Raw genomic sequence first — 72,089 nt, 5'->3', positions numbered from 1 at the left:
TGGGTCTTCAGTACAGCGAAAATACAGCACCCGTTGGCGTGCTTCAACTGACTCTTAAACAGAAATGTGATCTGGTTAAGTGATAATGAACCAGTTTTCTGTTTTAATTCTTTATTATGGAGATTGCCATCGAATGTCTTTTATAGATGTTTTGACCTCCACAGATGCATAATAAATAGTAAATAAATCAATTATAAAAGCGTGTGTCATAATTCAACTTATTTTTATCAATACAATGACATTCTCTAAGTCATTGTTTTAGCGAGTATGCATTAATCACAGGCCAGATGATTTAAATTCAAAGTATATGAGCTCGTGTAGGGTAATGACTGGGATTTATTTTGTCTGATGTTTTCAAAGCTAGATTTATCTTCGACAAAACAGTTAGTTTGTATCTTAATTCTTATGTTCTTATGTTTGTGTCTGACAATTATTTGAAGTGGACTTTTAAATCACTTGTATTGGATTTTTCTGTTTTATGATTGATTTTGTATCCAAATCAATCATTTTTTGTCAATTGCGCAATTAAAAATGTTTTTAAAGACTGCTTGCTCATTTGTCGTTTTTCTTTTTTTGTTCTGTTTTTTTCGTTCATCCATCTATGATAAAAAAAAATATGATAGAACATTTGGTATGCTTCGTCTCTGTTTTACAAGCAATTTTCGTGAAAAAAATCTCACTGCAATTTGAAAGAATGGGGAAAGTTTAAAGCATAACAAAACACATGTACAATTTCCAATTACCTAGAGTACATTCTGAGAATAAAACGTTGCACACGTTTATTCAAAACTTCACAATAAGATTTAGAAATTTGGAAAAACTCACACTGTTAATTGATATTTCCAAATGGTTAAATTGCGCGAGAAACTTTTACAATTCAATGTAATTGTGCTGAAGCCTTTGTAGTGATACCATTTAACATGTTTTGGTCAATCAATATTAATGCTAATTTAAGGTAGGATTCATTAGTTCGAAAAGTGTTTATAAATTATACTTCAAATATACAACATGTACAAGGAATTGGTTTCAACTGCCAAAAAACATGGATTGATTTGATTGGCACAAACGAATAGCGTAGATCTATAATATCAATATGTGATAATGATTGAACCTTTAATCATTCGACATTTAAATAAAATCAAATTTAAAACCCTGAAAAATATATGAGAATTATATATCATAAGTAAAAATAGTACTTGTTTTTTAAAAGGTAAAAACCCACAATTGATTTTCCCGTATTAGTCTTTGTTAAATTTAACTTTTCAAAAAATTGTACAGTGCTATAGTCAACATTTCACATAATATGTCATTACATATAGAAAAATAATCATCACTGGAAGTAAATTAATCAAATTTTTTTTAACTTTGTACAAGCCTTAGTAACCATGTAATTTCAAGTGTCAACATTTTTCTATAGAAACACCATATAAAAAGATTATGGTGCTTTTAGCACCAAATATCTATTTTATCACCGAGAAATTTTTTTCGGCACAAATATGTAGGATTTATTACCTTCAACTGTTAAATTCGTTGGGAATTTTTTTTTCTCGACCCCCTTTACGCATACGTACATACTATGATTTACAAAATTTCTTCGAAAAATCAAAATCAAGCAGCATCATGATGTAATAAAGTATGGATCAATAAATGATCGATATTTATCTCATCTGCTTACATACGTTTGAAGATAATACACAAGACGACTTAAGGGTAATAAATGTCACTAATGGACCTCTCTGTCTTCATTAAAAGGCCTCATTTGTACCTCTCATTTCCTCTTATTTCAACTTTTTAGGCCAAAACAAATTCAACTTTTGGGGAATATTTACTCATTTATAATACAAATATTATGATAAATGAGTAATTGAAGCATCCAAGCTAAATGAACTATCCATATACAAGTTTACTGATTTCAAGGAGGTTTTAATAAGTCCTTGTGTAAACTTGAATTTACGTCGCGTTCAAGAGAGGGACATGAAAAGCTGAAAAACGTGTTTTTGAGACCCAATCCACTGACAATATTTTATTACTTTTGTTTTTCTTTTGCTTGCATCACTGACTTCCTGACAAATGGATTAAATACCTTCTAATAGTAATTATGGTTGATAGATTATCTTAAAATGAAAATCAGATTACATGAATTTATCAGCTGCGGGGAGCATATTATTGGTTCTGTTCTTGTTTCATATGTAGTTGTTACATATTGTTTATATTCGTAACCATTGAAGAACAAATGAGAAAATATAAACATTTTTTAGTGGAACTCATCAACCTCTATCGATAATGTCAGCGTATTGCATAAAATAATTTGTTTTGGTTTGATTTCGCCACGTACTTCCGTATACATAGATTAAACTCTTACTAAGATGCTTGACGGTTAATAGACTATTATTGGCCTTTTGCTGTTTGTTGCTCTTTTTGTACCTGAATATCCGTCTACATTATCAGCCTGGACGAGCGCATTCTTGGTTTTGTTCTAGCGCCATAAGTCAGTACTTACTATTAATCAAATTTTAAAACATAGAGAAAAAAATTAAGAATATAAGATTTTCTGAATGCAACGATTGTAAGCGAAAAACAATGCATTCTTTTAATACAAAACGAATTAGTTGCTTTTACATAAGACATATATGTCAACACAGCATTAGTTATGATAAAAACATAAAAAAAGTAAATACATTTAATACATTAATTCTCAGTAACATAAAAGCTGTTGTTTCTCACATACAATGTACCCCTAAGCAACCAATACAACAACCAAGGAATTAAAAGCTGACAAAATATGAATGTTTATCTTTAACTACATACAAGCATAGGATTAATAATTTCAAATAAATATTTTCGTCGAAAAACTATGACAAGGTCGATCTCTGCTCTTATCGTGAAACAGCAATAACTTTAAGGATGTTCTCTTATGTTTTTGAATAACAAGCTTTTTTAAAAGACTGTTATTGATAGATAGTATATAAAAAAAAAGGTATTAAAAAAGTAGAAAAATTTAAGCGACCGTAAGCTGGATGTCGAGATGTAAGCCATTGAAAATTTGACGAGAAATAATTCTCTTTACACTTTTCATACATTTAACATGTTTATTATTGGCAGCCTTTGTTTCTTAAACATTATGAAAAAATAACAATTTTTTTTTTGATATTTCAAATATGGCTTTTAAAACTATATTTAATAAAATTATGTAAAGAAAAGTAGGTGTTAGCGGGGTTAATTTTCAATGGCTCGACATGCATAATTCCGATTATCTGTCAATAATTTAAAAACTAGAGGAGCAAACATCCTTAAGCCAGACTACATTGTTATATTATACTAATGTCAATGTTGCTATTATGTCAATTCGCCGTTTCAGAATCTAATGCATCCTGGGTAATATTTTCAAAAGTGTTCACCAAAACGTCGTGATTGGTTAAAAATGTCATAAACAATGGAAATTCAACCAATGACGTGACGTTATTTTCATTTTGGGGTACGAACAATGAAACTACCCATGATTCTTTAGATTCTGAAACGGCCAATTGCATACAACGGTACGTACACTTGTACGGAAGCAATAATCAAATGTCAAATGCAAAACCATGTATAGTGCAAACTACTTAAACAAGCGTAAATAACGTGTGACCGATAAATGTAAACGAAAATCTCTGTTATCTCGAATGAGTTCAGCAAGTAACCTTAGATACATAATACAATGAACCAACTGTAAGACTCTGTCAATTTGTGACACTACGTGAACATGAACATCCATTATAAATCGAATATGAATGTTTATTCGGTATATTCATAAAAAAAGCTAATTGTGCTTATATCATCTGTCAATATATTTATGCATCATATTCCCCTTCTGATTACATCTTGTAATGCAGCGTAAATTGTAGTTTTATCCCATTAGAGGTTAACGGACTAGTGGTATATTTCAATATGAAAAGATTATTACGTCAAACGTAAACAATGAAAATTACTCAGCAAAATGAAAACGTAATATATTTGAAAATTAGAATAACCACATCCGTATTAATAGGCCCATCAATTATATTAATCAATGCTTAGAGTATGCTAATAAGGAAATTAAAGCAATTGTAAAGCGTGTTTATGTTGATGTAAAACTTTGACACAAAAGTACAAATAACTGTTCTTCCACACCAACAACTTTATGCCATTCAATAGATCAATCTGTGAAAAGAAAGAGTCATAAATAAGGGCGGAATTGAGAACCTGTTAACGGTTTTCAATTGTTTTCTGCTTTTCGTTCGGATTGTTGACTCTTTCACACATTCCCCATTAGTAGTAATTTATAGGCATTTTGATACTTCATTCAAAGGTCTTATCTCTAAAAAAGTTATCTTTTTCAGGTATGTAAGATGACGTTGAAATGCAGATTGTAATATGAATGTATTAAGAAAGGTTCGTTAGCGAGAATTGTGTTTATGTATTCTTTTTTAATTCTTTATTATGCAAATTGCCATCGATTGTTTTTTTTAAAATACCCCTTAACTTCGTACTTTATTCGGCCTTTTAAACATTTTTTGATTTGAGCGCCACTGATGAGTCTTTTGATGAATTTGGCTTTTTTTAAAGGTATTTTTGACATATAGGTCTTTAACGATTTCGATACTTATATATCTTCGGATTTCAAATGTCTGGCTTTGAACGTTCCTGATGAAGGTAAATCCAGAAAAGTGCTTCGGACGCAAGAAATTATCAAACGTGTTATTTACAATTTTTTACCTCACTAGGCCTATACCTCTGCTGGTGGACTATCAGTCCCCGAGTGTATCATCAGCTCAGTAGTCAGTATTTCGGTACTGACATGTTTTAACAAACATTACTGAAATTGTCCGTTTATAAATTTATAAATTATTAAGAAACTAAGGTTTCAACTCCCTCAGGCAAAGTTGGCATTAGATGAATTTGGCTATTTGTGTTCGGTATTTGTGCCATATAGCTCTTCAACGGTTTCGGTACTTATACATCTTCGGATTTCAAATGTTTGGCTTTGAGTGTTCCTGATGAAGGTAAATCCAGAAAAGTACGTTGGACGCGATACATTTTAACGTGTTGTTTACAATTTTTTGTAGACGAAACGCGCGCCTGGCGTTAGTGTAAAATTTTAGTCCAGGTATCTATGATGAGTTTATTATGAATGCTTTAACCTCTACAGGTGCATAACAAAATGCAAGAAACTAATCATAAAATCCGTATGTCATAACTCAAATTATTTGTATCATGACAATGACGTTCACTAAATGCATTGTTTTTTGATTTACAAAAATATAATCACTACAATAAAATATATATGCATTATATAGATTAGACCGTTGCTTTTACCATTTGAATGGTTTAACAATTGTAATTTTGTTGGACGCTTTACAGCTTGCTGTTCGGTGTGAGCCAAGGCTCTGTGTTGAAGGCCGTACCTTGACTTAGAATGGTTTACTTTTATAAATTGTGACTTTGATGGAGAGTTGTCTCATTGGCACTCATACCACATCTTCCTATATCTATTTATCACATGACAGTTGATTTAAATTTAAATCTGAATTCACGAATTTCATAGCTGTATTTATTTATGTAATGAATGTGCATATGTATATTACAATGATATTTAGTTTGCTTTTTAATTTACTGATAACAAACTATAGTTTTGCTATCAGTAAATTAATGTTAATACCAATTAAAAGAATATTCAAAGATTTACAGTGTTAAATTTGTATTTTTTCAAGACAAGTTTAATAAAAGAATCGTCAAGTTTACTAGGATCGTTTCTAAACTTCCGCGTACGCTTAATAACATCTCCGTAAAAATGATGATGTGCTATCTAGTTTGAAATAATTTTCTACAGGTAAAACCAAACGTCAAAACCAAATCTTTATATTTATGGAAAAATGTAGTAAATGTTTTAAGGAATCAACGATAACTAAATCCCTGACTCAATAATTTACCGGGCATAGAGAACGACTTGTGAAACATTAACACATTAATATGGTGCCCAATTACCATTCAAAATATGAAAATCAACAATAGGGAATGAAAAACCGTCACGTTTGTCGTAAATTTACTGTGTAGTTTCCTGTGTAAAACCATAATATCTAAATCCAGGAAAGGACAGTTATTACAGAGAACGCCTTGTCCTACTGACTGTTTCATGGTGGTACCTTTTTATTTTTACAGGAGTATCAAGTGCCCGTGAATCACTGCGAAAACACTTACAATCTAAGCCCAAGATATCTACGACATTCATGTTAGAGTTGAAAACAAGGGCGCTAACGGGAATATATCATCAGACAACCAGGATCCTTGGGTGAATATATCACAAGATAACAAAGACATTTTGGTAAATATTTCACCAGGTGACTTAGACACGTGGGTGAATATTTCACCAGATGACTCAGACACATAGGTGAATATTTCACCAGATGGCTCAGACACATGTGTGAATATTTCACCAAATGACTCAGACACGTGGGTGAATATATCACCAGATGACTAAGATACGTGGATGATCATATCACAAGATGACTAAGACACGTGGGTGAATATTTAACCAGATGACTCATACACATGGGTGAATATTTCATAAAATGACTCAGACACGTGGGTGAATATATCACCAGATGACTCAGATACGTGGGTGAATATATCACAAGATGACTAAGACACATGGGTGAATATTTCACCAGATGACTCAGACACATTAGTTAATATTTCACCAGATCATTCAGACACGTGGGTGAATATATCACCAGATGACTCAGATACGTGGGTGAATATATCACAAGATGACTCAGACACGTGGGTGAATAAATCACCAGATGACTAAGACATGTGGGTGAATATTTCACCAGATGACTCATACACATGGGTGAATATTTCACCAAATGACTCAGACACGTGGGTGAATATATCACCAGATGACTCAGACACGTGGGTGAATATATCACAAGATGACTAAGACACATGGGTGAATATTTCACCAGATGACCCAGACACATTAGTTAATATTTCACTAGATGATTCAGACACGTGGGGGAATATATCACCAGATGACTCAGATACGTGGGTGAATATATCACAAGATGACTCAGACACGTGGGTGAATAAATCACCAGATGACTCAGACACGTGGGTAAATATATCACAAGATGACTAAGACATGTGGGTAAATATTTCACCAGATGACTCAGACACGTGGGTAAATATTTCACAAGGTGACTTAGACAGGTGGGTGAATATTTCACCAGATGACTCAGACACGTGGGTAAATATTTCACCAGGTGACTTAGACACGTGGGTGAATATTTCACCAGATGACTCAGACACATGGGTGAATATTTCAACAGATGACTCAGACACATAGGTGAATATTTCACCAGATGGCTCAGACACATGTGTGAATATTTCACCAAATGACTCAGACACGTGGGTGAATATATCACCAGATGACTCAGATACGTGGGTGATCATATCACAAGATGACTAAGACACGTGGGTGAATATTTCACCAGATGACTCATACACATGGGTGAATATTTCACCAAATGACTCAGACACGTGGGTGAATATATCACCAGATGACTCAGATACGTGGGTGAATATATCACAAGATGACTAAGACACATGGGTGAATATTTCACCAGATGACCCAGACACATTAGTTAATATTTCACCAGATGATTCAGACACGTGGGTGAATATATCACCAGATGACGCAGATACGTGGGTGAATATATCACAAGATGACTCAGACACGTGGGTGAATAAATCACCAGATGACTCAGACACGTGGGTAAATATATCACAAGATGACTAAGACATGTGGGTGAATATTTCACCAGATGACTCAGACACGTGGGTAAATATTTCACAAGGTGACTTAGACAGGTGGGTGAATATTTCACCAGATGACTCAGACACGTGGGTAAATATTTCACCAGGTGACTTAGACACGTGGGTGAATATTTCACCAGATGACTCAGACACATGGGTGAATATTTCACCTAGTGACTTAGACACGTGGGTGAATATATCACCAGATGACTCAGACACGTGGGTGAATATTTCAGCTGATAACTATTATAGTTAGATGACCATACCATAAGATAATTAAGAGGCGTAAGACAATATGTCGTAAGACATTTAAAGCTCCTCAAGCGTGTCGATTTTCAGAAAACCTTTTGACTTACTAATGTTCAAGTTTATTAAAGCTTCCGACCAATTTATAAAGTGTTGTTTTCTTCATTTAGACAATGTAACGATTCATCATATCAGCTGTAACGTTAACAGTTCATTATCGTTGTAGGTGTTTGCGTTGGTCTGTGGTAAGATTGTACGTATAAGCATACCATGCAGACAAATTAAAATTACACTTTATAATACCGGATATTTCCTATATTTTCAAAAGATCTTTACTTCCTATTCCTGGATTGAATCGTTTTATTAGCAATCTAATAAATTTGAAGGATGTCATTTCATTTATAATTTATCACTGTTTTTGTTCTGCATTTCAAGAACTGATTTGTGCACGCAAAAAAACTCATAAATTCTAAAAATAGCCATTCCAACATGCAATGAATACTACTACCATAGGTTTTTGACATAAATGATTATGAAGCATTGAATACAACGGCACTAAGTGCTAGAAATCCGTCTGCTAGATTAATGGAAGAAATAAACAAAAGTTCGTCAGACATTGTATTATATGCATTAATATTTTCAATATCAATGCTAAATGTACTAAAATACTTTTACATTTAATTATAGGTTTCATACCGATTGAGAATGACTATAGCTTGATATGAACTCAAATATTTAATTTCATAATAATTTAACATTTGACGACATTCTTGTTACCATTCAAATTACATAACAAGAGTTAATATCAATCGATACCAATCCATTGTTAAAACTCATATGGTACATGTTATCTGTGTGAACAAAAATGTTCGAAACATTGTTCATGTTTTTTTCTCCTATCGCTTTTGATTTGAACCATTAATATCAGTCGATTTAAAGCTTTTATATGCATCTGTATAGAATAAAAAAAAAGTTCGAAGCGGTAAGCAAGGAGTTCGCACAACTCGGTACACATATTTTAAGCACTCTTACTTATTTAAAAAAAATATATGTATATAATGATTTATATTTTCTATCTCAGTTATTTTTACACAGGGTTTCTATTTTATTCATTCAGAAAAGGTTTTGCACAATAAAAATATTTGATCGTAAAATATTTGTTTTTCTAACAAAAGACAATAAAAAATTCCCGATATGACTTTTCCAAATGATTGATACTTTTGATGCCAAGTGTGGTAAATGATCTGCCTTACTTAACGATGCAGCTGCCACTCAGTCGTCTTCGGTCTTCTGTAGACTTCAGTTGTGTTTCTGATGGTTATGTTTTTCTATGGCGTTGACAGTTTGTCTTTTACATCTCTTCGGTATCTTCAACCATTTTGGAATTTTGATTTTAAAGTCAATCAACTTCGTTTTTGAAATGGTCTTCCATCTGTATCAATTCGAGCGCCATGGATGAATGTTATCAAGATGAAATACAGGTCCGTCGTGCAATGTTATAAAAATCTTATATCTTGGATGACTGTTTTTGGTATATTGTAATTATTTTCCAAAATACAATTAATCTCAAAGCAGTAAAAGTTTTTGAAACTGTTTTTTTCAGTTGCTTTTAACTCATACTACCTTTTACATGGGTTAGAAACTTTCTAAAAGTAATTATGGTTATAAGGTTTCTTAAAATGAAAATCAGATAACATGAAATTATAAGCCGCGGGGATAATTTTTTTTTCTATGTCGGGATATCATATTGTTAAAATTTGCAATCATTGGTGAACAAATGAGAATATATAAAAATTCTGAGTGAAACGGAAATGGAAAAACATCTTATAAACTTCCGTCGATAGGTGTCATTGAATTGTGAAATATAATGTGTTTTGTTATATTTTCTCATTTACTTCCTTATAGGTAGATTAAACACTTACTAAATGCATTAAGTTAATAAATATACAATTACTATTGGCCTTGTGCTGTTTGTTACTCTTTGGTCGGGTTGTTTCCTCTATGACACATTCCAAGTTTCCGTTCTTAACTCCGACTACATTACTGGTTTTGTTCTTGTTTCGTAGGTCGGAATTCACTAATTGTTTAAATTTTAAAACATAAAGATTTTTTTTTAAGAACATAAGATTTTCTGAATGCAAGGAATTGTCAGTGTTATATGACACAGAATGTTTGTTCTTAATACAGCATTCATAAGTTGCTTTTAAATCTTTAAGCAAGATATCAAGTCATTGATTTCTACGCAGATGTATCTATAATAACAACACACAGTGACTTGGTACAGGGCATTTTAAGATAAAAATGGTGGGTTGAACCTGGTTTTGTGGTTGCCAAACCTCTCGCCTTAACGGCAATGTTAAATATAACATTAAAATGACAACATAACATTACAGGACTACCATACAAATAAATAGGAGAACATATTGGACAATGACTTGTGAACATATTGGACAAAAGTTGTGCCCAGTGCGGCAAGGGTTTTCTGCTTGGGATAAGAACATCCTTATTTTTTAGAATAATTTATACTTTTGCAAACAGTAAATTTTATAAAATGACTATCAAATAGATATACATGACAAAACTGAAGTATTAACTAATTAAAGAAAAAAACCCGGATAAATTACATAATAAAACATAATAAAACACCAAAAAATACACATGAGTTAGCCAAAACCTTAACGCAAAAAGTGACGTCACATTTGAAATTGTAAAAAAGCACAAAAAATGACGTGACATTTGAAATTATAAAACAGCACATAAAATGACGTCACATTTGAATGACTAAAACTATTTTTCAAAAATAAGATAGAATTAGGATTGATTTAAGATTATATATGTACAAAATACTGATATTACATTTAATAACAATGAAAATTGCAATACTTATTAATATCAAACTGAGGTAGCAATTAGACAATTAACTATATTATATAGCTTTAACCGGTTTATTCTGAATCAAACTGCAAACGTAAATAAAGGCAACAGTAGTATATCGCTGTTCAAAACTCATAACTCGATAGAAAAAAATAAAATCCGGGTAACAAACTAAAACTGAGGGAAACGCATTAAGTGTAAGAGGAGAACAACAACACAACATTTAAATGTAACACACACACAGAAACGAACTAAGCATTAGACAAAATCCAATGAGAATAACAAATATAACATCAAAACTAAATTCATGAATTTGGGATAGAAAAGTACTTGACACGTCTTATAATAATGTGAATTCACACTAAAAGAGGAAACAAACGACACAAAAGACACACAACGTTTAATGTCAATGTTGCTATTATGTCAAATGCATACAACGATACGTACATGTGTACGGAAGCAATAACCAAATGACAAATGCAAACCATGTATAATGCAATCTACTTAAACAAGCGTAAGTAATGTGTGACCTATCAATGTAAACGAATATCTTTTTTATATCGAATGAGTTCAGCAAGTAAAAATAGATACATAATACAAATATCTAACTGTTAGACTAAGTCAATTAGTGTCACTACGAGAACATGAACATCCATTATAAATCGAATATGAATGTTTATTTGGTATAATAATAAATAGTTAATTGCGCTTCCATCAACAGCGAATATTTAAGTTTCTGCATCATCTTTTAATGTAGCGTAAATTGTGGTTTTATCCCAATAGAGGTGAATGGACTAGTGGTCTATATTAATTTGAAAAGATTACTTCGTAAAATGTATACAACGAAACATACTCAGTAAAATGAAAACGTAATATATTCGAAAATTAAAATAAACACATCCGTTTGAATAGGCCAATCATATTAAGTAATGCTTATAAGGCAATTAAAGCACAGGTACATAACAAATTGCAAAAAAATGAATCATAAAATCCATTATAATGTAATCCTCATGACTTTTACATCACGTTTTTTCTATTCATTTTCCCATCTAATAAATATTATATCCAATTTAATTGCGCAATTAAAAGTTTTGTGTAGTGTTTTTAAAGACTACAATTTATTCATTTGTCGTATTTCGTTTTTTGTCATGCTTTTGTCGTTCACTCATCGATTATTTTTTATGCCACTTTCTAGAAAAAAAATCATACTGGAATTTTAAAGAATAAAATGAGAATAAAGGTTGAAAACACAAACTTTTTAAATTATCATTAATTTATCAGTAGTACATTACGAGAACGAGAATAAAAAAAATTCCTCACTGCCATTAAAAATTTCACAGTGAGATTTAGAAATGTAAAAAAAAAACAAACACTGATAATTGATATTTTCATGTAGTTTAATAGTGCGATTAATTCTTCATAGTTCGATATAAATGGGCTGTTAACTAACTGAAGCCTGTGTTAAGATAGTACATTTTAATAGTTTTTTGGTCAATCAATACTAATGCCAGTTTAGGGTAGGATGTATTAGTTCGAAATGCGTTTCTTAATTATATGTCAGGTATGCCGTCATGTAATAGGTTTATTTGAAAACAACGTAGTATTGATTTAATTGGCACATATGAGTCGTGTAGCTACTGAAAAGTAAAATAATACAAGTACTGAAATCCGAGGAAAATTCAAAACGGAAAGTCCCTAATCAAATGGCAAAATCAAAAGCTAAAACATATAAAACGAATGGACAAAGCAAACAGACATAATAGGTAAATATATCAAATATTGGTATAACATTGTGTTATAATCTTAATTACTATAGAAATTAAAAATCTGACAGAAGTACATTACGAGAATAAATTCTTTTATATAACAGTCACAAGGTCTAATATCATATAAAATTTAAATGACATCAAATTAAAAAACCTGAAAATATATGAGATTTCTATAACCTCATTGGTTGATATCTTTGGCGGAAGTACATGTGATACATCCTCATTCTTTCAATATCCAAGCTGTGGGAAAGTCGTGCTCCACGTGTTGTCGGCAAAGTAACTATATTCTTTAACTTTTACTTATATTTGCCTTGGTGGCAATATAGCCTTGGTGGCTTTAAGACCTTGGTGGTCATTTATATATGCCTTGGTGGCAATAGACCTAGATGGTCATTTATATATTTCTTGGTGGCAATAGACCTAGGTGGTCATTTTTATATGCCTTGGTGGCAATAGACCTAGGTGGTAATTTTTATGATTTTTTACATTTGCCTTGATGGCAACAATGAACTAAAAATACTTGCCTTGGTGGCGTCAAGACCTTGGTGGTCATTTATATTCGCCTTGGCGGCTTCTTGATAGAACTAGATGGTAATGTTTGACCTTGGTGGCAAACTGTTTTGGGATTTAGACTTTGGGTAGTTATTATCAACCCAGGTTGTCAGATATTTGTTATGCCGTGCCGTGGCCATTTTGGAAAACTGTAGTAGAAAGGAGAATAATAAATTGTTTATAGGGTAAATACTTTCTTTTATTACTTTTGAGTGTTGTGGACTTTTCATTTATTATTACATCGTACATACTGATAGAAATGCTCTTTAAAGACTTTGTTAGAAAAGAATAGAATTATTGAGAAAGTGGAATAATTTAGTGTGACATGTCACTTGATATCCATACTTTTTATCGGAATGATGTGTATTGAATTATAAGGTGTCTTCGTCGAGGTCCGCGTTCAGCGGTCTGTTTGATTGTACATAGAATTGAATAGAATGTTTTTGTTTTCAGATGGTGTTACCTACAGCTTTGACAGGCTGACGAATGAAGGAGAAGTAATATGACATTGCACGATGATTCACGTCAATGAGTTCGAACAACCTTTTTAAAAGGAAAGGATTTTTTTTTCTAATCAGGATATGGTGAGAACAAATTGCAATTGAAGTAATGTTTTGATTTCTGAAAATAGGAAAATAATGAGTGGGGAAAATATTGATACTACACTAAATTATGTATGTCTGTGTTGAGAAAGGCAGAAGATGCCAATATGGCACGGTACTAAAAAAAAAAAAAAAAAAAATCAGTGATGGAAGCAGTTTTATGTTCAAATGAACCTATTTAAAAGTAATGCTACTAATTTTTCCGTAATTTCATGATGTTTTCTATTGGATGTGTATTTAATTTCATCAATGTGTTGAAATATTTCACAAAAATCTTTTTGTCATGGGAGATTAAATAATGGTTGCAATATTTTTGTTTTGTTTTGTTTTATCTAATGAATATAATGTTGAATGATTTTGTATACTAGTACAAATGTATACTTAAATTTTATGTATGGTTAAATTTTTTAATTTAAATTTCTTTGTCTACAGTTCGAGGGACACTGATTCCCTAGTGGTTTTCCACGTGGATTGTAAGCAAAGGGATTTTTCCTTTTCAAAGTGTGACTAATGCTGTCTTTAGTACAAATAAACAATTTGTTATTGGTTAATATATTTTCAGCAGACATGTGAAGAATCTAGTGGAAATACAATTGTCAATGTTCCTGATTATGAAGTAAAGAATGTGTTTGATTCAACAACAGTAAAGAAAGAGACAAGCCAGCATAGTTTACACTTGGAGGTTAAGTCCCTTTGCTTACAAGCTTTCCACATGCTGAAGATGTTATTAAAATACTGACAATGTTCATTTTGATATGAGTGCATTGCCTTAACTCAACTTTTAAAGTCCGTATGTGGTCAAATTCATGAGAATTTATTGAATTATGAACTTTTTATAAAGAACTGTGTACATGTATCTTTAAATGTTTAGAAGTGTTTTAAAGTAATTTTAAAAGGAATAATATTTAATAAAAGTGTTGAATTTGTTTTTGAGTATTGGAAATACTATTCCTTAAGGGAAAGCCTTGTTAGTGGTGTATTTTGAGATTGGCCTGCAAATATGCTGTATGGACTATAGAGTTTTCTATGCCCATAACTTAACATGAACTGGATGCAAGATTATATTAATCACTGAGGATATGTGTATAACCTCATTGGTTGATATCTTTGGCGGAAGTACATGTGATACATCCTCATTCTTTCAATATCCAAGTGGTGGTTGGTTTAAGGGCTATGTTTGGTCAGGCAATATGTATTGCCTGTTTGGGTTGATGAGGTTCTTGATAAGTTCCCCCTCTCCCACCCATAAGTACCAAAATGTGGATATGTTTTTGTATTCATATTTTAATATTGGTCTTACATGTATGCATTTTGGGTTGATGAGCTCGAGACAACATTAGAAAAACATAAGCTTTACCATGGGATCATGTTGACAAAACAAACCTTCGCTTTATCGATTTTCAAGGGAAAGGTCAATTAGAGCAAGTGTATTGGTATGTTTGTGTTTGCTTTTTCATTACAATGGTAAAAATAAGATTATATATCTCGGATGACAATAATGTTGATTATAATGCTTCATTTTATGAGCTCCAGAGTAGTTTTATAACTGAAAAACAACTGTGCACTATATCCAGTGAGCTCTTCTGCATTGCATTGTGCATAGTAGTCCACATTTTGGTTTCTGAAACGTTAAGATATTATCTTGTATTCGGTTCTTTCCTCTAGAGTTTTCTATGCCCATAACTTAACATGAACTGGATGCAAGATTATATTAATCACTGAGGATATGTGTATATCATAGGTTGAAATAGTACTTGTTTCTTTAAAACAATCTTTTGAGATTTAGAACAAATCAAAAACTAACATCGTCAAAATTCTAGACTTCGCTAACGCCTTATTCTCACTTTCATGAATATTGATGATGTCTTCCCACATTTCACCTTATCAAAAATATCATATATATTATAAGGAGCTTGATATTAAGGATACGAACTAATTTAATAGTGGTGTGTTACTGACAAACAGATATTCAAACATAGCTATGAAGGTTTTTTGTCATTCGACAGAGACCGTCAGGACAATTAAAGTTTATGCTTCGTCAGTTTTTGTTTTGCTTTGATATGTACTTTGTTATTGGATTTGATCAAATTTGAGAACCGTTAGACTAAGCTTGTCATGAATATTAAGAAGAACATTACACACCATTTGCAAACGATTTAAGTTACATATGACATCATTTTCATTGTCGTTTTTCTTGTATTAAAGTATTACCATTATAAAAATGCAATTCATCTCGGATAAAGACGAAAAACATAGAAATGTTTCGACTTGTTTTTCTTTTTTTTTTTTTTTATCTAAGTTGATATATTATATAATCGTGTTATTTGTCTCATGAGTTTCCTTCTATATCTCATTCATTTTATTTTACATCTTGTTTAATCCCATGTGGTATGAAAAATGAGATTTAAAACACATTTCAATATGTTAACAGTGAGAAGAAATACCAAATGTTCAAACCACTTAGGATTAAAGATCATGCTGTTCATTGAATACCATTAAACGGAGCTCAAAGTTAAAACAGTTCGAAAGTACATAAGTACAATAACAGTTGCATGTAGGTTGATCTATGCCATGTTTTATAAAAATAAAAAATAAAACGTATTCGTCTTTGCTTTTTTGTGTTTTGTCTATTGTTGGCATTTTTTCAATGGAAACATTATTTTCGATTGATCTTTTTTTTAATTATTCTTCCTTCTCTTTCAGATTTTCGTTCTCATTTTCAACATTTCATCTATTCAAATTTGGACTAGAAAAGATGACTAGGCAATAGCATGAATTTAATTGTCACTGTGTTTTTGGCCATCAAACATTTAATAAATCAGGTCTGCAAATATTCTGAAAATCTGAGCCCTTGAAAAATTTAACGAAAAAGTTTAAGATACCAGTTAATTGAATTTGTAGTTTTTCTGCTTACTTACACACACAATTATCATTGCTATTATTGACCTATTTATATATATAAAAAGTAAATAAACAAAAATATCAAACTCCGAGGAAAATTCTAAACGCAGTCCCTAAGCAAATGGAAAATTCAAAGGCTGAAACACAAGAAACGATGTATAACGCCTGACTTGGTACAACCATGTTCTTATGTGGTAAATGGTTGATTAAACCTAGTTTTATTGCTATCTAAACCTTTCACTAGTATGACTGATGCATAAAATTCCATTATCGTGACAACGTTTAACTAATGTTATGATTACGTTGTCTATTTATATGATTTACGCATCATTCTGCATCGTGTCTTACGATATATAATGCCCTACAAAAGCCTCTTGAAAATCATTTGTCGGTTCATGAACACAAACTCATGCGTGAAAATCATGAACAATCATTGACTTATTTATCCAATGTTTAATTATTGTAAATTACACAGACCGATAGTGACCTAATTATTCTATGAATAAGGTCAATGAATGTTATATCGGATTAAAACATAGCTAGAGTCTCCATTAACATTTATGAGTGTATATACCTATAATGGTTTACTTTCATAAATTGTTATATGAATGTAGAGTTGTTTCCTTGGCACTCACACCACATCTTCCTACATCTATATACATGTATATATGTATATTACATGAGTTCCGAGTGTATTGCATAACATTTACGCCTTCTTAAGTATTTGATTCAAGGAATAAATCATTAATATTTTATTGATACCGTTTAATATAGGGCAATTTTAAAACGAAATATTTTGTACACACAGTGTATCCAATATACACGACATTTCACAACCAATGGAGTTCTCTGTTAAATAAAGAGAATAAAGAAATTATTGGATGTTGAATGGAGACACTTCAATTAGATTGAAACTACATCCTAGCATGTACTTTATAATGTAAATAAGTTGCGGCAAACTTCAAAGGTGCATATTGATATTGTGAAATTACTGTAATTATAAATGAAATTATTAATGTTGGTATAAACGAAATTATTAGTGTTAAAAAAAACATAGAAATTTATATAAGGTATTCGGATAAAGCATTTATACACTTATATTGATGAACTAGAAAAGCTAAATGAATATACCCAAAACACGGTTGCATTTATGTAGAAGACATTGTAGGTTTAGTCAACGGAAATTTTCTTCAATCTGTCAATTCTATTTTACTACATTTCAACACGTTAAGGCTAGAACAATGCCATGAACATGAAGAATAAAATAATACTCAGCTAGAAAATACCAAACTCAAATGACAACTAAAAACAGAAAGTCCCTAATCAAATGGCAAAATCAAAAGCTCAAATACATCAAACGAATGAATAACGACTGTCATCTTTCTGACTTGGTACAGGCAATTTCATATTTTCTTATACAACTTAGTCTTTCCTTATTTATGCTCGTAATGTTAAGAAAACAATATACAATAAAATTCTATACATTTCGTAGAGTTTAACTAAGGATAAGGATTTTCTCTTAACCCAGGCATATATTACCTTAGCCGTATTTGGCACAAATCTTTTCAATTTTGGGTCCTAAAATAATTTTTTTTTATTATCGAAGTTTTGTATTTAAAAAAACCGGCATTTGTTTGCTGTATTTTGTCTGTTTCGAAAAAAATTTAACGGTAACTTTTTTATGATTATGATAAGAGTTTATACAAATAATCTTCATATATTATCAACCCATTTTCATTTAAAAACAGAAGGGTCTGTGGATTCGTTTTTAAAATAAATCAGTCTGAATGATAAAAATCACTCGAAAATTACGTTCCGAGTACACATTTATTTCATAGTGCTTTTCTTTTAGACAATAAATGAAAATTAATAAAAAAAAAAAACCCACCTGCACTTTACCAATAATACTTTTACATTGTGTTGTACTATTTTTGGAACAAACTATATTTGATATTTGACCGGTTGGTTAACAAAGTTGATTTTAAACAACTATATTGTGTGTTTTTTAACATGTTTAAACTCAATTGATACGTTACGTTTGTACAAACTATATTGACTTCATTCACATGAGTGTGCTCCCTACTAAAAAAAAATTGATGAAAAAAAAATAACTGAAGTCTACTCTTTATATATTTATTGTACAATATATCAGTCGAGTATGGGTTAATCATTACAATATGTCTATGTCTCAACTCAATAGCAACATGTTTTTCCAGCACAAGATAGTTATACATAGAGAATAATACATGGCAAAATCCGTATCATATGTCGTATCATCCCGAGACATCAATATCAGCCCAAGGGCCTTTAGGCCCGAGGGATGATATTGGTCGAGGGTGATACGGCATGTGATACGGATTTTGCCATGCATTATACACTTTATCATATATTTCAACAGAAGAGTATTATATTATATGAACTGTTTTCTGATCCATAGCACTGGGTTACCTTCAGTTCTACTTTTGTCTTGTTTCAAAGGCCTTAAAAGAACTGCTCAAGTACTTATCCGAAGCACCTGGGTTACCTTACAATTTGCGTGCTGTTGTTTTAAAAATATTTTGTTTATTATTGTATTAATTTGTGTGTTTTGTATTTTTCATAGTTGCATTTAGTGTGCCAAAAAATATGAAAACTTGACGTTCGTGACGTCACATACAATATGAAAACTCGACGTTCGTGACGTCACATACCAAACAATGACGTCATTCAAAAAATTTACCTATTTTGAGGAAAATTTTTCTTAAGCAAAAAAAAAACCAAAACTGACTTTATGTAAAAAAAAAAAGAAAAAAAAAGTAGGGGTGTGATAAAGGGTAGGGGTATGATAAAGGGTATGCGATAAAGGGTAGGGGTGTGATAAAGGGTAGGGGTATGATAAAGGGTATGCGATAAAGGGTAGGGGTGTGATAAAGGGTATGTGATAAAGGGTGCGCATCAAAGTTACGCGATATGGATTTAACAGCAGGCTATTTATCACATATGCAAAACTACTGTATTTACTACTAAACATATGATAAATATGGTTATAAAAAAGAAGATGTGGTATGATTGCCAATGAGACAACTATCTAAAAAAAAAAATGACACAGACATTAAGAACTATAGGTCACCGTACGGCCGTCAACAATGAGTAATTTCATCTTTTAATTTTCATGGTCCTATTCCCGATTGTGAAAATTACCTGGTTATTCTTTCAACGCAGCTGGTTTCTTCTTTTGGGATTTATGAAACCCCACATTTTTTGTTGATTTCCTGGTTCTGTCTTCTTAATTAATTTGAACATCGATAAACTACGTTTGCGTCACTCGGTACTCATATACCTTTTTGTTGCATTAATATTAAACTTGCATGTTTAATTAGTTATCAAAGGTACCAGGCTTGTTATCATAAATGCTAATCTTAGTGAACAACAAGAGTAAATAATGGAATGATTGCAGGTGACAATTTCAATATTGATAAAATTAAAATGTATTCTACAAGAGTTGCTCATTAGTATGTAGTAGATATTTCAGACTGGAGACGAGGAAGTATCGTACCTGTTATATCGTAGAGTGTTAAGTATCGATGTTCAATTTAACTGATTGTTTTGTATCAAACAAAATAAATATCTACCAATTTAAAAACCGAATTGAAATCGATGGATAGATGATTTTATGTAAGCTCTGGTAAAGATATACAGAAATGAGTAGCTATGATCTGTGAAAGTCTGTATATTATTATACTCTTTGGATTTATAGAAAGCTATACTACATTCAGACAGCTTTCTGGAATCTACCAAAATTCTTTTGATGACAAATACCAGGATGCAAATGCTGTTAGCATCCAAACTGTTAGATCACTTTTAGACTGCGTTGCACGATGCGGCAAAGAACAGCGATGTTTGAGAATATTCCACAATAGGATAACGCAGATATGTATTTTACATTCGGATCCGTTTACATACACTGCGACGAAGACAGGTGAAGGATGGAGGTCATATTTGACAAATGATGGTAAGCTATTATAATTATCTCCTTTTTCAATTATTTTTTTTTTTGTTTGTTTGGTTTTTTTGTTTGGTTTTTTTTTTCAATCAGTTCTGCTATATTAGAATAAATAAGCGAACGCGAATATTTAAAAAGAATTTTCCCACAATTAATTCGACTTTCGAGGATGTCTTTTTGGATATTTTGGTTAACTTAACATATGATGAAGTCATATACGCGAGCTACAAAAATGTTAAATTGAATTAATATGTTTAATTAAGACTACAAAAAAAAGAAAGAAAGACAAACACGCTGCCAGTACAAAAGTAGAGGTTGGAACTGTAGAGTGATGGCAATTGTAGCACCAATAAGCTAGGGTCAGGATTGAAAGAACTGAAAGATGGAAACTAATATAATAAATATAAATATGTATATGAGGATAAAGGAGAATAATGAAGATATACGGCTTAAGTTTTTGGAAAGCAAGAACATGCAGAAGTTGAACATATTGGTGTTGTCACTCTAAGTTAAAGAAAATGCAGAATATACATCATAATAGCTCATCAAACGGTATACGTGATTGCCGTTGCTATTTCATTTCAGGAAAAACAGTCATTGACGTCTCCGTTAAATAACAGAATAATGTCTATGAGCTGATATACAAAAATATTTCAATCAATCAGAAGACGTGTTACATCAAACGTTTAATTGTTCAAATATATTTCTATCTTTAACTTTAACAAATGCAAGCAATAAAATTGAAAGTGGAATTGGGGAATGTTTCAAAGAGGCAACAGTCTAACCAAAGAGCAGAAAATAGCCGAAGGACACCAATGGGCCTTCAATCCTGAATCAAGTTTTCCTCTGCAATGACTTTTAACAACGTTAAAGACTTTCTTTATACACTAAAAATATCTAATAAAGACTTCATCTAACATGATTTTACTAAAGATGGTCGTGTATGTTACAACAATCTTATCACATCTATTACATATTATTATTTTAAAAAGGGAGATCAAATATCAAAGAGACAATCCAAACAATAAGTCCCGTATAAACAAATAAAACAATTACAGCAATACGGCTTATCACTGTGAAGATACTGACGAAATACGAACGTTTTGTAGAATATTTACCTGGAAATGTTTAGGGGGTTTTATTGTATGAAATAGTAGACATTAAAATATCAATTTAAAATCACATATCAAGGGTTTGTAAAAACTGTCAAAAAGAACTTTGGATAGGTAAGCAGTAATAGATCAAGTCTTAGTTATTTAAATTTTATATGTGTGCAAATAAACTCATCATAGATACCAGGATTAAAATTTTATATGTATGCCAGACGCGCGTTTCGTCTCCAAAAAATTCACCAGTGACGCTCGAATCAAAAAATGTTTATAGGGCCTAATAAATGTTGAAAATATGCCGCATCGCCCTTGTAATAATTTGAAAGTAAAAAATGGAGTGCATATGAGCTTTCCATTCAATGATTAGCTAAATAATTGTAAAATTTAAGCAATTTCTGTAATTAGGTTATTTTTTTATTTCGATATTACCTCTATTTCTCCTATAAGATCAACAGAAATAAATGACATTACCAAAAATGTATGCTTCTTCCGGAGGCAGACTGTGGAGCTTAAATGAACGGTGACCCCCATTTTGTTATTTCATTTTTCTTTTAAGTATATGATAAAGTTCATTTATAAAAAAGTATAGCGAAATCCTATATTAGAAAAAAAATTGAGTTATACCCAGGAGCCCCCTTGAGCAGTAAAAGAAGTTTCTATGGAAAATTACATACCAGTTGATGTTAACAAAAGTGCGACCTAAAATGATAATTTTTAGATGTAAATCTATGATCTTTGTTTCAGAATATGGTCTGTGCCCAAATAGATTTTTTTCTAAAACAGACAACTACTTTTTAAACTATGAACTATAGGTAATATGAATAGTAAAAAGGCAGATGTTTGCTGGTAAATTGTTTAATGTCATTACATCGATAGAGCCAGAAGATAATCTAAAGATTTAATTCTGTAATCATTGTTTCAGAATATGGTCCGTGCCCAAACAGTTTTTTCTACTACAGACAACTACATATTTGCTATAATTTCAACCCACCGATGTCTGCGAATAAATTGGATTTTTTAGGAGCCTGCAATTACTCTAATCAAGAGCTCTTCCGCATTGATTCTGAAGAAAAACAGAGCTATGTCGAAATGGTATCAGGTAAAGTAGTCAGCACCTTTGATTCAGTTACTCTGTTTGAAAATAAAATAAATTAATGTCATTAGTTAAAGCAGATTTTTTTATTATTCACCATTGTCTTTTTTTCTTTTTATCCGGAACTATGAATGAACAACAACGATTTTACATGTTTAAACAAAATTTTCAAAAACGGCTTTTTAAACTATGAACTATAGGTAATATGAATAGTAAAAAGGCAGATGTTTATCGGTAAATTGTTTAATGTCATTACATCGATAGAACCAGAAGAATCTGAATATCTTACGAACATTTAAAACCAAGACTTACAAGAAATCCTTGATATGAGTCTAAGTAATGTTTTAATATAAGTGTTGAACTGGCTAGGGAAAAATTGTGACGAGGGTTAAAATCCGTTAAGACAGTTACCAGACGGGTCTAGTTATAAAAAATCAATCCGTTTCAATTATGAGTAAACTAAAAAGAAGCTTTAAAAAATATGCTTTCAACAATCTCAAAATAATAGACAATCCAATATGTACGACAAACGAATAAAACTGCCCTGGTACCTGGTTAATAAAACTCTGGAGGGATAAATATACAATATTAGGTCAATGAAAGAAAAATATCTACTTTTTGGTATGAGGCGTAGAAAATAGGGAAGAGCCAGGTTCTACCGAGCCCTTCCTCAGTTTTGCGCCGAGTACAAAAAAGTTGATATTTTTATGACATTGACCTAACATTGTTTTTATACTGCAACATAAATAAAGGCAACAGTAGTATACCGCTGTTCAAACTCATAAATCCATGGACAAAAAACAAAATCGGGGTAACAAACTAAAACTGAGGGAAACGCATAAATATAAGAGGAGAACAACGACACAACACTACAATGTAACTAACACACACAGAAACGGACCAAGCATCAGACAAAATCACACGAGAATAACAAATATAACATCAGAACCAAATACATGAATTAGGGATAGACAAGTACCGTGACACGTCTTGTCGCAATGTCAATTTACACTCAAAAATAAGAAAAAACAAACGACGCAACGTTAAATTGTAACACACACAGAAACGAACTATAATATAACAATGGCCATATTCCTGACTTGGTACAGGACATTTTTAAAGGAATAAACGGTGGGTTGAACCTGGTTTTGTGGCATGCAAAACCTCGCACTTTAATGGCAATGTTAAATATAATATAGAAATGACAACATAATATTACAGGACTATAATACAAATAAATAGGAAAACGTATTAGACAAAGAAACACATGATTAATGAATAACAAAAAGCATCAGGTTTAAAATTTAATACGCCAAAAACGCGCCTCGTCCACACAAGACTCACCAGTGACGTCCAGATATAAAAGATCGAAAGCGAAAAAAAGTACAAAGTTGTACAGCACTGAAGATCAAAAGTTGAAAAAGGTTGTGTCAAATACGGCTAAGTTTTTATGCCTGGGATAAGAACATCCTTATTATTTAGAACAATTAATGCTATTGCAAACAGTAAATTTTATCAAATGAATATAAGATATACATAATGAAGCTGAAATATTAACTCATTACATAAAACAAACACAAATACATAATGAATGACCAACACAGAATAGACACACCCGATTCAGTCCAGGCCTCAACGCAGTAAATTATGAAAATGACGTCACATACCATGGTGAAAAGGCATTAAAAATTACGTCACATACGATGGTGAAAAGGCATTAAAAATTACGTCACATTTGAACATATGAAAAACTATATCTCAAAAGTAAGATAGAATTAGGATTGATTAAAGATTAAAATAGAACTAAATACTGATATTGCATTTAAACACAATGCATATTGCAATACTTATTAATAGCAATTAACTATAATATATATATATATATATATATGTGTGTGCAGTTTGCTATGAATCCAACTTCAAACGTAAATTATCGTACAGATTATGTTGACCAAAATTAAATCTAATAAATGACGGCGGTGATTAATTTTTGTTTCCATAACACATAAATATAATAGAAAAGACGTCAACACATTTGACAAAATCCGACAAATATAACATTAAACATTTAAACTAAATACATGAATTTGGGATAGACAAGTACCTTAACACGTCTTATAGTAATGCGAATTCACACTCAGCAAAACAGTCACAATCGGGAATAAGTCACGTTTGGTAATTAAAAGATTAGACGACATAAATTAAATGACAAACCACAATCTACCATGTGGTAAAAATGTCCTTAGCTAGTTTGGTTAAACACACATCGTATGGATCCACCAATTCGTGATGGTGTCCGTAAAATTTACGGATTGTCAATTTTAATCTGTCCTCCTCATAACTTTGTTGGAGAAGTTTCTGCGTAAGTAGCACACTCCTGTATATGAAGTCCGTACAGTGTGAACAAGCACGTGAATAACGTATCAATTGTGATATGTAAACACCATACGAAGGGGCAGATGGTATGTTACTGCTGAGAAATGGGAAATTGATAATTGGGAATTTGAAATCGTCCCGTTTGTCATAGATAAACTAATACATTGATAGCTTTTTAAATCGTAACATAAATTACAAGCTTATTTTCATCCCTTAATGAACCCCTGATTGTGGAGAAAGTGTTCCATGGTGAAATAGACATTATACAAAATATAGCTATGATACTATATTTAGGAAATAAACACAACTAGTTGCAGTATAAATAGTTATCAAAGGTAACAGGCTTATCGTTTAATAAGCCAAACGCACGTTTTTTTAAAAATAAAACTCATCAGTGACGCTCAGACCAAACTATCGATAAAGCCAAAGAAGTATAAAGTTGAAGAGCATTGAGGACTCAAAAATTAAAAAATGTTGTTACCATGCCATTAGTGGATAGAAGTTGATTTATTTATTTTTGTGGCTTATATTTATCAATACTTATTTATTTTTTTGTCAACTTGATACATTAGTTACATTAGTGACGAGTTTTTATGCAAAATATAAAAAGTTAAAGACCAATACTATCAGAAAAATAAGTTAAAGTGAGGCAAAAGATACCAACATTAATTTTATTCTAATACTTCGGAAAGTAACAGGTAGGAATAATTTAATTGATCATAGACGATCTAAGTGGTGACGATGATTTGAAATAAGAAGGTTTGATAAGGCAAAAAGAGTTGTCTGCTCTTTGGTCGGGTTGTTGTCTCTTTGACACATTCCCCATTTCCATTCTCACTTTCATTTGAACTTGTGATTTATAATAAAATCCTTTTCCAAGTGATGATTGAACAAGGAACTAGACGAGGGAATATATAGAAACAAGGTTTGTGTCCACAGGACACCAACCAATGAGCAGAAAACACCCCAAGGCAACCAATGGGTCTTCAAGGCAGTAAGTCAATCCCGCATCCGGTGAAGTTCAATAAAGTCATATATCATTCGACCTACTTACCTACTCATTATGTAATCAGGGGTGTACGGAATTTTACACCGTTGTTGAAAATTCATACACCCATTCGGCTGCGCCTCAGGGTGTATGAATTTTCAACAACGGTGTAAAATTCTGTACACCCCTGATTACACCAAGATAACTAATAACATCATCCTGCGTTCAGTTTAATTAAAATAATCTGATCATATAAGAAATATATTACAAGTCAAAGTGAATAAATTCTAGACATTGAATTTGCAAAACATATTTGGACAATTTTAGTGTATGATTTCTATTTACATTAAATATAAGAAATACATTTTCAAAATATAAAACAAAAATTAAGAAAACTATATTTGTCCCTGTACTTAGCAGATAATCCTATTGTATTCTAATCTTGGCCTTCATAAAACGTAGATTTTACTGTCGCAAATTACGTGTCGCTAAGTAAAATAATATTTGCGACAGTAAAATCAAGTTTTACGAAGGCCAAGCTTTCAATACAACACAGTTATCTCCATTCTAAAGCCACAAATTAAAATAAATTCCATTTAATAAATATCATGGCTTAAAATGCCATAAATGAAAAAGTCCGCGAAACTGTTGCATCGTCTTTGAAATTTAATCACGGTGACGTCATATGTATACTCCCGATATCAGACATAAACAAGACGTATTTATATTTTTTGTTTTATCTATATGGTTTCAATTATGACAAAATGAATATGTTATGTGTACATGATTTTAATTGTTTAGAGAATGTTTATACGGAACACTCTATTTGTTCTAAACAAGGCCATTTATTCAATATTGGAATCATTTAGTATTTTTTTTTATACCAGTTTCATTTCGAATAAAACAGTGTATTCATCCAAAGCAAATGTGATATTCACCACACTAAATGTCAAATACTTTTACGTATTTCTAAAATTGTGAATGGATTGAAAACTTGTCTAACTAAAACTAAAAATCAAAGTGATATAAGATCTAGAGTTTCAAATGATTCGACGTGAAATAAATTATCCCTTTTAAACTTGAAGTTCTTTAATACTGTGCACATAAAATATTTTAGGAACTATATGTCATTACGGTTCATATTGTACAAATAATTTAATTTGTAGGGTATTTAAAGAAAATCATGAACTATAACAAATTATGAGCATGACGTCACCATAACGTAACGTTTGTGTCGTCGTTTTTTCACTTTATTCACCCTTAATATTGAGAAAATGGCATATCTCATCAAACAGAAAAATAACGGCACTCTTTTATATTGAAATAAGATCGAAACGAAAATGTACACACCGAATACTTATCATGTTTAAAGAATTAAATCTTAAATGATGAAAACATTACGGGAGTTCGCTTCTCACTATTCAAAACACTAGTTTATATTGAAAGGTAAATAATAATGGAATAAAAAAATCAAAATAATATATAGGTCAATGTGCTTGTTTTCGAGATATTAGCCATTGAAATTGTGGCTGGAAAATGTTCTCTCTTGACTTTTTATAACTTTATCATTGACAAGTTTAAGTTCTAAAAAACTATTAAAAAAATAATTAAAATGTTATAAGACTTCGACAGATAGCTTATCATTATACATGTAAAAGATTTATTAAAAGAAAAATGGGGGTCAATGGACAAATTGTTTTTAAGGCATATAAATGGATAAAACCAGAGGATTCCGAAAATCTAACAAAAATTCCGAAACATGACAAGCCAACTTCTTTTATATGTACACTGCTGCTGGTACGTTCTTTGCGTTTGCAGTTTGATATCTGTTTAATTGATTGTATAATGATTCTTAAAATATATCAATGCAACATTTATCCATTTTCAATATTCAATTGTATTGCAAATGGTTTTAAGCATATAATATTTCAGTATAGAGAATGGAAATGGATATTTTATGCTATTCACCAAATTTAGGAATATATCGCCGATTTATTTAGAATTTATCATTTTAAAAGCGAAGATGATAAATTCAAATAAACATCTTCGTTATAAAAGGGATCATATTCTTCAAAAAATATAATTCTCAATGAATAGAGCAAATTAATTCAACTTGAATAAAAAAAAAAAACGTAAGCAAATAGTTTTTAAATATCTTGTAATTTTTATTAAACTAGCATATATTGCCTTTAAAGTAAAACCGAATAATTTTCGTTGTCCTTTATCCCCCCCCCTTTCTTTTGCTATGCATTTTTCGGATTAAACGCTTGATAAATGATAACTAGGACATGTTTGAGAAACGTATTTTTTTTAATTGATTTGTGTAATGGATACTAATTTTCAATGGTGTCAAGAATATAAACCTACTACGAATTTAAGTGCGTATCAACGTACAAATCTCCTATAAGCTTTTCTCAGAAAGTGTAAAACTAAAATATACATTCATCAAAATACAATATTAATGTATCCCCTAACGAAACAAGTATCATTTGTAAACTTCTGTTATTTGGTTTTTGCTGATGACTTGTGTCATTAAAGATCACACCACATCTTATTTCTATAAATGTCATAAATGTAAGATATGGTTTATTTTAACGTGCGGGATAACGCTTTAACACAAATTCACCTGAGATCAATCCCAGTTTTGGTGGTGTTTGTTCTGTGTAAATCTACTCGGAAATTTGTGTTTAATTATGGTCAATTGTGTAAAGATGTTAATATCAGTGAAAATACACCTACTTCATGTAATTGCAGTAATTCCGAACATATTTATGGCCCCATTTCCCATGTTATAACAGGAGATCTTAACATCGTTCAAGACCGAGAGTTAAAATCATTCCTCAGTAAAGGACCTAAATATCGTCCCCCGTCAATTATTAATTGGAATGAGTGTCGTAATATCATCCACGACTCACTCCATACTTACTGTATGAAATGGATAAAACGGGAAAAAGCTGACAAAAAATCTTTGGACTCTTTTTTTAATTCAGTAATGAAGATAGTTGATATACGTATTCAACATTTTAAAGAACATTTTACTATAAACCATTACAACAATAAACCTATTTCTCGTATCAAACATAAACTAAAAGAACTAGCCAAGGAATTTGTTTTTGTCCCGGCAGATAAAGCTGCTAATAATATTATTATTGTTTGACGTAAATTTTACATTGAGGTTCTGAAAAAGGAAATCACCAATTCACCAACATTCCAACTGACTCCATTTTCAGAAAACGAAATCTGTAACAAACATAAACTTTTAGGCACCGCTTTACAAGCAGAGCCAAATACAATGAAAGTCCCAACTATGTATTGGCTTCCGAAGCTACACAAAACCCCTTACAAATATAGATTTATTTCGTCTTCAAGCCATTGTTCAACTACCAAATTGTCTATTCTTCTCACCAGCACACTTGGTACAATTAAAAACCTGATAATAAATTGTTCAAATAAGGCCTTCGAAAATAGTGGAATAAATTACTTTTGGAGTGTCAAGAACTCGTTGGAAGTACTTGATAAATTGCATGCTTATATTGGTGATTTTGAATCTGTTCAAAGTTTTGATTTTTCTACCCTGTATACCACATTACCTCACATTCTCATTAAGAAAAAATTCACACACCTAATTAAATGGACATTCAAAAAATCAGAATGTGAATATATATGTTCAAACTCTTTTAGGTCATTTTTTAGTAGCAATAAACAAAAAAACTATGTTAATTGGACATGCTTTGATACTATATATGCCCTTGAATTTTTACTAGATAACATTTTTGTTCGCTTTGGGGATTCCGTTTATCGTCAGATTATCGGAATTCCAATGGGGACTAACTGTGCACCACTTATTGCGGACCTGTTTTTGTATTGTTATGAGTTACAATTTATGACAAAAATAAGCAAAGACCCATCGAAACAACATCTGATAAACAAATTTAATAATACTTTTAGATATTTGGATGATATTTTGGCTCTCAATAATGACGACTTCAGTATGTATATTAATGAAATTTATCCTGTTGAACTTACTTTAAATAAAGCTAATACTAACAATGACCACTGCCCTTTTCTCGATCTTGATATCTATATCACTAATGGAAAGCTGAATACTAAAATGTATGATAAAAGGGATGATTTTTCATTTCCTATCGTTAATTATCCGTTTTTAGATGGTGACGTTCCCTTGTCACCATCTTACGGTGTTTATATATCTCAACTTGTACGATTCGCTCGTGTATGTAACAATGTTTTAGATTTTAACGAGAGAAATTTATGTATTACTGAAAAATTATTACACCAGGGTTTTCGATATCACAAACTAGTCAAAACATTTACTAAATTTTATCATCGGTATAAAGACATTATTCGTAAATATAGCTCAACATGCAGACTCTTAATACGTTCAGGTATTTCACATCCAATTTTTTATGGTAATATTCTGTATAAAGCACAAAGGTGTCAGTATTCACCTCAGAAACTTACAAAACCTTTGAATAGACTTATTAAGAAGGGATATAATAACGATACTGTTGTCAAGTCATTAAAGATTGCATATTTTGGCGTTAATATTGAGTCACTGATAAGGTCTTTGCATCGGAACTAAACACATTTATTCAAAAAACAGTTGTTGGCATGACACGGGTTATGTTCTTCTCATATATGTTATGATGGTATGATACTAAACCCCTAACGGGAAGGATTGTGCCTGATGTTCATATGATGAAATCATAATCTTTCAGTCAGTTTAGTTGAAGTCTGGAGCTGGCATGTCAATTAACTGCTAGTAGTCTGTTGTTATTTATGTATTATTGTCATTTTGTTTATTTTCTTTGGTTACATCTTCTGACATCAGACTCGGATTTCTCTTGAACTGAATTTTAATGTGCGTATTGTTATGCGTTTACTTTACTACATTGGTTAGAGGTATAGGGGGAGGGTTGAGATCTCACAAACATGTTTAACCCCGCCGCATTTTTGCGCCTGCCCCAAGTCAGGAGCCTCTGGCCTTTGTTAGTCTTGTATTATTTTAATTTTAGTTTCTTGTGTACAATTTGGAAATTAGTATGGCGTTCATTATCACTGGACTAGTATATATTTGTTTAGGGGCCAGCTGAAGGACGCCTCCGGGTGCGGGAATTTCTCGCTACATTGAAGACCTGTTGGTGACCCTCTGATGTTGTTTTTTATTTGGGCGGGTTGTTGTCTCTTTGACACATTCCCCATTTCCATTCTCAATTTTATTTAATTTTCTATGTTGTGTCATGTGTACTATTATTTGTCTGTTTGTGTTTTCCTTTTTTAGCCATGGCGCTATCAGTTTATTTTCAATCTATGATTTTAAATGTGTCTCTGGTATCTTTCGCCCCTCTTTAGCACAAAACAATCTACAGTCACTAAGTAGTTTAGCTCAATCACATATATTGTTATTAATTCTAACTTCAATAAAGGCAACAGTAGTATACCTCTTTTCGAAAGCCATCAATAGATTGAGAAACAAACAGATCCGGGTTACAAACTTAAACTGAGGGAAACACATTAAATATAAGATGAAAACAACGAAACAACAGAAACACTTTAGCACAACAACAAAAAACAAAAAACAATTCAACACACACAGAAACGAACAATAAGATAACAATTGCCCTTTTTCCTGACTTGGTACAGGACATTTTAAGAAAAAATGATGGGTTCTTACCAAACATTTCTATGATGAACGATGTCCATTTGTTATGAGCAATGCATTATAACAAATATTTTTAACAGACACTTTTGTTTTTCAGCAAATATTGCCAGTGTCCATCCCACTGGTATTTGTATACAAGGAACAAATACAATTGATGTAAGCAATGCATGGACATTCTACGATGGTACACCCATGACCTTCTTCAAATGGATCCCAAGTGAACCTATCGGCCTAGGATGGATACGTATTAACAGAGGCATTGATTTTGGATGGGAAGTACCTCCGAGACCAAATTGGTGGACATGTACCTACATGTGTGAAATAAGGATTATTTGAATATTGACTACTGTCAATCAACATTTCATTCTTTAGTCAATCGTTTGTACAAAGTCTATTTATTTGACTAATTGGTAAATATGTGTAACTTTTTTTCAATCTCATTGTTTCTTTCTCTTAAGATACAGAATGTTTCACTAGTTTGCGGGTCGTCCTATGCTTATCTTTTCTGTATTGTTAAAATTTTTGAATACGATACTGCCTGCTGTGACACATAAAGAGTTGTGTCTGTTTTGTTCAAGATCTTGAAACATACACCATAATTTTTAGCTCACCTGGCCCGAAGGGCCAAGTGAGCTCTTCTCATCACTTGGCGTCCGTCGTCCGTCGTCCGTCGTCTGTCGTCCGTCGTCCGGCGTTAACTTTTACAAAAATCTTCTCCTCTGAAACTACCGGGCCAAATTTAACCAAACTTGGCCACAATCATCATTGTGGTATCTAGTTTAAAAAATGTGTCCGGTGACCCGGCCAACCAACCAAGATGAATGCCATGGCTAAAAATAGAACATAGGGGTAAAATGCAGTTTTTGGCTTATAACTCAAAAACCAAAGCATTGAGAGCAAATCTGACAGGAGTATATTGTTCATCAGGTCAAGATCTATCTGCCCTGAAATGAATCGGACATTTCGTTGTTGGGTTGCTGCCCCTGAAATGGTAATTTTAAGGAAATTTTGCTGTTTTTGGTTATTATCTTGAATATTATTATAGATAGAGATAAACTGTAAACAGCAATAATGTTCAGCAAAGTCAGATCTACAAATAAGTTGAATGACCAAAATGGTCAGTTGACCACTTTAGGAGTTATTGCCCTTTATAGTCAATTTTTAACCATTTTTCGTAAATCTTAGTAATCTTTTGGAAAAATCTTCTCTGAAACTACTGGGCCAAATTTAACCAAACTTGGCCATAATCATCATTGGGGTATCTAGTTTAAAAAATGTGTCTGGTGCCCCGCCCAACCAACCAAGATGGCCGCCATGGCTAAAAATAGAACATAGGGGTAAAATGCAGTTTTTGGCTTATAACTCAAAAATCAAAGCATTTGGAGCAAATCTGACATGGGGGGTAAAATTGTTCATCAGGTCAAGATCTAGCTGCCCTGAAATTTTTAGATGAATCGGACATTCCGTTGTTGGGTTGCTGCCCCTGAAATGGTAATTTTAAGGAAATTTGGCTGTTTTTGGTTATTATCTTGAATATTATTATAGATAGAGATAAACTGTAAACAGCAATAATGTTCAGCAAAGTAAGATCTACAAATAAGTTAACATGACCAAAATGGTCAGGTGACCACTTTAGGAGTTATTGCCCTTTATAGTCAATTTTTAACCATTTTTCGTAAATCTTAGTAATCTTTTACAAAAATCTTCTCCTCTGAAACTACTGGGCCAAATTTAACCAAACTTGGCCATAATCATCATTGGGAGTATCTAGTTTAAAAAATGTGTCCTGTGACCCGGCCAACCAACCAAGATAGCCGCCATGGCTAAAAATAGAACATAGGGGTAAAATGCAGTTTTTGGCTTATAACTCAAAAACCAAAGCATTTAGAGAATCTGACAGGAAGTAAAATTGTTGATCCGGTCAAGATCTATCTGCCCTGGAATTTTCAGATGAATTGGATAATCGGTTGTTGGGTTGCTGCCCCTGAAATAGTAATTTTAAGGAAATTTTGCTGTTTTTGGTTATTATCTTGAATAATATTATAGATAGAGATAAACTGTAAACAGCAATAATGTTCAGCAAAGTAAGATTTACAAATAAGTCAGCATGACCGAAATGGTCAGTTGACCCATATAGGAGTTATTGCCTTTTATAGTCAATTTTTAACCATTTTTCGTAAATCTTAGTAATCTTTTACAAAAATCTTCTCCTTTGAAACTACTGGGCCAAATTTATCCAAACTTGGCCACAATTATCTTTGGGGTATCTAGTTTAAAAAATGTGTCCGGTGACCCGGCCAACCAACCAAGATGGCCGCCACGGCTAAAAATAGAACATAGGGGTAAAATGCATTTTTTGGCTTATAACTTAAAAACCAAAGCATTTAGAGCAAATCTGACGAGGTAAAATTGTTTATCAGGTCAAGTTCTATCTACCCTGAAATTTTCAGATGAATCTGACAACCTGTTGTTGGGTTGCTGCCCCTGAATTGGTAATATTAAGGAAATTTTGCTACTTTTGGTTATTATCTTTTATATTATTATAGATAAAAATAAACTGTAAACAGCCATTATGTTCAGCAAAGTAGGATTTACAAATAAGTCAACAAGACTGAAATAGTCAGTTGACCCCTTTAGGAGTTATTGCCCTTTATAGTCAATTTTTAACCATTTTTCGTAAATCTTAGTAATCTTTTACAAAAATCTTCTCCTCTGAAACTACTGGGTCAAATTAATCCAAACTTATCCACAATTATCTTTGGGGTATTTAGTTTAAAAAATGTGTCCGATGACCCGGCCATCAAACCAAGATGGCCGCCATGGCTAAAAATAGAACATAGGGGTAAAATGCAGTGTTTGGCTTATAACTCAAAAACCAAAGCGTTTAGAGCAAATCTCAAAGCGTTTAGAGCAAATCTGACATGAGTTAAATTGTTTATCAGGTCAAGATCTATCTGCCCTGAAATTTTCAGATAAATCGGACAACCCGTTGTTGGGTTCCTGCCCCTGAATTGGTAATTTTAAGGAAATTTTACTGTTTTTGGTTATTATCTTGAAAATTATTATAGATAGAAATAAACTGTAAACAGCAATAATGTTCAGCAAAGTAAGATTTACAAATAAGTCAACATGACCGAAATGGTCAGTTGACCCATATAGGAGTTATTGCCCTTTATAGTCAATTTTCAACAATTTTTATACATTTTTTTCATTTTCCACTGAAACTACTAGGCCAAGTTCATAAGTAAGATGTACAAACACATCACCATCACCAAAATACAATTTTGTCATGAATCCATCTGCTTCCTTTGTTTAATAGTCACATAGACCAAGGTGGGCGACACAGGCTCTTTAGAGCCTCTAGTTAATACGTATTATAAAAACAAATGTCTTAAGTTTTTCCTTGTTTTCTACCTTTAGATTATATGAAGTTTCTTGCACCTGGATATGCTATATACTTTTTTAAATTATACTTGTAAAGAATTCACTGTTAAAATACAAATCTATTTTCGCATTTTTATTTACAGTAACAATGTACAACAAATTATCATTCGGAAGTTATCTAGATATTTCAGGATAAATAAAGTGTTTGAATCTAATATTAAGGTCTACCATTTTCTCAACAAGTTATTTATCAGTTTTATGTACAAATAATTTACAAAACACATATACTGGTGAAAGTACTTTAATTTTGTTGGTATCAATTTTCATGGTTTGAGCAATATTTACATGTTCGTGGGTTTTTAAATTCGTGGATTTTAGTGTTGTTTGTTTTTAAATTTTAAATTTAAAAACTAAAGCCTTTAAAAAATAGTCTGGATTGAAGAAAATTGAAAAGTAAACATTGACCTGTGTAAATCGTAGTGATAACACTAATTAACCAGTGATCAACAGAATAAAGACCATCAAAGGTGTTAATTAGGTCATAAACATATCACCTAAAGGAGACAGTAACATAAACAAATGCTATAAACGTATCTTGAAATGTCAAATAATTCTTATCAAAATCATGCCCAGCATGAAATTATTATTTCCCATATGTATGAGTATTATTAGGATATAAAATAAACACTTTATCATACTAGCATATCAATACCGGAAATCTGTCTTTCATCGATCAAAAATATTTTTATGAGAAATTAAAAGATCAAACGTTGTACAGTCTAGGTTATTAGATTAAATGGGTATAATCCTGCATGCAGTTGTAGTTCTGTGACTGCTATTTAAGTATTTTCATATTTGGTATTATTCAATATATTCTTTAGATCATATCAGTAGCCAAACCTATCGATTGAGATCTTTCAAAGTCTTGATTAGGGCAATGGTTGTTTTATATTGTTGGACACTTGAATTCGTGGATAAAGTCATCCACGAAAACCACGAAAATTGGTACCCAACGAATAAAAGTACTTTCACAGTATATGAAATACAGCAAAAACAAACAAAAACTATTTTTGCAACTTGAGGTTAAAAAATCACCACTGATATTTTCATCCCGTATTGTAGATAATTATCCTTAATGTATTATGTGCACTGCACTGTTCTTTTGCTAGATTTCAAACTGATATTTTAAGTATGTAAAGAATTCACTGTTAAAAGACTGAAATTATGTTGCATTGAAATGTTTGTTACGCAAAAGTACATGGTTCCAAATTTAAATAAATGATCATTCGGAAGTTATCTTGATTTTTTATGATAAATAAAGTGTTTGAACCTAATGACAAGCTCTTACATTTTCTCAACGAGCTATTAAAGTATCACAGACAAAACAATTCAGTTACACATGTATATGACATACAGCAAAAATAAAAGGAATAAATCAATGTTCTTCCCTGTCTGGAAATTTCTTTTTTTCTTTATTGTAGACAAGTCTCCTTAATGTTATATGTGCACTGCACTTGTCTTTTGCCAGATTTTTCTACCGATATCTTAAGTATGTATTTAAAGTGTTATTTTTGTTTCACAGTAAATTGGAGTTTTTTTTCTTTCTGTGTCATATTTGTTATTCAATTGATCTAGACAGTCCAACATGTTTATGCACAGTCTGATATTTTATAGAATCACAATCAATGGAAATTGGCAGTTTAATCTTAACGTGGTACACCATTCAACAATTAAGCATTTATGTGGTGATATTTGTCAGAACCCTTTTGTTTTATACCTGGATGTAAGAAGATGGCAAATTCCTAATCTATGGCAAATGTGACGTTAGAAATATCAAACAAATCAAATCTATGGCAGTTTTTTTTGTTTTCTCCTAGTCTATGGCACATCTTAAGATTATAGAATTTTACGGGGGAGAGAGTAACATATATAACGTCATGTTACATCGTCGTCACCGGCGCTAACGATGGCGGAACCCATAGATTTGAACACCGTTCCAGATTAAGCTATTCCCTCGACAACAATTTGCGGATGGTTTAAAGGAAGATGTGACCTATTATCTGGAAGAAGGACAAAATGTGGTGTACCGACCGCAGCCTGTGACGAATAAAGGCTCAGTACCGGATATTTTAGAAAAAGTTATTATAAAAAAGAAAAATTACCTCGATTTAATTCGTCATCAAACAAAAAAGGTGTATCAACGATGAAGTAAATATTATTTGAACATTGTGAATATTCAAACTGTCCGATCCCCCCCCCCCCTTTTTTTACTTTATTAAAACAACTGGCTTCTTGGATGATAATGGACTTACTTGTTGGTTAAACATGAAGGTAAATGAATTCATCATTTCCGAAATATTTTTGTTTCCATCACGAGTTAGTTGACCATTATGGAGTGTTTATTTCACAAATGTTGATAAACATGATCCCGTTGTTGTTCATTTCCGCTTGTGTAGTACAAGTCATTGGTCGTATATGTACTGTAATTTGTTCCATCTGCACATCATTTGCAATTCATTGATTTTGAAACAACAAAAATCGCCATAGATTAGGAAATTACAAAACTTGCCATAAATAAGGATCGTAAAACATCTGCCATATGGAATGACATGACGTGACGTCACCTTTAGTTTAATAAGATTTATTTATAGTGGATAGGGATATAAGTTTTGCAACTTATATTAATTCCTTGTCACTTTGCGGATGCGAGTGATGTCTTGTAATGGCATTAGCCTGGTCTTGTTTGAAATCTACAAAGGTATCTTTAACGTGCAAGAGATATATCTCTCTCTTAACACAGAGCGTATCGTCCACTTCGGACGGACCGTACTCGCAAATGGTGTCAAGGGAGAGCCGACAATTCAGTATCTGAAATTTTCATCCCTGGACGTCACCTTTGTTATAGATAAGGCGTCTGCCATAGATTTGGAACCCACCATAGAGTTGATTCCTACATATTTACTGTATAATCAGGGCTTATATTTATCATTGCGATAATGGAGAGAAGGACAAAACTTAGAGATTAATAATTTCGATTTTTAGAAAAATCTGAATACCGATGTATGTATCCTCTATTAAAACATAAGTTCCTGTTATTACGATAGTCTCCAACTTGCATTATTCACAATAATAAATATACGCCTTTATTTCTAAATTTACAGTACTATCAACATGATGCACTATTTGTTCTTATATTGTACTGTTACACAACTTTCCCAGAAATGGGAATGGTTCAGCGCATGCAAACATGTTTAATCCTGCATCATTCCATATGTGCCTCTCTCATGGCGGTATCTTATATTTCAGCGGTTGTCGGTTTTTTTTTGTACAGTTTATTCATGTGTTTTTTTTGTTTGTTTTTTGTTTGTTGTCCAAATGTCCCATGTTTAAGAGGAAGGTTGGGCCCCGCTAACATATCTATGCTCAACAAATTCTGACTACAGCTATTAGACTGCAATTCAGAACAAATAGTTTGTTGCTGTGTATCATATTTGTTTGTTTATTGTTTTGTACATAAATAAAGCCGTTATATTTCTCGTTTGAATTTTTACATCTTCTATTTTGGGGCCTTTAATAGCCTTTGCAATGTGGGTTTTGATCACTGCTGAAGGTCGCACTTTATGCCATTTGGACTCTGTAGATAGTTGTTTAATTGGCAGTTGTACTACATTCCCTATTGCTGTACACATATCTTACACGTGTGGTATTTGTAAATATATTATTTATTGTAATCACAACCAGTTATCCTAGGGTAAAATATCTCCTGTATAATAACTAAATTATATAACTGTATACCAAAATAATATGAAATTATAAAAAAGATAATCGACCCATACCATTCCGTTTTCCAAGCTGCAGGTCTTTTCATAAGTCACATAGATTATCATTTTCTTTCCAATTGGTCTTTGCAAGCTTATTATTATTATTTTTCTTACGACGAAAGACAGATTAAACTGAAGGTTGACATAAATAAATCGAGAATGGAATATGTCAAAGAGACAACAACCCGACTAAAAAGCAGATAATAGCCGAATCCCACCAAATGGTATTTAATGCAGTATGAAAATCCTACATACCGTTTTCGATATTTTTAGACTCCAAGTTTCCATTTGTAAAAGTCTAAACAACACAAATAGACAATGAACTCATATAAGTAAAAAAACATTCCGCAAACATGATTAACCGGTGTTATAGTCTCTGACATGTTTCCTGTTAAATAGTCTATTATATCAATACTAGTAGCAAAAACACATTTTTTTTTCTTTTATTTGTTTATATATTGAAGCATTTTTATTTTCATAATTTCCATCAAATCCCCAAAAATGTGTCTATAAATCTCATGAACAAATTGAGAAAGAGTTATAGGATATTTTGTGCAAACTGTTGGCCTTTTTTGCAGTACTTATATTCACCACGATTTGTGTAAGTTCATTTTGCTCCTTCGTGTCCTATTTTCAGTCCTTTGTTTTCTATTTAGTCTACTTGTTGTTTTTATTGTCTCATAGTAATTTTTTCACATTCTTTTATTATTATGATAAAAATAAAATCATTAATTCTACAGATAGTTTAATATAGTTACGATGTCATGCTACAGTGATATAATGTCAATCTCAATATTTACATCATAGCTTCGAGACTAAATATTTATGGTCAATTTGCACAAACTTGAACCCATACTTCTCTAATCACTTTAGTAGAAGTATACATACAATTTACAAAAATACTGAACTTCGAGGAAAATTCATAACGGAAAGTCTTGGTGGATTAAACCTGGTTTTATAGCTAAATAAACCTCTCACTAAGCTTGTATGACAGTTTCATCAAATTCCATTATATGACAACGATGCGTGATACAAACAAACAGACATAATAATTAAAAATGTCAAACATACACAAACAAACAAAAATGTAAAAAGAGGCACACAATAGCATATAGATCAAGCATATAAGCAAAATTTAATGATAAGAATCCACAAATTTATTTTACAACTCAAATATTTTCAGTATTTCCTTCATCGGTGTTAACACATAGTTTTCGCATGTTGACTTTCCTATTAACATCCCGATACAACCAGTTAGTCTTTTGTAACCCGGAGTATGAACATAAACACAAGTCCCCGAATCTCCTTCCTGAAACACCATTCCATAGATGCATAGCTGATTATACATCTTGATTCCCCTGGATTGAATATGTGTACCGGTTCTTACAAGAATGTTCTTTGGTTCTGCCCTTAAATCACACATCTGATTTCCAGAAATTCCACAAAATGCTTTAGCATTTCGCAATGTTACTGGATCGATAGCATTGTTATTCAAATAGCATGATGACAAACCTGAGAAAAAAGACAAAGGAACAGTTCGTTATTGGTTTTGTTTCTTGACAATAGTTATAATATACTGTGGATTCATTTATTTTCATTGGTACCAATTTTCCTGAATTGAAGAAACATAGCATTTTTGTTGCTATTTGATTTTATGGGTTATATTCATATAGAAAATTGTCATTCGTTGGACATTGGAATTCGTAGATCACGGGTTACCACGAAAACCACGAAAATTCGTATTCAACAAATAATAACTACCGACAATCCTTCGCCCCACATATTTCGTTGGCAATTAACATGAAATCAAAAAGACGAATTAAAATCCGAATGCACATGGTCGCTATCTATCTATATGTCTATTAATCTTCATATCAGGTAATATGAACGAAGGCAGTCTTCAGAGGCTTTTAAGATAGTTAATAAGATAGATTGCGTCTAGAAAAAAATTCAAACGAATTTCTGATTTATATATTTGACTGCATGTATTGTTTATTTTTGATTTTAGACTTATGATAATTTAAATAATATAAAAGATGGTAATATTGAAAGGGGGTGAATTGATTGATACTGTTAATGTGTCTTTTTGCTGCCTCCTTTCGCTATTTTCATACATTTTTGTTCTTTGCACGGGTGTTGACTTTTTATCATCAAAGTTACATGCACCCTTATCATACAAATTTTGTTTTCAGTCATTTTTCGCGCGTGTAGTATTTTATGTCATCGTGAAAGAACCATTTTGCTAAAATTTGGCAAGAACATAGAATTCTAATATGTTGTTCTCTTAATCTCAAATAAATCGCAGGACATAAAGCCTTTTTTGTAATTTTTAGAGTTCTCGTTATGAGTGTCTTGATTTCATAACTTATCGAACATATGTGGTAATTTTTAATAGTCACCAGTATACTTGTAACCGTGTCTCTAGAAATGTAGTTTTTGTTTGCCTACCTAAATCCGTGCAGCATTGTCTTCTCGTATCGTCATTTGCAATATTGAACGTGCTAAAGTCGCCACTCTTGATTACTGCTAGGGCTGCATCAATACTCGTTTCAGATGGATTGTGATCATCGTTCTTGAATGTATGCCGAATCAAAATACACTCTGTAATCTCGGAAATGGTTTTGTCCTTCATCATATGATAGTTTTCAAGATGTATCTTGTTTTTTGTTATTGAATGTACAATATCCTTTCCAAAGACAACATGAGCACATGTTAAAAATGTGTCCAATCCATAATATTTTACAAATCCCCCTAGCGTGCCGGCAGCTTCAGTATTCGTTTTTCCAACTTTATCACCAATTCTCAAAGTGCCAAGTAAATGTGTTGCTCCTTCTAACACATCCGTTTCGACCCCATCAATTTCTAAAGGAAAATGAGTATCTCCCACAGGTATAACTCCTTTTACAGTACAAATGAGGTTTATACAGTTAATATTCTCGATATTATGAGATCCAGTATTCTTAAAACCTTTCGACTTCATCGAAGAAGGATATATAATAGATAAATTACTATGTTTTTCAAATAAATCTTTCGCTACTTTACCAGATAAATTTCCCTCAATGAATTGAGTTCCAGAACTTTGAAGAATCTGTTTTGCAACAAATCTTGCTTCTTTAGAGTTCGTTTCTATGATCCTTATCGAGAAACCGTAGAACATCTCATCTACAAATGTTTCTTTTAAGAGTGATGGATATCTTTCAATAATTATTTTGGGCTTTGAAGAGGAATACAGACAATCTTCATAACTGACATCTTTTGATTTCTCGCACGTGCATTCGATGCCTAACCAAATACTTGTTCGTCTGTCGAACACTTTTTCATGAATTTGAAAAAAGTATTTAATGATTTGGGAAGTCAAAGCCTTCATTGTGTTTCTACGTTTAGTTTTAATTGCTTTATCTAAAGCTTCTTCTAATAGTGGACACATGACAGTTTTGTTGAAGTTAATGAGTATATATCGACATAGAACCATCTGGTGTCCTTCAATTGAGTTGTGTAGTTCACCTTTGATGTTTACTTTACGTGATGTCTGAACCTTTTGGAAAATGAATATTTTTTCAAATTCTACATTTGATGGAAGATATAAGACTGTAAAATTCTTCAGCAAGCGAATACTATCTGAAAGAAAAATGCCATATGAGTATTTTAGTGTGGTTGATATACTTCACAAGAGAAGATATTTTTCTAAATGTTAGTTTTTGGAACTTATCAATGAACAAAAAGTTAGTTCACTGATGTTCAGTAATTATATCAAAAGTTGTGGGTATAAAAGGTTAACATAGAATTGAGACCTCAGTATACTAGCTACCATATGTGACACTAAACGCCACATAGCCATGAAATTAGATTAAAAAGATACTCACGAAACACTCTCGTTTTTGCTTTGCGAACTAAGTGTCTAAATCGTAATAAGATACCTAGAACACAAGTTTGCCAATGATCGGAAAGGAGATCCGAAAGAAAAACAGTACAACGAACAGGTCAAATAAGAAAAACCATAAAATCATAATGGAATATATATACGTTTCCGAAAACTGGAAGATTAATGTATATTATAGGATGATAATAGAATTCAGAATGATGACAAATGTTTAAACCAACTTTCTTTAGAACTGAATATTCTGCTGTGTCGTTGACTCATAATCCTATTCCTCCTTTATTCAGAAAATTATCAATGGACGTTTACCTGAATTAGTATTTTGAAAATTTTAAACCTACCAAGATATACTAAATTTGGTCAAAATTGAACACGAATAATTTGCAAACCGATTTAATAAAAGTGATTTTCACAATGATATAATAAGACAGCATTCTTGATGTTTTATAAAAGTATTAAGATTTGCCGTCATTGAATAAATATATTATGAAACTGTTGTAGTAACGGCGAATATGCAATACATTAACAAGTTATGGGGATAAAAATTAAACATTCAAAATTAAATTTCCAGTAAAATTGACAATTTTTTACACGTTACAAATTATAGGATTTAATGAATTGCAAAAGAAAATTCGAATTAAATGTTTTGCAAGCTTGATAAACCACAGATTATTAACTCCAAACAGTTGGAGCAAGTATGGACATAACATGAAAGCTTGATGAAGCTTTGAGTTCGGTTGTGATTAAATACTTGACACAGAAGGAATGTGGTGTACAAACTTAAATATTTGAAATTGGAACTAAAATGGTCCTATATTCAAAATATAATTACAAACCTAAAAAAAAAAAAAATTCAGCATATCAAACAACAAATTTATTCAAGAAATGGGCAATTCATGCAATGTCTTAGATTTGTTTTACCAAAACAATTAAGGCCATTACCCCCTAAATCAATCACAACCTTCCATTTTTAGTATCGAACATTGTGATACAGTTCTGGTAGAGATCGACAGAAACCAGAAAATCCTTTTTTTAACCCGTTCTATCCCTGATTCCTGATTTTTTTTTCGGTCTCTCTGTGTGCCCTTATTCTGAACAGTAAAAACATTACCCCCTTCAAATTAATATCAACCCCTCTTTAGTGATAATGGACTGTGTGGTACATTCATTTAGCGATCCATACACTTGAACACAAGTTATTGTTTGAAAACTAAATGTCTTTGGGCGACGACGACGACGACGACTACGACGACAACAACGTCATACAATTAATCTATACCACCGATGTCAAATTAAGGTACACATATCTGTGGTATAAAAAGTTCTAGATATCCACCAATTTAACCGTGAATTGATTCAATGAACCTTACACATCTTAAATTTAACACACAGTAAAAATATGTAAATGACATTAAATGGAAAGAAATATTAAGCCTGTAATTAAAGGACATCTTTTATTAAAGTATAAATGAATATTCTATTTTTATCATTTGAAGAGTGTTGTGCTAATGGTAGATTTGATAGCTTTAATAGAATTATTATTCACATCATTTTAAGCACAGAAGGATTTGAATTACTACATACATATTTATTAAGAAATCAAAACATTCATCAGTACAACTGTATAGTTAACAGAAACCAAACAATAGTCCTATCTTAACGTGTTTCTATTGTGCAGATTGTTATCAAAGGTTGTATTTTTTATTTACCCAAACTGTCATAGAGGAATTCACAGGAATGGATGAAACGTTGCATATCAATTTGTTCGGTTTCAAATATTTGGAGGCAAACACCTGGTGGTCTCCCTGAAAAACGTTACAATTCAAGGATAAAAAAATGTATGATATAAATTTTAACGTGCACAACAAAAATCCTGTAAACAGTTTTCAAAACAATATTTCTAATCTATTTAGATCTTTTCGTTATAATATATTTTGTTAAAAAAATTGCACTATATATAGCCGTAATGTTTTACGGACTCTACTACAATCTGGTTGATAATTGTGGTATATTTGTGTCAATACTATTACCAGATAAATAATATTTACTCTTATTTCTGATGGTTTTATAAACAAACAGGGTCCCCTGTATCCTTGAACTTCCAAGGTTATTGAATAACCTTGAAATTGTCAAGCATCCGTCCGATCCTCATGTTAATTATTCGAACCTACTTTATGAAATATATTAATTTTATCATTAACTAAATTTATCTAAAGCAATATGATCATTATCCACGTAAGATATCTAGTATGTGCGCATATTGTCGACGTAGATTATATGCCCAAATAAAACGGTAAAAGTGACGTTACTGAAATTCAGCAATTTTTCCGTTTGTAAAGGGTATACGTCTTGAACGGTATAAGTGATGTCACCAAATTTAGAATTGATCTGTGTTTAGTGGTAATATAATCATTGTTCATTAAATTCAATAACATTTGGTTGAGGCAAACTTAAGTAAAGGAACATAATCGAAAAAATCTGCATTTTTTCCATTTTTAAAAAGTAAAATCACAAAAAAACTGAACTCTAAAGAAAAATCTATAATCAAATGGCAAAATCAAAAGCTCAAACACACAAAACGAATTGATAACATCTTTCATATTCCTAACTTGGTACAGGTATTTTATTATGTAGAAAATGGTGAACTAAACCTGGTTTCACTCGTATGGCAGTCGCATCAAATTATTCCATTATATTGATATTGTAGTGTAGTGTATGTTAAATCTCTGTGTCAAGTCACAATATGAAAAAAATTATTACCCAAGTGCAAATCGACAGTATTTCGCGAGGATTTTAAGTCCATTCCTTAGACTGGTGTGGTCAAGTTATATATGTTCCCCAGTGTATTGAAAATAAACTGTATTTAACAGCAACCATCGGAAACCGTTCATCACTACCTAACTTTAAACACCCAAAGCTGTAAAATAAACCCATATAACATGTATGAGACATTTTGCTTTAAAGTGGTGCGAAAAAGGTGAGGACCTCCAAAACAGGGTCTGATATATGGTGTATGCTAGCGATTTTTCCATTGGAACATGGTGGCTTACACAAATAATTATTACCTGACATTATGCTCAATTCCCTTTTCTTTATTATTTTCTCTAATGATTTATAGTTGTTCTCAAGTCTTTTATCTATGATACAATCAACCACCAATCCATCACATACGATCGGTAATTTAAAGAACCATTCTGAAAAAACAGAAGTGTATAAATATGACAAAAGTTGTACCGCAGATATGATTGGTTTATGTCATTACTTCCTACATATAAAAAGTCGCTGTCATGTTACATTGAATCGTATCTAAGTATAAGTTGGTCAAGTTTCCTCTATATAGATGCTGTCCCCTCAATGTATCATCTAAAGTAACTGACTATGTAGACCGCATCTATCACATCCGACTTGAAATAAAGGATACAACAGATACATTTAAATCTTCTTCATATCTTACCTTGCATCTTGAATCTGATGATGCATTAGAACAAATAAATGTAACAGTAGTATACCGCTGTTTAATAGTTATTAAATAAACTCATTAACTATAAGAGGAAAACAACTAAACTGCAACAAACAAAAACACTTTCATCGTGAACTCTCGAAATTCAAGAGATTTCATTTCTTATCATTAGCTACCAAACCAAGAGTGGTGATGTGGTAAAGTTTACAATCATCACTTGGAGAAATTTTGGGACGCAATCACGAGTTGGTTGACCGTTATGGAATATTTCTTTCGTAACACGACGGATATTTTCTCATTGTCGGAACCACGATTACACAAATGTGACAATCCAAATTAACCTTATCAATGGATTTGTTTTTATATGAGCACCACGACGATGTCATATGTGATGTAATATCTGCTCACCATTTCCCAAAACATGACGTCAAACCCGTTTTTGAAGTTATAAGGGTTCGGGTTGTACAGTCTTTAGTTTTCGATGTTGTGTTTTATGTACCGGTAATTATCTTTTTATGTTATTGTAAGTTTTTTCACCACAGCATTGTCTGTGTGTTTCAAATCTATAAGAATGAAAAGGCATATTTTATCTTAACTTCTCTTTTTCAAACTACGTTTTTTCACTCATGAAGGTATGAGTAAATATTGAAGACATTTTTACATATAATTGACAAAACCTAACCTGTTCTTTGGCTAGAAGTTTTTTCTAAGAACTGTGTGCTTTCATCTGCTTGTTCATCTGACAATTTGTCAACTTTGTTCTTATTACGCAATTTCTGGTCACTCGAAATGTCGATAATATCATTAATATCTTTTTCCTTTGCACCTAATTCTAAGAGACTTTGCTTCAATGAACGCAATTTCATTAAATAGTCTGTTTCGTCCATTTTGCATTCTGGATAAGACACTATTTCATTTCGTATAATTCGAATTCTTTCTATGCTCGCAGACAGACTGCAGTCGTCATCATTCGGAGGATTTCCCCATTCTTGATCGTGAGGGGGAATGTTCGCAGCACATCGACATAATGAATAAAGCGTAGGAATAGCGAGGTCTCTCAGGTTTCCGCTATACTCTCCTTCTTTTGGATATATGATTTTTCGAGATGTTTTATCGAGGTTTGGTTTAAGTTCAGACTTATAGATTTTAAAAATCTGTCCATACGATCTGTTCTTTGGAAATCGACTTTCAAATTCTTCTCGAAGAACTCTGGTTCCAATATCCAAAGTAAGGTGTAAAATGCGAAAGTAATTATCTCTCTCCAGATTTTCTTTTGGTATATAAAACAAAGTATAAAAACTATGTAAGAGATTCCATTTCTTGTAGATTAAAAAAAACAAGTAAAAACTCATTAACTCACACAATTAATCTCATTGATGATATCCAAACATTGTTTTGTTAAATGCTTTGGTTTAATTTTGTTTATCCTGTTTATCCTGTGTGTTTTTTGTCTTTGGGGTAAAGGTTTTAAAAAATTATTTCATTGATAACTCTGTTCCAGTAATATTTGTTATACATAACTCTGCTGCAGCAATACTCAGTTTGTATAATACGTCATGTATCAGAAAAAAATACACTTTTAAATGTTATTCAGATGAAATTCACACATATTCAAACATGTATTCACAAAGAAGAATACTTAACGGTTCTCGTTAAACGCCTCACGAAATGTTTAATTATATAGGATTTCCGATAAATCTTCAAATAACTTAACATAGTAACATTTCTTATTTCAGATTTAATGAATGATGTACAGGACAAATTGGTCGTTTCAAACAAAAATCAGTTTACTAGTGTTTGATTTCAAAAAGTTTATTTTGGAAGGGACGGTCAATATACGTTTTTGATAATTTATAAAAAAAGAAATGCAAGGTTTAGTATGACGTCCATTATCACTGTACTAGTATACATATTTTTAAGAGGCAAGCTGAAGGACGCCTCCGGGTGTGGAAGTTTCTCGCTACATTGAAGACCAATTGGTGGCCTTCGGTTGTTGTCTGCTCTATGGTCGGGTTGTTGTCGCTTTGACACATTCCCAATTTCCTTTCTCAATTTTATTGTCTAAAATTTCTACTCTATGAGGTGCTTCGTTATGTTTATACGTTTAATATATTCATTTATTGTATACTTAGCATTAATATGATAGCTTTTGAATATGTGTAATGAACGGAAGCGAGCCATAATTTCATACCCGGGCTGATATCCCATATTATGGGCCTCTCGTGCAAATTAACCCATAACAGTGCCCCTCATGCAAGTTACTTCCGGTATTTCCGGTATCGTTTGTTTACAAATTTCTGTTTAAAATATCTGACAAACAATAACATTACAGAGGAAGATCGGTTTATAAATGTAGGAAAAGAAGATACATCTGAGTTCATTAACTCGATTTACATCATTAGGAAAACAAATAGTGACATTAGTCTGTTTCTAACTTGGCTATACATTTAACAACTCACAATGAAGAACGACCGTTTTGAACTATTCAAAATGACAAACTGGACCTATATCTTGCCAGATTTTCGTATATCTGCGAGGAATAAAAACGGGGACGAGTAAAAACCTGACACGCTAAAGTCCATATTATATATGGTACACGTTTAAGTGAAATTATAGTGTATTTGTTTGATTCATAGTCTGACTTCTTAATAACGTTTTTGACTGTTTTAGTTATTTCATTTGTCTTTTTGCCTTACATAAAACAAATGTCGGAAGTTTATGATAAAGATATTAATACATCACTTTTCCATATCGGTTCGGGTATCATCCCTCGACTACTTCACGGGCCGATATTGAGGTTTTTATCTCTATTTAGATAATTAGTTGATTATATATTATATAAAATACATACCATTTTCATTTCTGGACGATTTGTTTGTATAAGGCGATTTCCGAGTTTGCTTCTGTTCCATTCTTGGAGGCTCTGCATATGTGTTCTTAAAAATATCACCAAGCCTCTCAAAGCAGGCGTCTAATTCTATCATAGCGTTTATTAGAATTTGACAGACCGTTTTGAATTCCGATTCTTTGATGTTTATATTTACACACCTGCCTATAGTCTTCGCTCGTATTAACTCAATTCTATCCAAATTAGCAGATGTACTGTGATCATTATCTTCTGGAAGCACACCCCATCCCTTTGAATGTGGTTTAAAATTGCCTATCCCTTTTAGAACTATGTACATTGTTTCCATATTCAAATCATTAAGGTCTCCGCTGAATGTTCCCTCTTTAGGGAACAAGATTGATTTCTGATAATTGTTAAACCGAGGTTCCAGCGGAAGAAGTGCTTTTTCAAAATTTTTGATATTTGACATTGCTTTTTTCAATACATTTCGATATACAGATGTTCCAACGCTTAGGATCATACACACAATCATGGTGAAGTAACGTGGCGAACCTTGAATTGAGAACAAACATGTTTATAATCCCTGAATTGTGTTAATTTGAAATGAACGTAAATTGTATTGTCCATCTTTGTTGTAACTACTTTTTAATAGTTGCTGCTTCCACATTCTACTTAGGTTTAATATTGAGTTCATCTTACGTTAATATTTTTGTTCATATGTTTATATTGTGTTGCAAGATAGTAAATAGCAAAACATAACCATTTTTGTTATTTATCAATAGACTCAATTTCTTAAATTCTTTCCGCTTTTTTGGTCTTTGAAAATAACTCCGTAAAGCGGTCTGTATACCTTTATCATGTTCATTACAAAGTAATTTATTTGAAACGACATATTCTTTTTGTTATCATTAATTATATGGTTCCACTGTCTTATATACTTTCCGCTTTTTTTTTGTCTTTGAAAATAAGTCAGGCCCGGTCGGAAAGAAAGTAGTACGCATGTTAAACAAAATAGTTCCTACGCGTAGCTGTATCTTTGCTAAAAGTGGGAACATTTGGGTTGTTTTTGTATCAAATGAAAGCTTGGGGACTTGGGATCACTGCAGAACCCTTGTTAAAAGTTTAATTGAATAATAAAGAAGTTTATTGAATTTTAATAGGAGGGCACATTTGGCCTATTGTTCAGATCAGAAGTTCCTGTTTGTGTACTATCAAACTTCGGGGAACCAGTACGCTTTTTAATATGCAACTAAAGGTATGTTGATTCTTTCAGCACAAGTTAGGATAAGGTACAGTTTTGACATGAAATAACTGCCACTTTATTTGAACTTAAGACAAAGTAGCCATGAATGCTTGAAATTGCAAAATTTAACATAGAAAGTATTGGGGCTCTGAATTAGTGGTTTTATACCTAAAGGGGCCTGTATAACTTTATTACAAAGTAATCTATGTGAAACGTCATATGTTTTCCTGAGGGATAAGACGCAATATACACTGACTTAACATATAATAACATAATTAGAAGAAGAAATTGAAAATTGAAACATATATAAACAATCAATTATACGGTTATTACCTTTAAAAACAGAATTATATCGAGATTTGATATCTTGATCAATTTCAGTTGATTCTTGGCTCCTACCTAAAAAACGAAATAGATATGACTGGCTGTATGAAACTAAAATTAACACACTTAATAACTATATCATGCCTTTCTCTCTTAAATTGGCACTTTTATCATAAATATCGTTCAAAATGTATTTTCTTTTTTCTCTTTTTGCTTGATAACTACTGTTCTATTTTTAGCAGTTTCTAGTGAGTTCAGCATTGAAATTTACGATAAACATCATGATATTTTGGCAATTATGATGTTCATGGTGTATTAGCAGAGGTTTAAAGTAAAATAAATGCCAAAGATACAAAATGACATTTCTGCAGAAAAACACAGACTTGAGGATCACTAACCCCCACATTAAATCACCGGAAAATGCAGATATTGTGTGAGGGAAAGTAGGTTAATAGTATATTCTAAAGTGGGACATGTAGAGTTATGGGAAAACATACCTGGTTCCGACTTTGAGTTTAACCGTCTCACTTTTGTATTGCCAATGGGATCTTCCCATTCAGCCGGTCTTTTGACTCCTCTATCCATTGATCTATAATCAATCAACAATTTAAATGGCCTGATTCATTCAGAAATTATATATTTTCGCGTACATGATAGTTGTGAGAGTGAATCTGATAAAAAAAAATGCCATTTGACAAGACGTGATATAGAAGCTTGAGTTTAATTTAAAAGTGTGTTAGTATTTGAGATAAGAAGATATTATCAATCAGACAATAGTTTCCGTAAAAATTAGCCTTATAATACTTTTATTCCAAAATACAGAAGAAAGCCATTTCTATACACATACCAATACAAATGTCGAAGGAAATGTATACAAAGAATCTATATATCCTTAGACACGTTACAAAACAATCATGTTTTATGTTGAAAACGACGTTTAGTTTCTATATGTCCGGGTTTTGTCGAGTGCAGCCGTGTTTTGTAGAGTGATTAAACAAATTTAATATAGTTTCAAATGTTTTGTGTCAGTGTATTTAAGTTAAAGAATAATAAGAAAAAGGTTAACATTGATTCATTTTCAAGACACAAAACCAATGCATTCATCAGTTTGATTAAGGTGTACTAACACTTATATGTGTATAAACTAGGATCGTTCATTTGTATATCTTGTGTTTGTCATATTTTATAAAGCAGTATATTTTCGTGATGTCAACAATCTATTATAGGCATTGAAAGTTTGTATTAAGACGTACAAACATACAGTGTGTTAAGTTGTTGCACTATTTATTTCATTGTTAATTATATATGACAGTTAATTAAAATGTTGACAATTAGGAATAAGTGAATGTGGTTTTTTTTTGTTTTTGTTTTTTTTATCTTTTTGTTAAAAGATGGAGGCCTTTTTTGTCGAATATGTTTTATTACATTGCATTTTTTTTTTTATTAATTACTGCTGTCCAGTAGGTTTCTTGATCCTTTTTTTTCTCCTTTTTAAAAACTAGCTGCGCCATAAGCGCATGCTACGCCAGTCGTATTTACTACGAATAATGTTCAATAACTTGTCAATGTCATATCTGATATTTATGGAAACTAACGTGAGGTTATCTTAGTCTATCAACTATCTATCTAACCACACGAAGCATTTCAAAATAGTGTTTGAAACTTGAAAATCACCACTCTTTTATTTTTGTTTAATCAAATCCGATTACTCGGAAACGTTAATTTCTAAAATTTAAAAATTCGAAAAAGAGGATACCTTAATAGATATAAACAATTATCCTTAAAAACTTTTGAAAGCATTTTAGAGTTATTGTCCCAAAACTGGATAATCCCACGATTTAAATGAGTAAACCCCACAACTCGGAAACATAAAATCGAAAATGTATTCAAATATAAACGGAGCTTACCTCAATAGATATAAACAGGTCACCAAAGTTAAATGAAAACTGCTGAAGTCATCTTTGAGTTATTGTCCGAAAACTGGAAAATGCCCCTTTTTAAGGAATAAAACACAATAACTCGGAAACCTAAAATAAAAAATTCATGAAAAATAAACAGGAGCTCATGTCAATAGATATAAACAATTCACCGAATTTGCATGTGAATAAGTTAAAAATCCCAATCTTTATTTGAAAGAGTGGATCGACCTATTCTCTCGAAAGCTCACGGACAATATACCTACCATGAATTTAAACACGCTACCTTATGCTATGCCTTTCCAAAAATATGATGTAAACCATTATATAATACAAATGTAAAAAAAAAACGTAGAACCGATTAAGGCGAGTTTAAACGCCACATTATAATAAGAATACTTCTTCGGATTGCGACGTGGAAAATCAGATACATTGCACATATTAAGGGCATATCCAACAGTTTCAGGGGAGGTAATAACAAACGTAAACGTCGTCTATTGTTTCCCGTAATTCAACGTTGTTTCAACGACGTCATAACGGAATCACCATTAGCTATGGCCGTCTGGCAAGGGCATTTTTTTTCCTCAAAGTAAAGGGCACGGCGGGAATCGGCAGAAAACTCATACAGAATATTAACAGAAATAGAAGTAAAATCTTAAAAGATGTTGTCCTCTTGGTCCATTATAAAAGAATTCATCTTTATAATTATAGACCGTACTCACTTAAGTTTCCGTTTTATTAAAAGTATCTTCAATATACAGTACAGTAGAGAACAACATTAGAATGCAACACAAATTGTAATAAATTCTTTATCAAACTTATCCGAGATTTTGTCATTCAGGATAGAAAACTCAAAGTTTGATTTGACTTAAGAAAGATTAAAAAAATGGTCTCTTGAGAAAAATAAAATACGACATAAACTAACATATATCATTGCATTTAGCATCTAGCTTTGCGTTGAGGTGCTAATATACAGAAGCTCTTTAAATGAAAAACGACACCGTAATAAAATGAAATAGGAAAACATTGTAATATATACACTGACAAACAAGTAAAAAATATCTGACGATTTTAGTGTTTACCTATGTATGAGAAAATAAATATAATTTAACAAACAAACAAAAAAAAAAACGATGAAAGTCTTGATGTAAGTCTTGACTTATTACCAACCCCCTCTTAAACTTAGCGGTTCCATAATAGGATAGGTTAACTCAAGATTTTTATCATTATTCAACTTTATTCTAGTACGGCATACGTTTTACCGCTAGCAAACCCTTTATCTTAATAATGTATCAATCATTTATTCAGATCCACTTTCGGCTCGTCGTAAATATGCGTGATATATTTGCCACTGGAGCACGGGAGCAATCAATTTATTGGTTGCATATAGTTGCATATAGTGATGCATAATCATTAGTTCTCAACTAATAATTGTCTTAAACAGGATATCCCTTGAACCATTTATTTAGATGGTTTTTAAACGTATAGATGCGCGAAACTCTCACTACACTATGCATAGGATATACGACATTTTTATTTCGACTAAACGAGACTGTAAATTTATACATCCGAGCCGCTGAACGGCCGCACCAAATATAGCAAAGATATACTGTCGGACGTGAGAAGTCCAGAGATGTGAATATTTCTATATCCTGTCCAATCAATCATTTTGTTTTGAAAAAGATTTTAAATGTATATACATTAATACGACAGCAACCGAACGACACATATAATTCAAAACACTAAGAGTCAACATGCATATTTTTGTTAAAGCTAGAAACCTATGAAGAATAAAAAGCCCAAAACTGCAACATGAATAAATAATACAGAGTCAGTGAGTTTTTAGACAAGTGTTTGGTAGCAAATTTTCACTAGCTCTTTATTAATTTCGATATGTTAAATTATACACGGTTTAATATAAATCAGTGTAAGAAAAACACTTAATTGTAAAAATAACTGAATTGTCATCACGTCCATATACTAGTTCATTATAAATAAGAAGATGCGATATGAGATATGAGTGCTATCGAGACAACTATCCAACATAGTCACAGTGTATAAATACATGTGTCTGCCGTCGCACTGCGTTTGAAAAATTAGCGGGGAAATATAACGTTATTTCCCGAAACGTCTTCATTTTTGGCGCAATTTGTTAGACTTACGGAAGGGATTTAGTAAACAACATCATATTTCTCGATTTTTCTCAAAAACGAGTACGTTGACAAATATTTTTCAAAACGTTATTACGTTCCATTTTTTTCAATAAATAACATATCTTACTTTGGTCAAATCGACACCGTTAGAAATATTTGAATAAATTAAAAATGTGCATTTCAAATGTTCATTTCTTGCCGTTGTTTGGGTCCATCATAACGTTTTGGCTTTATTTGAGTAAGAATTAATGCTTTAAATGGTAAAGTTAGATTTTTCTGACCATCTTGAATTATTTTGCTTTAATTTGAGCCCCATTATAAAAGTATATGTTGATTAAAAAATCATATTTAATTTTTCTAAATAAAAAAAGTTTTTTACTCCAAAATTGCAAAAATGTACAATTTTCAGCAGTATTTTTTGAAAAAACGAAATCGACGACTAATATTTTTTTTGGCAAAATTTGATTCTCTGTCAATTGAAGAATGAAATATCTTCAAGGGAAAAAATTATCACCGTCAAAAATAAACTGTTGGATATGCCCTGAATAATATTCATACATGATATCATTGATGCATGAGTCTAATTCAGGATTTTCCGTACATGTGTTTGTTTAAAGAAACAAATAGTATTCATTTTTGAAAAATACGAACCATATTACATTTGTATGTGATTCAGTTGAAATAAGGATTGAAAGAGTAACCCGGCATAAATTCATGTTGTTATATTCCGAGACAGACACCTTGTCAGATCTATCGTATACATAGGAAGCTTAACACTGTTAATTATTGTCACAGAGGGAATTCAAACATGCATTTACTCAATCAATCAGTACATGTCGTAATATGCACCTCACGGATGTTTAATTACATTCGCCCGTATTTCGACGTGACAAGTCAGGTCATATATTAAATGTAACAGGTTATTTTATAATTGGGGATAATATAGAATCTTTTGGTTTTTTTTTTTAGGTTTTCTGCATTATCTCTTAAGGTAGATAGGGTGTCTTCCTCCATCTTGGATTTTGAAGAACCAGAAAACAATCGATCTAGATCTTTAATAAAAATGTGCAAATCTTGATAGTAGTAGGTAACTCATGTGTAAGAATTTTCATTTCAAAATAGAAAATGACATGTTTAATCAGATTTATGGTTGTATTTTATATAAAAAAAAACAATGGAATACATTTGTTTGATTCATTTTCTTCAAACTTTGCCACATAAGGGGAGGCAACCCACTGTAAAAGCAGATAATTCAGATCAAGTTACTTTTATAATAGAATGTGTTAGAAATTTACCTTTTCTTTTATGTAGCAAGAAAACTAGTGCCGTGACCCCATTTTTTTTCTTTTTCTTACCTGAAAGCATATTATAAGAGCTATTTTCTCATATTTTATCTCAAAAGTATTTGGTGTAAATTTTGTTTTATGGCAGAAAACTGGGTTTTCCATGCATAATCTATACAAAATATGTCAATTTGGCACAAGCAGTAGCGTGAAATAAGCCCCGTTACCCATTATTTTTTAAAAAGCATGATATAAACTACATTTTGGCAAATTGATAAAAAAATCTATAGATTATAATTTAGACACCCCATCTAGCTTAACCCAATACTGATAAATAAATATACATTTGTACTACAAAAAAGTAAAAGTCTGAAATCTGTACTCGACTTAACTGTTTTCACTCCATCAGTCTGAATTGGTCTGAAAGTTACTTGATAATACTCGACTCAACCAAACTTAACAGTCTAAACTTGTACCCGATATGTACTTAACCATTTTTTTACGCGTCTGAACCATACTCGACCTACTCTGAACCATACTCGACCTAGTCTGAATCCTTCTTGACAAAGTCTCAACCAACATAGACATATTTTTTCCATCTAACTATTGTATTTCATCAATTTAGGAACTGTTATTTACCTTGTCTAGAAATTTGAACAAGAATTTGAAATTTAAAATGTATTCAATATAATATAACATTGAAACCAACATTTCACAATAAACGTTTCAACACCATATTCGTCAATACTTACATTTATAATACTAAAATTACGAGGTCCAATTTGTCAGCCGTCATCGGGTAAAAACGACAAATCAAAGAATTCAACTCTACATATAACTAATATAGGACAATGGTGTAGATTAAAAATCACACCACTCCAGACCCTTTTGTTTTTCACATAATTAATATTGCCAATAATTAACAAGTTCCGGGTCGAATCCGATACCGATACAAATAGTATATTCAGCTATTACCTTATCTGTACGTTCCGCATTTGACAGGCGCACCACCAAACGGTGTATTTAGGATTTTACTATATAAATGGGTCATAATCAAAGGACTGACACTACTAAATTCAATCATTGTCAAATTGTTCCCTATTGTAGTTTTATTCAGCAATCAGCAAGACTTTCTAAGATAACTTATATAGGAAAAAGCTGTTGATTAAAAAAATTCTCCATTCCTGGATAGCCAGGACCTTTTGTTTTCCAAATAATTAATATTTCCACTAATTGATAAGTTCCAGGTCGACGGGTTCAAACAGAAAGATTTGAAAGCAGAGAAAACTGTGTATCTTATAATCGACATGACTTATCAGATGACAATACTAATTACTAAAAATAAGGCTTAGGCATAGTTATATACTTTAATTCAGTCACGGACCCGCGATATCACAGGTGTGTACTTGTATATATATATATATATATCACCTTTAAATTAAAAAAAAAACAAGTTGATCAAATCATCTCAAAACTGAATTGTGACAGATGTTATTGAAACTTTTTAAATGTTTCAGGTATATTTTTTTGGTTACTGGACAATTTCCCCCATTAACATAGAATTATGCTGTCAGTTGAGTAGTTAATAATGCAGTGAGCAATTTTGTTTTATTACAATATATATATGAAATAGTATATGTAGCAACTTACCTAATTTTAAAAACTACACCTTTGTTATGTAAAACCAAGAATTTAATATAATCATATGATATTAAAGAACTTTTATAGCAATCCTTAATAACCTTTTTGAAAATGAAATAAGTTCTAAAGTTAAAAAAACTCTTAGTTTTCTCTTAAACTCGTATATACTTACCTAGTGATTTCAAAAGGCCTTGCAATTTTAGTTTTTCAAGATGTTACATTTTTTAATAAGTTTTTTTTTTCAGAATTGCATACTCTAAGGACAGGTGTGATCCTTTTAATCAGTTTGCCCAAGCATGAAGTATTAATTTATACTTTACCATTTATCAGAAGAACAATTTTATTCATTTCTTGAATATTTTATCCCATTTTTATATATATTATATAATATATTCTTAATTATGATAATATATATATTTCTAATATAAGGATAAACATTTTCAGTGATTTTGTTGGCTGTTGTTACCTCATTAAAAAGATAATTATATAACTATTGTAGGTGTAATACAAACATTTATTTTCCCCAATAAGTCTTTGTTGAATTTGTGCTTTTCAAAAAATTATGCAGAATTTAACATTATTTCAAATAAAGTATTACTTGCCATGTGTTATTTTTTTTTTTATCTTGCCCAGTACTATAGACAAAATTTCACATAATGTTTTATTGCATATAAGAAAACAACAATCACTAGGAGTACAGGTCGCGAATGGGTTAAGACTGTTTCAGACTGGTTGAGTAGTAGTTCAAACTATTTTAAATGGTAAATATAAGGGTCAAGCACACATCAGTACAGTCGAGTATGGACTGGGGTCGAGTAATGTTGAGTTAAATTTAGACCAATTGGTCTCGTCTGTCATTTTCAGACTAACTTCAACTTGTTTGTAGTGATATATTTTAGTAGCGAACATTAAAATAATAGTTATTTTGCAAATTCCCTATAATGATTTAAGAGGTTTAATTGATAATAAAAACAGTCGTAGAATTTAATATAGACAATTAATTAGTATTATTCGTTGCAAATGTAAGTGAATAGTTTACATTCCGGTTTTACTAGGTGAATCTGAATTCAATGGTTTTCCCGTTGGTCATTTATCTAAATGTTGGACTGCATTAAGACGCAAGCAAATATATAAGACACAGGCACAGATGTTGCTTGGTATCGAGTAAAAAGTGAAATCACAAAAAAAAAATACTGAACTCAGTGAAAAATTTAAAACGTATGCCTAAAGGTTATTACAGATTGCAGAGGGAAAACCATCACTATGAAAATGTTTACATTGATGAAAAAGAACCAAGGAAAGAAACAAAAAGTCCTGCTTATGAGTATCTAGTAAAGTAAAAAGTAAGTAACTAAATTGTTTTAAGATTCATACTATTCCTTGTTTTGTATACATATAACCAAGATTACTTTCTAAACATCATAGTTCAACAACTAAAGTTGGTGGGCATAGATTTAAGATCTAAAAATTTACTTTGCAAAAGGACCTGAAAATGGTGCAATAAATCTGAGGATGTCATAACTATAGTTTCTGTAAAATGTCAAAATCTATTAACGACAATTTTAAAAAGGTTTGTTATAAATCATGAAATGACGGAATTACTAATTATTGAGCTTATGATACCGTTGGGACGTATAGTCTACCAGCAGCAGTAGCTTTACCTGTATTGTTTGCCAACAACCAGCGTCAAATGCACATTTATATTCTGCATGTGAATGCACTGTGCATGTAATTTGTTGTCAAACAAATGGGGCAGCAGGTTATGTAAACAATGTTTTATGTTTACTGTGTTCATATAAACAAGACCTTCAAACTGAGATATCCAAGGCAATTGAATATGCAAAGAGACAGGCCGAACGCATTATTAACAGATTAAACACAATGAAGACATGAAACAGTTATGGTATGACTGATGACGAATAGACCAAAAAAGGATATCGCCTGGCTATAACACATGTAATTTTCCTTGGATCATACGCAAAGAATGAATTCGAGGTGGCGGTACAAAAAAAAAAAGAATTTCTTTTATACGAGCTAAAATCAGCTTCATAATGTTAAAAGGAAACTTCGCAAAAAAATCAAAAATTGATATTATGTCCATTCTGTATAAAAATGCTCAAATTCATAGATATTAAAGTTTTATTCTGCTAGACAAGAGATCACCTTCGATTTTAAATTGAGAGTATCAATTCTCAGTTTTCGGCCATTTTATCATCTTCTCCGTTAAGAAACCAAGATATGTCTATAAACCACAAAGGACCAAAACTACAGTAACCTGATGTAGTCGTAATTGCGTGTCGATATCTTGTCAATCGTACGGTTGTTTTACTTGATACGGAAAATGTTATTATTTTTTAAATAACCATGGTCTGTCATTTTTAAACTGTTTATATTGGAATTGGTTAAAATGTCGAAGTTCAAATCATAAATAGGTGTTCCGTGACAATTGTTTTCGAAAATCTAATTTGTTCATAATTGTTATATGTTACACGTCCAGGTATTTAAGCGATTTCCTGTCAGGCTTGCAAGTTCATGCATCGTTTCACTTTTGATGGTATTGAACAGTGTACACGGCCGATAACTTGTAACTTCCATTTTGAACTATCAGGTGTATACTATACATCCCTGTCTTGCGTGTCCAAAAGTAATATACTAGTCATTATTAAACTCATACGCGTGTTTTTAAATAACATTTCTGGTGTAAAGAATATTATTTATAAAAATCTAAACAATACAAAAAAAAAAAAAAAAAAAAAAAACATTTGATAAAATAAAAGTCTATTTACATATTTTTTCAAAGGGTAAATTTGGGAAAATGTAAGTATATACTCATTGTCATTGTGAAGGACAGATTGGAACATACCAGAAATATTGATCTATTAAAATGTCATACTTGTCGACCGTTCGTTTATACGCCTGAAAAGGAAGTTACGGAACTATAGCGCAATTTTAAAATTCCAAAGATCTTTTAGAGAACATTCAATTTAAATCTCTTTCATCTTGTTACAGTATTAAAACATTTGATTTTTCTACTCTTTACACAAGTATTCCACATTATAAACTAAAAGACAAAATGAAAGAGTTGGTATTGCTTTGTTTCATAAAAAATAATGGCCAACGTAGATACAAGTATCTTGTCTTAGGGAGGGATAAATCCTACTTTGTAAAGGATCACTCTGATTCAATCAAAAAATTCTCTGAAACTGATATTATCAAGATGCTTGATTTCTTGATTGACAACATATTTGTTACGTTCGGAGGATGTGTTTTTTAACAGACTGTCGGCATTCCAATGGGAACAAACTGTGCCCCTCTACTTGCCGACTTGTTTCTTACTTCTTATGAGGCTGACTTCATGCAGGAACTTCTTAGGAAGAAAGATAAGAAGTTAGCAATATCCTTTAACTCTACTTTCCGCTATATAGATGATGTTCTTTCACTAAATAATTCAAAATTTGGTGACTATGTGGAACGCATCTATCCGATCGAGCTAGAGATAAAGGATACTACAGATACAGTTAAGTTGGCCTCATATCTTGACTTTGAGGGTCGGTTGAAAACAAAACTTTACGACAAAAGAGATGATTTCAGCTTTCCAATTGTGAACTTTCCATTTCTAAGTAGCTACATTCCAGCAGCACCTGCATACGGGGTATATATCTCCTAATTGATACGATATTCCCGTGCTTGCATTTCCTATCATGATTTTCTTGATAGAGGGTTGCTGCTCACAAGGAAGCTATTAAACCAAGAGTTCCAAATGGTGAAGTTGAAATCATCCCTTCGTAAATTTTACGGACGCCATCACGAGTTGGTTGACCGTTATGGAATAACCGTTTCACAAATGATATCGGATATTTTCCTTCCGTCGTAGCTACAATCCTCTTCCCTTTTATGAATGTGACCTACCGAATTAGACTATTTACCGGATTTGTTATCACATAAGCAACACGACGGGTGCCCACTGTGGAGCAGGATCTGCTTACCCTTCCGGAGCACCTGAGATCACCCCTAGTTTTTTTGTGGGGTTCGTATTCTTTATTCTTTAGTTTTCTATGTTGTGTCATGTGTGCTGTTATTTGTTTGTCTTTTTCATTTTTAGCCATGGCGTTGTCAGTTTGTTTTAGATTTATGAGTTTGACTGTCCCTTTGGTATCTTTCGTCCCTCTCTTTTAAAATATATATATACATGTATACATTGAACATAAGAAAGAAAGATACATTTTGTGTAAATTGGGGTAAATGTTTTGTAAATAGACTTAGTCCACGTATGCCAACAGTATGTAATCATCGAATGTCGATAGGCTATTGTATACCAAAAGAAGAAGAAGTAGAAGAGAACCAATTTGATTTAAATACAGGTCGATATATAACTTGCTTTGGTTAATGGAAGTTATGGACATAGTTAAATCACAGATTTATATTTCAATTAGATTGTTCTCGAATAAAGGAAGAAATTAGTCATCATCACAATTGTTGCGACATGCATGTAATATATACGCAACTGGAAGTACACTTATATTCCCCAAGGGATGTAAATATTTTCCAGGAAAACTATTTAGTATCAAAGTTGCAAATCCAATTCAGGATTTATTTTCTTTCTTGATATTCAATAACAGAAATTTAAAGAATAAACTGCGTGTCCGCTTATGGGGTATTCTTGCCAGTTAAAACAGACTTATAAATACATTCAAAAATAAGGAAAGATGACATTAAATTCGTTCTGTCTGTTTTTTTATAAAAAAGAATATTTCAAAAAGCTGAAGTATTTATGCGTTGTGAGATTTAAAATATTTTGATGAGAACATTAATTCTTGAATATGCAAATTAAGATCGCTTTCGATGGACTAAATTATATAACTGCAATTGGTAATGATCTGTTTTAAATATCAAAGGTTACCGATTCTAATTTAAAATAGTACAATTTTTAGTTCATACACTCGTGTTTAGAAGGCTATTATTATTTATAAATTTATTCAATTAAATTAATTCAGTATTTCATCGTTATAAAAGTAATCAGAAGTAATAATTCATTAAAAAGTGAGCTATTAATATGCAAAATAAAAAAAATATACAACGGCTATCCAGTTATTGTGTGACTCTATTACTCCCGTAAATTAATTTTAATTCTTTGTTTACATTTCTGTGTCTAAAACTATCACACCCGTTTATCCTTCATACGAAATGTTGTTCACACCTGGAACGGTGAACTGTGACGGCTAGAATTCACTGAAAGATTAGAAATACATAATGCTAATCTTTTAATTACCTTCAGTTTAACCACGCATTCAACATTCACTAAGTGTCACATAACAATACACATTGTATTTTCACAGTACAAGAAGAAAATGTTTGCTGGACTGAAGCAAAAAGGTCAAAATACAAACATGTATTTTTAATACACTATCGATCATGTCAGTTTCGTATGTTTGTACAAAGTATTTGTAGGATCGCGTTATAAGTCGGTTAACGTACAAGACTTAAATGAGATTAATTTCACGCCCGGCATGCAAAAAGACTTAAACTTCGTCACATAAGTCAGAAAGTTTGCGGAAATAAAATAAATAATTCCCAATTTTCTTCTTTATTAGTTTTCATATCAAAATAAAACTTGGTGAATATGTTTTTTATGGTATTATAAACATAATAAGATAAGTGAAAAATCGCGAATTTTCCCTTTAATGATAAGGTTGGATTTTTTCACAAAATGTGGAGGCTGTGGCAAAATCCGATTTGAATACAACATGTACAATAGATGTGCATGTCGAAAAACAGGGTAAATGTGAAATAGTAGATGTTATCATGGTTATGTAAATTAGATTTTAAAATATTTGAAAATGTTTAATTTTGATATATTGTGCTAAACATTTTAATATGGTTTGCTTGATATTTCATATATTAATCCAAACCTTTTAAAATGTATGCTTATATAAGGATGTTACAAATGTAAGATATGATTTTGTAGAATGAATTATTTTACTATTAATCGCGTTTTCTTTAGAAACATAACTGTCTTCGTGGCATTCTTTCACCAATAAGCAAAACAAATACCGCATAACAATTTATAAAATGTCGAGTAAAACAAAGAAATTAAAATAATTGAAGTGAAATTATCAAATAAAAAGAAATGTGATACACGTTTCTTTTAAATATGCGCTTTTGACATTTGTTAACATTATAAACATAATAAAGGCGGTTTTTAATCGTTGTAGATCAATCGATTGTATTTCAGTGTAATTGTGTGTATTTATAAATACATATGACTAATATTTCCCATTCAACAAGATCAATATCTGGGTCAATCATTGGTGCCCTTTAAATACCCACCTTTTAGCGTTATGTAGTCATGGTAGTAAATTACTCAAAATTACACATGTAAATCATATCTATTTAACATTATTGTTGCAGAAACCATCTCTGTATAAACATGATAAATACGTAATACAATTAATGAATTAGAATAATCCTTAGGAGATCTATCATGTCTCATGTGTCTATGGATCATACATTTCGTGCCCAACATTAAATGTTTGACATGTTGTAATATGTTTCACATAACCTTCTGCTATCTATGTATACTATATGTAGCTTATATTTTTTATGCCGATATATATATAGTTATTATTTGTTTTTGTAAAGATATATAAAGAGGATCATTATTTGATAGTATTCATACGTCATTTTAGCTTACCGTTACAAAGCGTTCATATATGTTTACAAATTGATAGTATTTAACCATGAGAAATTCAAAAGTTATGATTAGATGACTGAGGTATTCATATGTATTACTTATGTTGATTAATAATAAATAATGTTTTATGTTATTTCATATGAATACAAAATATACCTTCTCATATTAGTCCATTGAGGAAGTAAATTATAATTGCGCATGTCTGAACTTTGAATAGTAATTGTTTTATAATCACGAGTTTATTAGTAAAATCACGTGTATTAAAATTTACATATTTTTGTGTATAATATTTTAGAAGGATTTCTCTTTTATTTTTATTGATTTTACAGTTAACGAAAAAATGAAATTCATCGTCTAGGATATTACATATTTTACATTTTCTTTCATTCCGTGGTATTTTTGTATATCGTCCTGTTTCTATTAAAAGACAATGATCGCTTATTCTAAATTTGATTAACATTTTTCTTGTTTCTTTACTTGAGTGTGATAGGTTGTATTTCATTTCGTCATTTATATTTGATATAAGAAATTCATATAGATGTATTTTAATATTTTCGTTCAAGTTATTTATTTTATTATTAATACATTTAATAAGAGTTTGATAATAGTTTTAATATAACCCTTTGTTAATTTGGGTTTTAACTTTTTAATCTTTTTTAAAGTTTTAGTTTCCTTAATATAAGTTTGATGTCAATATTTATATCTTGTGACACATTTTTTGCAAAAGTATACCAAGAGTATATTCCTTTAATATCTAAATTTTTCGAGAATTTAAAGGCTTTATAAAGAAGTGGGTTTAGATTTTCATTATTTAATATAGATAGGTACATCATAGTTTGGGTTTTTATGAAAGTTTCTAATGGCAAAAGTCCAAGTTCATTTCTAACAGCTAGATTTGTTTAGCTTCTTTTTGTCCCCAGTACTTGTTTAATAAAATGTAGCTGGTTTTTTTCTAAAATAGTTTTATCAATAAAATGAATAGCATCTGGTGTTGAACTTTTTTGTTAGCTCGGAGTTAAGCTCTTTACAATTGAATACAAGTGTCCATATAACATATTTCACTATATATGTTAGAATATGTTTGACCCAAGTTTCAAAAAGGTTGAAAGACACTCTCACAAGAAGTTGTCCAAAGCCTGATGAGTAAGAGTTAATAGCAAAAAAAAGTTTTCTTGCCTTTTTTGCAAGATCTGAACTTCAGTTTAGAACTATAGTTTCACTGCCGTTAGATGTTATAACACATCCAAGGTATTCAAAAAGAGAGCCTTGGTGTAGTGGTTAGTGCATCGGACTACTAGCACAAAGGTTCCTGTTTCGATTCCCGTTCCGGGATGAAAATTTCAGGAACTGATTTTCGGCTCTCCTTTGACACCATTTGCGAGTATGGTCTTGGGGAAACGATGATAGTCCGTCGGAAGGGGACGGACGATAAATGGCTGACCCGTGTTAAGAGAGAGCCATTTATCCTGCAATTGGGTGTTCTACTATACCGATACAGCTCTACAGATATCGCTATGCTGTTTCTGTATACTATACCGATACAGCTCTACAGATATCGCTATGCTGTATCTGTATACTATACAGATATCGCTTTAAAGCTCCGCCCACTGCCGGACTGAGTATTATATGAACCTGCGGACCTTATAATGTGTATTGCAGTTGCATTCCAATGACGTACTAATTGCGAATTTACGATTACTTTTATACGTTCTGTTTGTTTCTTTAGAGCAATAAGAATCACACCAATTGTCTGATAACATACACACATAAACAGCCAATCTAATTAAAAACCGATCTCTCAACGCTCCTGTTTCTGATATGTCGCGTGGGAGATCTAACGAAACCGGCTTTGAGGTCACATGTGAGAGAACTAAAAGTTATGAATTTATAAAGATATGCAAATGAGTTGACGACCTATTAATAAGCCAATCAAAAAAGTTTATGAATTATTTTGACTGACGATTTCGTCGTAAATAAAATGAGTTACATCCCTTTGCCTTACGTTAAACTTCCAAGATCGTGGAAGACTCAATTTCATTGGTCGAAAAAGACACACCTACGAGGTCACTCACATGTGACCTCAAAGCGGGTTTCGTTAGATCTCCCACGCGACATATCAGAAACAGGAGCGATGAGAGATCGGTTTTTAATTAGATTGATAAACAGCAGTCTTTTCTATGATGACAACTATCGATTTCAAAACTTGAATGTTTATGATTGTGTATTAAAAACAACCATGTCAATTTCAGCATGCATGTTTAGTGGATGTCGAGTCTGAAGCGTAGGACAACTCGCACACTCCTGTTTCAAATTGGACAATGTTTTGTTATTTGTTTTTACTGTTGAAATTAGTTGTTATGTTAAAATAGATAATTATTCACCTCGGGCCTCAAGGGATTTCAAATCGAAAAATAAATGCAAAACATGTGTTTTTGTGTCTTTCAAAACACAAATAATATACAGAATTAATTGCAGGATAAAGACAAGAACTGTTTATTGTCTTTAAATATCAGCTGTATTTGTACTCGGCTCGAAACAGGTGTAGTAGCTCGCTAAAAGCTCGCATACAGTGTCACCTTGATTCCTAGCCTCGTACAAATACAGCTGATATTTAAAGGCACTAAACAGTTATTGTCTATATCTTTTGCACGTAACAGACACCCTTGTATAGATTTCGAAAAAGAACAGGCTAATGCCGCTACAAGGAAGCACTCGCAACGGTAACGTGGAAAGGGATTAATATAAGTTGCAAAACTTGTTTCCCAATCCACTTTAAGGTTCATCATAATCTTTTGGCTAAAATGGCCGTATTTACATCCCAAATTTTACTCTGAGTACAGACTAACCTATACACCTGCAACAGTTTTAAGGGATGGCAGGAACTAGATATATAAATTTTAAATGCATTTTATGTTTCAGAAAATTTTAAACTTTTCTAGATTTTGCTATCCATTTTTTTTCGTTCCTGCAGAAGGTGCAAAAATTAACTAAGTATTGAAAACGATACTCTCAGATGAGCAAAATAGTATTTTATTCAGTTTGGTGCAAAAATATATTATTAAAAGTAAACGTTTTAACCCTTGATGTTAATGCCTCATCGCTCAATAGGAACCCAAGCATTTCACACTGTATAAATTACAATTATTCACGTTTATTTATTATTATTTTTATTTTATTTTTCTCATGAATTTTTGTTTTTCTTCCTTTTTCACCTTTTTCATATTCATATATTTATTACAGAGCATGCCAGTATTTATATTTATGTATTGTTCAATAAGTGTATTATGTCTGTAAAGGGAGACAGATTTGTAAAAGCAAATTGCTTGTTTCTGAATCCCTAATATTATTTCATTGTATAATATGTTTAATGTTGATTTATCTGAATAAATATTGTTTAAACTAAACTCGGGTGTTTGTTTATTTTGCTATCTTCTACAGACTGGAAAAAAATGAACATCAAAATCCAGGTAAGTTTTTAATTTTCTGAAACGTAGACTTCATGTAACTTTTATATATCTAGTTCCTGCCATGCCTTAAAACTTTCCTGGATGTACCAGTTTGTCTGTACTCATAGTAATTTTGGAGGTGTAAACACGGCCATATTTTTCAATTCCTTATGATGAACCTTAAATAAATATTTTTAAACTAAGGTATTTATATTCATATACTTTTTCAAGGTATTTTCCTTTAAATTTCAAAAAGGGTTTATTTATTTTACTTGGGTAATTTTGTAATATCATGGTTTTTTTTGCCGTTTATCACAATATTGAGAGAGATTATTTAAGCTATTTTGCAGACCGTTTTCGATTTTTGATAATATGATTAAATCATCTGCAAATAGGAGACTTCCTATGTCTGAATTTATAAGTTTTACAGGGATACAGTTTTGCTTTTCAAATATCTGACTTAAGTCATTAATAAAAATATTGAATAAAGTAGGGCTTAAAGAATCTCCTTGTCTTACACCTTTATTTTTGATAAAATGTCTAGACTCTGAATTATTATGCTTGAAAGAACAAAGAGTATGATTGAGTTGTGCTTTAATGGTGTAAAAGATGTGTTTAACAGTGGTGTTTATATATAGCAATGTTTTCAAATTCTGTTTCTATGTGTTTTTGAAATTCTTTGTTGACAGAAGTTTTTGAATATTTCTTCAGAGTGATCTTCATGTTTCCAAACTATCAAAAGTATAAAATAAACAATTTACAGGATATGGTCTAAATAGGATGTAGCTTCTTTTCGTGTGAAATTTAGCCAAGACGCCACTTAATTAACTATCGAAATGACCTTCTATGACCATATAAGCGATGTAAACATCAACATAGATATAAATAGATTATGCAACTCGTGCTATTGGATTTTTATTGGTCTGTAAAATTTTGTATTATAGATTAAAAATTTATATTTATCGTCGTTTTACCTTGTGTGTGGATCGAATCAGTAAATCAAATTATTTACCTTTGTTTCACTTTCAATGTTGACATTCTGTTTCTTTAAATACCCGTGCACTGACAATGCATGCGCTATTCTATCTCTTTCTACGAGGTTAAATTAGAGTTCACAATAATACGGCTTTAATGAGGTCGAATTATTCACTTGCAAGTGAATAATTCATTACCAAAATTTATTAGCTTAATTTGTCAATATTGAACTATTTTAGCTGATAAAAACAAATTATTATTTCACTATTTCACTTTCATTAATGATTGAACAAAAAAATCATACTTTTGATTTTTTTTATATATCTCGTAGCTAGTGCCCCTTTAAGTATTTTCAAATATTCCTCTGAATTGTTTTTATAGCAGTTTTCAAGTTTTTACCTACATTTAGCTTTTTTTGTTTAATCATCTTTTTGAAAGTTTTTAGAAAGTTCAAATATCTAGTTTTATATGTTTTATCAAATGGATTTGCTTTAATATATCTCCCGATGGCATTTATTTGATGTTTTAAATCTGTTATTGCATTATCCGACCATGGTTGTTTATTTTTTGGTTTACTTTTCTTAAAGTTTTTTCTTTTAATAACACATGAATTTTCAGCTAAATTATATAAACTAGTTGTTAGTTTATTGGTTTCATCAGCAACACCTCTTTGATCATAACTGAAGTTTAATTTGCATTTCAAAGTTTAAAATATTGTTCAAAACAGTTTTTTCTGATAAATGGTCAAGCAATTTTAGTTTTGATTTTTTGTGACTCCCACTTAAAGGATTTATAGCTAAGCCAATTTGAATTTTAAGAGATATCAAAATTATACTCTCTTTGCATATATTTCAATAAAATCTTAATTTTTATATGATCTGATAGATAATTAAACAATATTAGATGTTTTTAAAAATTGTCTGACACATATATCTAACTTCTGGAGTCAGTGATGTGTTACAATATGTTATTAAAAGTCACAACATAGACTAATAATCTCAGATAACGTTGATTTTGGTTTATTAATTCTCAATTGTCTTATTTTTTAAAATTTTAGAGTTCGTATTGTCCCACATTACAAGTTATGCTTGTCCCCATTAACTTATGATGTTGCACGTTCTTAAATAGGCAATATGATAAGGTACGTTTTCCACTTTTCGTGGAAAGACCTTCTGCCTTTGTTCTGATTGTATTTCTATTTATAAAAGGGTTGACCAATGAAATCATACAGTGACGAGAATTTCCAAATACATCCTGTGTAACCGAACAGTAATTATTATAGGAGTTATTTCCCCTCGTCCCTTTTCCCATGTTATCTCTATTTCTATGAAACCGTAAAAGATGACAACAAACTTATTTCACCAAATTGAGGGTCACCACTTAAGAATGATTTGGATAAGTTCAACCTAAGTGATTGGATCACATTTTATGTGCGCTATTTCCTTTTGTAAATTTAACAGTGATATGTTAAATAATTTCATACATCCTTATTCATAGAGGCCTTATTCTTTTAATATTGCCCGTTTGGAAGAAAATTGAGGTCATGGTCTAAGGTCAAGGTCATGTTTTTAGATTTTGAAATGGACTATTATATTTATTCTTTAGAAACCGTAACAGTTAATTATATATAATGTGTTTGCCAAATAATTGTTTACGATATGGAGCAATTTAACTTCAACCGATTAAAGTCGAACTTTTTTGGCCACCCTTTATCGGAGTTTTCTCCCAATTGAAATCGGTAATACTCCTCAACTATACAAGTGAATGACCTGGATTCTGAGATCACTGACCTATAACCTTGAAATTGAGGTCATGGTCAAAGGTCGATTTGCCGTTTTAGGTTTTGACCTTTTTTTAAAAAATCATACTGGTTCATTGAGAAACCAGGAGGTTTTTCGTTTGGTTGGTAGACATTGACCTTTCAAAAAAAAACTACCAGAAGTAAAATTATTCAAACCGGAAGTAGTCTGATTCATACTAACTAAGAAAAGTACCTAGAAATCTTATCATTCTAAATTAATTTGAAGTAAAAAAATATATGACTAGAATTTTTTCGATTTAATTCTTTATTCTCGCATATGCCAATCGAGGTGGAAAAGACCTGGAATTGTCCTCTGAACAGTTGTTTTTAATTATTCCTTTATATTTCAATGTCAAATGAAAATTAAATTAATGCAGGGGCTTATCAAATGGACAATAACTGAATTGTTTTTAAATATCAGCTGTATATGCACAAGGCTGCGAAACAGATGTAATGTGCGCTTCAGCGAGCTGTTACTCCTATTTAGCGGTGAGTATTAAATACATGCAGCCGATATTAAAATATCCTCGAGGAAGAGGTAAATGTGTCCTAGTAATGTCACTAGCGTTCTCTGAGCATGTACATTTTCATTATAAAAAAGATGAACTGATAAAATTGCTGTTCAACATCATGTGGCAAGTGATTTGAGCAGGACGAGAACATTTTGATGTTAAATGAATAAAAGAAATATACTGATACATCAAACTGAATTTTTATCGTGCTAGTAGTCAAGATAACAGTCTGCAGGAAGACATATACCACTACACAGACAAATTATTTTGACCTATGGCTTGAATATGACAAAAATTGCCAAGTTCACAATCAAAGGAAGATAACCCAAATTTTTAATCCAATTTTGTGATTCAAGACACAACTAGGATCTAATTTAGTTGATTGAAGCAGAGGCTGATCCAAAACTTTGCATAAGGGGGGACCCACTTACTGACCTAAAAATTCCCTATATAATCAATGTTTTTCTCTCAAAAGAAGGGGGCAGATCATAAAGAGTCTATAATTTATGTAGGGAAGAAGAATTGGGTCGTGAATTTCGTTATATATAAGAGTGTTCTTTCTTCTAACATGAGAGACAAACATTTTCACTTGTACATATATACGTAATCATAGTTTCTCAGAAAATGATTCTTATTAATTAAGCAAAATTCCATAAAATTGTGACTAAAATATGTCTATATTCAAGTGATATTTATCTTCCCATGCAAT

The 72,089-nt window shown here is 31.6% G+C and overlaps 2 protein-coding genes across 2 annotated transcripts; one reads left to right on the top strand and one right to left on the bottom strand.

Moving 5' to 3' along the window:
- The first annotated feature begins 20,390 nt into the window (after positions 1 to 20,390).
- LOC139499448 (uncharacterized) lies at positions 20,391 to 33,127 on the top strand. Its single transcript, XM_071288127.1, has 3 exons — positions 20,391 to 20,768; positions 22,791 to 22,967; positions 32,103 to 33,127. Exons 1-3 carry the CDS (start codon positions 20,468 to 20,470, stop codon positions 32,339 to 32,341), a joined length of 717 nt encoding a protein of 238 aa, XP_071144228.1. The 5' UTR covers positions 20,391 to 20,467; the 3' UTR covers positions 32,342 to 33,127.
- Positions 33,128 to 39,935: 6,808 nt separating this feature from the next.
- LOC139498171 (uncharacterized) lies at positions 39,936 to 52,991 on the bottom strand. The gene is made up of 9 exons (XM_071286503.1): positions 52,870 to 52,991; positions 51,460 to 51,551; positions 50,972 to 51,037; positions 49,399 to 49,947; positions 47,230 to 47,817; positions 46,153 to 46,281; positions 44,797 to 44,892; positions 41,659 to 42,828; positions 39,936 to 40,722 (listed from the first exon to the last, which is right to left on the bottom strand). Exons 2-9 carry the CDS (start codon positions 51,545 to 51,547, stop codon positions 40,373 to 40,375), a joined length of 3,036 nt encoding a protein of 1,011 aa, XP_071142604.1. The 5' UTR covers positions 51,548 to 51,551; positions 52,870 to 52,991; the 3' UTR covers positions 39,936 to 40,372.
- Positions 52,992 to 72,089: the final 19,098 nt, after the last annotated feature.

Source organism: Mytilus edulis, chromosome 12, assembly GCF_963676685.1.
Source record: "Mytilus edulis chromosome 12, xbMytEdul2.2, whole genome shotgun sequence".
In the NCBI taxonomy this organism is placed as follows: Eukaryota; Metazoa; Mollusca; class Bivalvia; order Mytilida; family Mytilidae; genus Mytilus; species Mytilus edulis.
The sequence above is the reverse complement of the archived record's forward strand: the minus strand, read 5'-3'. Positions and strand labels throughout refer to the sequence as shown.

Bases quoted from the DNA above. Each gene is read 5' to 3' on its own strand.
- LOC139498171 (XM_071286503.1), bottom strand. From the start codon at position 51,547: ATGGATAGAGGAGTCAAAAGACCGGCTGAATGGGAAGATCCCATTGGC. The intron at 44,893-46,152 runs GTAATAATTATT...AACGTTTTTCAG, and splicing joins GGAATTGAGCATAATGTCAG to GGAGACCACCAGGTGTTTGC. The intron at 40,723-41,658 runs GTAGGCAAACAA...CTTTTTTCTCAG, and splicing joins ACAATGCTGCACGGATTTAG to GTTTGTCATCATGCTATTTG.
- LOC139499448 (XM_071288127.1), top strand. From the start codon at position 20,468: ATGATCTGTGAAAGTCTGTATATTATTATACTCTTTGGATTTATAGAA. The intron at 20,769-22,790 runs GTAAGCTATTAT...TCATTGTTTCAG, and splicing joins GTCATATTTGACAAATGATG to AATATGGTCCGTGCCCAAAC. The intron at 22,968-32,102 runs GTAAAGTAGTCA...TTTGTTTTTCAG, and splicing joins CTATGTCGAAATGGTATCAG to CAAATATTGCCAGTGTCCAT.